The sequence below is a fragment of the Typha latifolia genome, chromosome 13, assembly GCF_019914945.1.
Source record: "Typha latifolia isolate L0001 chromosome 13, TyphaL0001v2, whole genome shotgun sequence".
Lineage (NCBI taxonomy): Eukaryota > Viridiplantae > Streptophyta > Magnoliopsida > Poales > Typhaceae > Typha > Typha latifolia.
In genome coordinates this window covers 6,355,211-6,427,299 of record NC_133098.1, presented here as the reverse complement: position 1 = coordinate 6,427,299, position 72,089 = coordinate 6,355,211, and the positions used below count along the sequence as shown (strand labels likewise).

The 72,089-nt window shown below is 39.0% G+C and overlaps 2 protein-coding genes across 5 annotated transcripts; one reads left to right on the top strand and one right to left on the bottom strand.

The window, feature by feature from the left end:
- The first annotated feature begins 12,406 nt into the window (after window positions 1-12,406).
- On the top strand, window positions 12,407-50,188 carry LOC140799677 (protein PECTIC ARABINOGALACTAN SYNTHESIS-RELATED). 2 transcript variants are annotated; one of them, XM_073154094.1, is made up of 11 exons: window positions 12,407-13,005; window positions 13,166-13,216; window positions 13,316-13,406; window positions 17,524-17,600; window positions 35,176-35,264; window positions 39,421-39,540; window positions 48,147-48,263; window positions 48,475-48,618; window positions 48,720-48,843; window positions 48,954-49,145; window positions 49,615-50,188. In XM_073154094.1, the coding sequence occupies exons 1-11, from the start codon at window positions 12,661-12,663 to the stop codon at window positions 49,972-49,974; spliced, it is 1,710 nt and encodes a 569-aa protein (XP_073010195.1). In that variant the 5' UTR covers window positions 12,407-12,660; the 3' UTR covers window positions 49,975-50,188. The 2 variants fall into 2 exon arrangements, with proteins under 2 accessions (XP_073010195.1, XP_073010196.1); XM_073154095.1 differs by lacking the exon at window positions 48,147-48,263 and having other exon boundaries at window positions 12,574-13,005.
- Window positions 50,189-62,813: 12,625 nt separating this feature from the next.
- Window positions 62,814-68,656, bottom strand: LOC140799567 (ras-related protein RHN1-like). Of its 3 annotated transcripts, XM_073153939.1 has the most exons (8): window positions 68,532-68,599; window positions 67,835-67,872; window positions 66,492-66,569; window positions 66,244-66,411; window positions 65,509-65,557; window positions 65,130-65,203; window positions 63,180-63,273; window positions 62,814-63,087 (listed from the first exon to the last, which is right to left on the bottom strand). In XM_073153939.1, exons 1-8 carry the CDS (start codon window positions 68,572-68,574, stop codon window positions 62,987-62,989), a joined length of 645 nt encoding a protein of 214 aa, XP_073010040.1. In that variant the 5' UTR covers window positions 68,575-68,599; the 3' UTR covers window positions 62,814-62,986. The 3 variants fall into 3 exon arrangements, with proteins under 3 accessions (XP_073010040.1, XP_073010041.1, XP_073010042.1); XM_073153940.1 differs by lacking the exon at window positions 67,835-67,872 and having other exon boundaries at window positions 68,536-68,656; XM_073153941.1 differs by lacking the exon at window positions 67,835-67,872 and having other exon boundaries at window positions 68,532-68,645.
- Between the last annotated feature and the right edge of the window lie 3,433 nt (window positions 68,657-72,089).

The window sequence follows — 72,089 nt, the reverse complement described above, 5'->3', positions numbered from 1 at the left end:
AACAGGAATTTTTCTTGTAATTTTTTATACTGAAACTATATAGGTGCAATGATGGCTTTCACACATGAGTAGGTAGCCCTTTTCTTGTAGTACATATCAAACAATGTGCAAGAAGATATTCACAAATAGCAAAAAAAAATTTATTTACTTTGCAAGCAATGTACTTAGTCAAACTGGACTCTAAACAAAATGGCTTTCACACTAACTCATTGTAGCCCTTTTCATTGATCTTTTATTAACACATTTTTTATGACTAAGCATGAGGTCAAACTGTGCAAATCAAAGTCAATAGTGAGCTATTTAAAAAATTATTTCATGATGTCATGCTCACTCAAGATTATATACACATGTTATGAGTACATTAAATTTAGTTTAATTATCATAAAAGTCGAGAGAGTGAATAAATCAGAAATGATACAATATACTACAAGATGATAAAATTGACTATAATAACTCATAATCAAGAGAAAAATCATATTTACATGTCAAGAGTATATTATTGAATCTATGCGTGCATCAAATTTTTTTTTATATAACAAAGACTCTCGACAAATCTGAAACTAAAAACAAAGAGAAAATTTCAGAGTAAAAAAACACCTAAAAAAATGAAATGAAATAAAAAAATTACGCAAACCAAAACAAAAAAAAAATCAGTCCAAAGCACAAATCTCTAAAGAAGTACGAAGATACTCAAATCTCTGTAAATCCAAAGGTTTTATAAACAAATCTCCCATCTGTTTCTCCATCTTAACATGTTCTAGTGCTATTATTTTGTCTTCAACTAACTCGCATATAAAATGATGTTGAATATCAATATGTTTTGTACGCGAGTGTTGAACATGATTTTTCGATATATTAATAGCACTCATGTTGTCACAATAAATCACCATAGTATCTTGTTCAATGTCGTAATCTTTGACCATCTGTTTCATCCATAATAGCTGAGAATAACAACTTCCCGCTGCAAGTTACTCGGCCTCCGCAGTAGATAAAGATATTGAGTTCTGTTTCTTAATATGGCAAGCAATCAGATTGTTTCTAATATAAAATCATCCACCTAAGGTACTTTTTCTATCATCACATGAACCTGCCCAATCAGAATCTATCTATCCAGATATGATAGCTCCCGAGTCATAAGTAAACCAGATATATAAATCAACTGTGCCACCGACATATTTTATGATACGTTTCACAGTAAACAAATGTGTCTCCTTAGGTTCAGACTGAAATCTAGCACAAACACCGATGCTAAATGCAATGTTAGGTCTACTAGCAGTTAAGTATAAAAGACTACCAATCATGCTCCTATACAGTGTTTGATCAACACTTTTTCCTGAAATGTCCTTACCTAGTTTGGTAGTTGTACTCATAGGAGTTCTACCATGTTTTGCATTTTCTAAACCGAATTTAGTCACAAGATTCTTAGCATATTTAGTTTGAGCGATAAATATCCCTCTTTCCAATTGAGTAATTTAAAATCCAAAAAGAACTTCAACTCACCCATCATGCTCATCTCAAAATGAATGTGCATGAGATCTGCAAACTCCTTAGCTAAATATTGACTCGTGCCCCGAAAACAATGTCATCCACATATATTTAACCCACAACTAAACTCCTGTTTACACGTCTAATGAACAATGTCTCTTGTCCACTCCCCCTCGAGTGAACCCCGCATCCACTAAAAAAGTGGTCAACTTCTCATGCCAAACTCTTGGAGCTTGTTTTAGCCCATAGAGGGCATTTTTCAATTTAAACACATGAGAAGGAAATTTTTGATCTTTGAACCCCTTACTTAGGTCGTTCCACATAAACATCTTCATTCAAAGTACCATTCAAGAAAGCACTTTTAACATCCATTTGAAATAATTTAAATTTTAAATGATAAGCAATAGCAAGCAGTATACGAATAGACTCTAATCTAGCAATAGGGGCAAATGTCTCATCAAAATCTATACCCTCAACCTGAGTATATCCCTGTGCTACTAGTCTAGCTTTATTTCGAACTATATTGCCAATTTCATCACTTTTATTCTTGTAAATCCATTTCGTTCCAATGACGTTCACATTCTTAGGTCTAGGAACTAAATACCAAACATCATTCCTAGAAAATTGCTCTAATTCCTCATGCATAGCATTAACCCAAGAATCGTCTAACAATGCTTCCTTCACATTTTTTAGGTTCAAAAGAAGATGTATAACAAGTAAATGATACCTCACTTTGGATTTGTCGTCTTGTCTTAATTGGTTCATTCATGTTTTCGATCACTTGTGACAGTGGATGATTTGATTTCAATTTATGTGAAGTTCCAACAATATAGCAATTATCAGATGTTCTAGATCCGTAACATATAACATTACCATCATGATCTAGAATAGTAAAATCAGTTTTAGAGAATTTTACCTCATAATCTTCATCACAAAATTGACTGATGCTCAGTAGATTTGCTTTCAAGCCCTTAACATAAAGAACATTTTCAAGAATAGGAATCCTCGAAGAACTTACCTTTCCTTTACCTATTACCTTGGATGAATTACCATCTCCAAATGTCACAACTCCCCCTTCATGTTTTTCGAGATTAGAAAATAAAGACTTGTCACTCGACATATGTCTTGAATAGCCACTATCTAAATATCACAAATCGAATTTAAAGCTTTCAAGGCTGTATGCACAACATAGCATTTTAAATCACTTTTCTTAACCTATATGGCCTTTCTTTTCATCCCATAAATGAAAGGACTTCTAGATTTTTGTAAAAATTTGTAATGAGGTCGAATATGCCCTAGAATGCCGCAATGATAGCATATCATCACAAACCCTTTTCTACTCACCTTTTGTCGAGGAGTGTGACTAAAGTTTACCTTTAGTGCCGTTAAAGATTCACCAGTTTGTAGATTCAACTTCAGTTTAGAGGCATTCATCCAAGATTGCTTTGAAAATACGGTCAATGACCTCAAGTTATCTTCATTTTGTATATCTGTAGAAACAAAAACAGTTTTATTATTATTTGAATTACTAGAGTATCCAATACCATACCTGTCTTTTCCAGAAATCTGAGCTTTTAAAATCTCGTCTAGTTTGTTCTTCCAATTAAGAAATATCACTTCTTTCTGCAATCACTCTAGTTCAATTTCATTAGCCTTTATTTTATTTTTCGCATTGTCAAGTTGTTCAGAAAGGTCTTTGACACGTTCAAGTTCCAATTTGTACTTCTCCTCAAATTGAATTCTTTCTGGTTCGATTACCTTGAGTCGTTGAAGTAGTCTAAGATTGCTTTTCTTAAGTTTAAATGGCTTTAGGTACAAGTTATTATATGCCTTTTGAATTTCAGATTCATCTTCCTCAGCTGGTAACATATCATGATCATCTGTACTATCAGTATTAACAACAGAATTAATATTAAATAGAGAAGAGGCAAAAGCTACAAAGTTTTCTTCGTCTTTTTCAAAATCATCATCAGATTCATCTGAGTCATCCCAAGTAACTTTCATAGCTTTACCCTTTCTCTTAAGACGATTAGGGCATTCTTGTGCTATGTGCCCAAAACCAGAACATTCAAAACATAGAAATTTATTCTCAGAATTCTTATTTTTTTGTTTGACATTGTTGTTTGCTTATCACTGTATTCGAACTCACAGTATTCTTCTTTTTCACAAAAATTTTGTTCTTCTCAAGTTTTTCAGCATTCAACTTATTTGGCTTCCGAAAGAATTTATTGAACTTTTTGACGAACATAGCCAACATCTCAACATCTAAATCACATTCATCATCAGACTCCTCTAAATTTTGTTCAACTGTGGATAAGGCCATCCCTTTGGACTTCCTCGGTTTTGAAAGACTGGACTCAAATGTTTGTAGATTTTCTATTAATTGCTCAACTTTCATAGAATCGATATCCTTACTTTCCTCAATAGATGTAAATTTCACCTGAAACCTTTCTGGAAGAGACCTAAGGATCTTACGGCCAATTCTGTTATCAAAAATTTTCTCTTCTAGGTTGAAACTGGAGTTGACTATATCACTCAGCTTTGCATAGAACTCATTAAATGTCTCATTCTCCTCCATACGTAGAGTTTCAAAACTAGTAGTCAACCTCTGAAGTTTAGAAAGTTTTACAGTCATAGTTCCTTCGTGAGTAGTTTCTAAGATTGTCCAAGCTTTTTTTGCTATCTCACATGTAGAATTGCATTTATTGCTTTGCTATTCCAGCCGACTTTTTCATAGTCTATCATATCCCATAACTCAATCGGTTTCTCAATAAGTTTTTCGTTCACCATATACATTGGTGGACTCCAATCGTTTACAATAACAAACCATACTCGTTAATCTATAGACTTAAATTAAGCTCTCATCTTAGCTTTCCAATATCCATAATTTGATCCATCTAGAATAGGAGGTCTAATAGATGATGTTCCATCTCTATGAAAATTCATGCCTATCTAATCTCTCTCAAAGGATGAGAGAACCTGCTCTGATACCAATTGAAAAAAATACCTAGACACAAGTATGTATCTAAACACTAGGCAATGATATCACTCGTTCTCTTAAGTAAAAGCTTAAAGAAATATTAAAAATAAAAGCAGAGATGAACACCAAGATTTTAACATGGAAAAACTCAAACGGGAAAAAACTACGGATCCAAACTCGGATCAAAACCAATCACTAGGATAGTAGTAGTTACAAGACTGACTCACAAAACAACCCGTCGATCCAAACGACTTTGTTCCTTTTAGTCTTGCTCGCTAGAACCCACGATTCACTACTTCTTTTGATTGATGTCCAACCTCAGTAACCCTTGAGATTGATCTTTCATCTAGATAGCCCTTAAGATTAAAGATTAAGCTGTTTAGAAAAGTAGGACCTTGTTAGTTGAAGAACCGATGTAGCCTCAAGAAGTCTCCTTCAATCTTGCTTCCTCAACTACCCTAGAGTTAGGGCATCACAATCCTTATATATGTACTCACGAAAGCCAAATCCAAGTCTTATCTGTACTCACGAAAGTCTAAGAATTTCAAACTTTGTTGGTGCATTCAAACGTGGCTCAGGTGCGTTCGAACGACCTGACTTGATCTTAGGAGCATTCGAATAGGCCCAAGTGCGTTCGAACGCGACAACTTGAATTCTTCAGGTTGCGTTCGAACACGTTTGTGAAGGCTGCTCTCGGTCTATGTGAACGCAAGAACCCGCGTTCGAACGCGTTTGTGAACGCAGCTCTCGGTCTGTGTGAAGCAGGTACCCGCGTTCGAACGCATTTGTGAACACACCGCGTTCGAATGCGTTTGTGAACACGGTGTGAACTAAACAGCTTTTCTCCAATAATCTTGCAATTCTTTTTCTAGACTTGTATAAAACTCATATACATCTATAAATACACTTAAAATATTTTGTACACAATTGCCAACAATTAAAAACCTAACAACCACGAATAATCGATCTATACCAATGCAATGTCGTTCCTTGGAGGTGAAAGTTTGCCATATTAACCTTTGCATATTTTGCTGTACCTTGACAATTAAAATATTATTCAACTTGAAACATTCAATCCGTTGGATTACCACCATGGAATTTTAGAAAGTCTAAGCGTGCAGTTCTCCCCCGAATAGCATTGTCGGGTTTGCGAAAGATCGTTGGTTCAGGTGTAAATCCTCGAGCACGTCCATCACCATCTCCAAAGGGATCAACCTCATCCTCAAAGTGTCAATCCTCTTTGTATTAAATTTCATAATCATACCCCAATAATTTTGTGACCCGTCTCTGCTGTGCTGGAGTTTGTATACGATATCCCATAAAATATAAAAGGCTCCTTTGATCGGTTCGAATAATGAATCGCCTACCGATCAAATAAGGCCTCCACTTTATTACCGCATGCAGAATTACCAACATCTTTCTCTCATAATTCAATAATTGCTGAGATTTTTGTGATAAAGCCTTACTAAGAAAGGCTATGGGATGTCCTTCTTGCATTAGTACAACTCTTATGCCAACACCCAACGCATCACATTCCATAATGAACTCTTTGGTGAAGTCCGGTAGCGCTAAAACGGGTTTCGTCGTCATTGTTGTTTTTAGTTTTTCAAAAACTGTAGTGGCTTCATTCGTCTATCTAAAATAATCCTCATTCAACAAAGAAGTGAGAGGAGCAGCAATCTTGCCATATCCAGCGATGAAGCATCGATTGAAAAAACGCTTAGACACACGTATGTATCTAAATACTAGGCAATGATCTCGCTCGTTCGCTTAAGTAAAAATTAGAAGAAATATTAAAAACGAAAGCAGAGATGAACGCCAAGATTTTAACGTGAAAAAACCCAAACGGGAAAAAACCACGGATCCAAACTCGGATCAAAATCAATCACTAGAATAGTAGCAGTTACAAGACTGACTCACAAAACAACCCGTCGATCCAAACGACTTTGTTCCTCTCGGTCTTGCTCGCTATAACCCACGATTCACCGCTTCTCGTGATTGAAGTCCAATCTCAGTAACCCTCGAGATTGATCTTTCGTCTAGATAGTCCTTAAGACGAAAGATTAACTTTTGTAGATGAGTGGAACCTTGTTAGTTGAAGAACTGATGTAGCTTCAAAAAGTCTCCTTCAATAATGCTTCTTCCACTACCCTCAAGATAGGGCATCACAATCCTTATATATGATCTCCAAGATAGAGTCAAATCCAAGTCTTATCCGTACTCATGAAAGTCCAATTTTATCAAACTTCGTTGGTGTGTTCGAACGCGGCCCGGGTGCGTTCGAACGGCATGACTTGAACTCAGGTGCGTTCGAACGGGCCCGAGTGCGTTCAAACGCGACAACTTGAATTCTTTAGGTTGCGTTCAAACGCGTTTGTGAACGCAGCTCTCGGTCTGTGTGAACGCAGTACCCGCGTTCGAACGCGTTTGTGAACGCGGATCTCTGTCTGTGTGAACGCAGTACCCGCGTTTGAACGCGTTTGTGAATGCGGCTCTCTATCTGTGTGAATGCAGTACTTGCGTTCGAACGCGTTTGTGAACGCGGTGTGAACTCGACGGCTTTTCTCCAATAATCTTGCAAATCTTCAAACCAGAGATATTCTAGACTTGTGTAAAGCTCATATACATGAAAAAAATACACTTAGAATATTTTGTACACAATTGCCAACAAATAAAAACCTAACAATCTCCCCCTTTGGCAATTTGTGATAAAACACCTAGGTTACAAGTTATTACAAAGACTGACTCACAAAACAACCCGTCGATCCAAACGATTTTATTCCTCTCAGTCTTGCTCGCTAGAACCCACGATTCATCGCTTCTCATGATTGAAGTCCAATCTCAGTAACCCTCGAGATTGATCTTTCGTCTAGATAGCCCTTAAGACGAAAGATTAACTTTTGTAGATGAGTGGAACCTTGTTAGTTGAAGAACCGATGTAGCCTCAAGAAGTCTCCTTCAATAATGCTTCTTCCACTACCCTCAAGATAGGGCATCACAATCCTTATATATGATCTCCAAGATAGAGCAAAATCCAAGTCTTATCCGTACTCACGAAAGTCCAATTTTATCAAACTTCGTTGGTGCGTTCGAACGCGGCCCGGGTGCGTTTGAACGGCATGACTTGAACCCAGGTGCGTTCGAACATGCCCGAGTGCGTTCGAACGCGACAACTTGAATTCTTTAGGTTGCGTTCGAACGCATTTGTGAACGCAGCTCTCGGTCTGTGTGAACGCAGTACCCGCGTTCGAACACGTTTGTGAATGCGGCTCTTTGTCTGTGTGAACGCAGTACCCGCGTTCGAACGCGTTTGTGAACGCGGATCTCTGTCTGTGTGAACGCAGTACCCGCGTTCGAACGCGTTTGTGAACGCGGCTCTCTATCTGTGTGAACGCAGTACCTGCGTTCGAACGCGTTTGTGAACGCGGTGTGAACTCGACGGTTTTTCTCCAATAATCTTGCAATTCTTCAAACTAGAGATATTCTAGACTTGTGTAAAGCTCATATACATAAAAAAATACACTTAGAATATTTTGTACACAATTGCCAACAAATAAAAACCTAACATCGATAATATCTGGTCAGGCCAAAAAATCCTCTCAATCTGATGGTAGTAGTAGGGATAGGCCAAGCGGTCATGCACGCAACCTTTTGAGGATCCGCCGCTATACCATCCGCTGAAATGACGTGGCATAAATACTCCACTTGTGGTACTCCTTATAGACACTTGGACTTCTTGATCTTCAATTGGTTTTGCTTCAACAAATTCAGCACATTCTCCAAATGCCACCAATGCTCCAAATTCAGTCCTGCTATACACTAAAATTTTGTCAAAAAATACCAAGACATACCTTCACAATAGAGGCCAAAATATATTATTCATGAGGCCTTGAAAGAAAGCTGGAGCATTGGTGAGACCAAAAGGCATCACTCGGAACTCGTAATGCCCATCCGGAATCTGAAATGCAGTTTCGTGCACATCTCCTAGGTGAATTCTAATTTGATGACACCCGGCCCTCAAGTCAAGCTTGCTAAATATGGTCGCCCCTACAAGCTCGTCCAGCAGCTCCTCTATAACTAGAATAGGATACCGGTCCTTGACGGTAACAACATTTAGTGCCCAATAGTCAACACAAAAATGCCACATCCAGTCCTTTTTTCACACCAATAGCACGGGAGATAAGCATGAGCTATGACTTGGTTGTATGAGGCCTTTCTCCAACATCTCGGCTACCATCTTGAAGATAACTTCTTTTTGCACATGTGTATATCGATATGGCCTCACGTTCACTAGTGTAGCCCCGGGTACAATCTCTATACGATGGTCCACCGCTTTGCTCGGTGGCAACTCTTGTGGCTCCTCAAATAATCCAAAAAAATTATGTAATAAATTAGACAATTTAATGGTAGTACCTGAACTCATTTGAGGCTCATCTCCTACTGGTCCTAACTAAAGAAGATAGGCCAAATCATACGCACAAGGCAGCCCCACCATAGGCTGCATCGTAGGAATCGGCGAAGATCGAACACCATCAAGCCGCACATTTTTGTTTTCTTGTTTAAATTTCATCCACATGCTCTAGACATCAAATATGACGGGTCCCAAACTCTGTAACCACTGATGTGAGAGTTCGAACGGGGGGTCTTGTGCATCCTCTAACATCGGAAGAAGATTTCAAAGGTGGTCATGGTCTAGTATTTTTGAACCTGTAGAATTTCCAGCCGGCGTTCTAGGTGCAAACCTCCCATCTCGGTTGCCCCAACCAGTTTTCCCTGCCATCTTAAGAGCCTTTTACTTTTGCTCCATCCTTACAGCCTTCTCAAAAGCCTCCTCAAGAGTAGTAGGACAAAGAGCACGAACATTCGCCTGTATATCCTCTCGTAGCCCTGAAATAAATGTGCTCATCAATGTCAGTTCGAGCCAAGATGGCTTACAACGACTACTAACTCTTCCAAATTCTGCTTGGTACTCAAATTCGGTCGTCCTCTGAACCATCTTGCTTAATGTGGAAGCAAAATCTTCATATGCCGCTGTCCCAAATCTGTGTATAATCCTCCTACAAAAATCAACCAATCTAGTAAATCCTCCACCACGAATAATCGATCTATACCAATGCAGTGCCGTTCCTTGGAGGTGAAAGTTTGCCATATTAACCTTTGCATCTTTCACTATACCTTGACAAATAAAATATTATTCAACTTGAAACACTCAATCCATTGGATCACCACCATGAAATTTTAGAAAGTCCAAGCGTGTAGTTCTCCCCTGAATAGCATTGTCGGGTTCGCGAAAGATCCCTGGTTTAGGTCTAAATCCTCGAGCACGTCCATCACCATCTCCAAAGGGATCAACCTCATCCTCAAAGTGCCAATCCTCCTCATATATATATGTATATCTTAATTTGAGAAAGACGTCTAGGGGATAAAACTACTCACTCTTGATCCAAAGATACAAACTACGTATCCCTCATATCCGCCAATCAACCGAGTGACAACTCATCGCTAGCAAGGTCTATGGAGTCTCAAATAAGGGGTTCGGGATCTGAAAATATTTAAGTAGTATGATGTTAGCTATTTATCCAATTAGAATTAATTTATATAAAATATGATGATTTATTAGGTTTAGAATTCCTATTTTTATATTTTATCAAATATCTAGATTTAATTATAGATATAATTCTGGTAATATAAATATGCTATTATTATAAAATGCTATTTATGGAATAAAAATAAAAGGTTTGTTCCTTTTATATAAAAGTAGAGTAATTATATAATTATAAAATAATAATAAGAGGCTTATATATATAACTATAAAAATATAAGTATAGATAAAACCTAATTATAGTTAATCTTTGCGATTCTTACTCTTTACTTTAATAATTGCTAAATATAGGTAAAATAATGATTATCCGATCATATAAAAATGATTATCAAAGTTTAGTATTTTATTTTTATACAAAATAGTACATATCAATAAGGTGCTAGAAATACATTATATATATATATATAATGAAGGGTATATTTATAAATCTCATGACTATAATTAATGAAGCTAAGTATTAATCTATTATATGCAAGTAATATTATATGTAAATAATACAATTAGGTGTAATATAATAAACTATTAATTCTACTAATTATAATTAGCTAATAATTATATTACTGAATATATATATATACCAATATAATTAATTTTCTATTTAAACTAATTGCATTAACTACATAAAATACTTAGTTAAAAAGGAAAAGAAATGAAGCTAAAATAAAACCCCTGACATAGTGCTGGGCTCGACCCAGCACTGTTGCAATCAGGAGACAGCAATCGAGGTGGGAGGAGAAGAAGGAAGGAAAAAAAGGAGAAAGGAAAAAGAAGAAAGGAGGAGGAAGAAGAAGAAGAAGAGAAGAAGAAAGGAAGGAAGGGGAGGAGGAGCCGGGCCAGCGGGAGGGGCTCGACCGTTGCTGGCTAGCCATTGGCCGACCTCTCCCCGGCGACTCGGTTTCGGTGAACCCGAGAGAGAAAGAGAAAGAAATGGAAGGAGAGAGGAGGAGGAGGAGGAAAGAGGCTCACCGACATTAGTGGAGATGGCGGCGGTGGCGGTGGTAGAGGAAGAGAGAAAGAGTGTTTGAGAGAGAGAGAGAGAGAGAGAGGAGAGAGAGAGGAGAGTGAGAGAGAGAGAGGCGGTGGGGGGGGGGGAGGAGGCCGCGACGGCGGCGGCGGGGCCCACGGTGCCAGTTAGCCAGGCCGGCGGCTGGGGCGTGTGGCGCCTTCCCCTCCTATCACTGCATGGCACAAGGCCGGCCACGCTGTGGTTGGCCACATCGTGCCATGCAATAATAATATATATTTTTTAAATAGGTTGTTACAGTCCATATGGTTCAACTGCCTGCTCCGACTCTAGTAGCGAGTTCAGGGTCATTGCTGGCGGTGACAATTGCACCACACCCACACTAGAACCAGGAGCAATAGCTTTACCGTTGCCATTAGGAGCGAGGACCTTATTCACAACATTAGTGGTTAGGAGTCAAACTGTGAGACGATACCCAATACGACCACACCTAAAACAAACCATAAGGAGATTCTCATAAGCAACAACTTGAGGTACTTGCTCCCTAGGAATACCAATTAGGGTACTTTGTTTCAAAGGTTTAGTTAGATCAATCTCCATGCAAACCCTTGAGAACCTACCCCAAGTATGAGCCAAAGTGCCATAAATTTTAATAAGCCTACCGAGATCCAGGCTATAGCAGTAAAGAGGTCTTCCCTCCAATATTCGCCGAGAAGGTCGATTAGGTGGACCCAAATGGGGGTAGACATGATAACAGAAAAGTCCAAGGTCCCCTAGTGAGGACTTTAATCATATCCCCTTCAAAGAAAAATTTAAAAGTAAAAAAGTCACCTACCATATCTATTATTTGAAGAGTGCCAACTAGTTTCCATCTCCTAGCCGCCTCCCTACTCAAGTAAGAGAGTGGCGGAGGGTGACCTAAAAACTTATCGATCAGGTTGTCGCGCCATTCTGCTCTACTTTCCTTAATCTTTTTCGGGTCCAGGGTTACCTTGGATGAAGATGAGTTATGTATCCTTTGAACGATACTCTCATATTCGGCATTAAAGGCCTAAGGCGCGGAGGAGTTATGATTGGCCTTAAATAGCCGGGCCCATGGGAGCGACGGTGGACTCTTGCTTTCAACCTGATCCGTGAGCGAGTCATTAGTTTCTTGAGCTATCCCCACATTAAAGGTAGTTCCTTTGTCTTTTTGCATCGAAGGCTCTGCCTAGCAGAATCTTTTACTTCAAAAGCAACAATAGTGGCGAAGTCCACCTTAGTAGGTGGGTCGGGGGATCCTACGGTTTGAGCGGTGGAGAAGGTGTGGGGAGGAGCAGAGCAAGAGAGTTCTCCAAGGAGGACATCAAATAGATTCACTTTCCCGTGGCCAGATAATTGAGTCGAATTTAGTCTCACCTGATTTCACCCTAGGTGAAGGAGAAGAGGTTCTGAACTGTTTAGAAAATTATGTATACTAAAAAATTTTTGGAGGTTTATTGTGAAAAATGAGCGATTGTTATGTGGAAGAAATATTTATCTATATACGTGTAAAGTTCAAAAAAAAAATCGCTTCTACTCTCCCTACAGTCTCCGGCATTCACACGAGACTACCAAAGTAGCTAAGGAGTAGGAGGAGACGCCCGAGAGATGGCGGAGCTGCGTCACTCCGCCTCGATTGGCAGCCGCGGCGCTTCGGCGGCGTCGTCTCCGGTGAAGCGAGACGACGCCGCCACACCTTTCATCTCCTCCACCGCCGGCGGTGGCCGAGATCGGGATCGAGACGCGGATCGGGACAAGGAGCCCCACCGCTCCTCCTCCCCCTTCTCCCCCTCCGCCGTCTTGCTCCATCTCCATCCTCCCTTTCGTTCTCTTCTTTCGTTGGAAGACCCGAGGTCTCCTTCCTCTTCCATTTCTTACCGGATCTTGCTCGTCTTCCTCGCCTTCCTCCTATTCGCCGGACTCCTCTCGCTTCCTTCTCTCTGGACCCGCCTGGTTAGTTTTCCTTGCTTAAATCAATCTTAATTCACTCGAATCCCGCCGTAAGATTAGTGAAATGAGTGATTGGAGTGATGCTAGGTCACCAATTTTGTACTTTTTTCGCAATCTTGTGGTATTTGGTTACGGATTCGCTATTTTGTCTCCCTTTTTGTAGAATGCGCCTTATTTGTGCCGCAAGGATGGGATTACTCTTCGCTGTCCGACTGTAAGATCCGTGGGCTATAGGAAATCCTAATAATTTTACTTTTCTTCTGACCCTGCTTTAATCTTGATTTGGTTGTTCTTCTTGGTTCTGTTGCTGAAGGTGAAAGAGACTCCATCGCTTTGGGAGAATCCTTACTCAGCCACGACCTCATGGAAGCCATGTGCAGAGCGCCGCCAGAACGGAATCTCAGGCACGTTTAGCTTTTTATCAACTCAATCTTTACAAATTGACATTTTCATATAGAGTAGATAGATTCCCGGAGTGCATATATTACATGCACAAGAGGCATGATTTGGATCCACATGTTTTATGAAATTTCGTGTGCTTGGGTTGTCCTTTGGTTCTTCCTCTACTTAATGAGTTGGTCTCAAAAGCATCCTGTTCGGGAATGATTCATGCTGGTCTTAATAGATTAGCTTCAGCCATAGGATCTATTACTCAAGCCATCTAGAACTAAATAGTATAGATATTTTTATAAAGCCTTCCTTCGTGATCCAGTCATCATCGTTCAAGCCATGAAACAACTTTTTCAATAGTAAGGGTAAGTCTGTGTACATCTTGCCTTAGGTTTGCATCACAGGAAGCCTTGTGCACTAGAAGACCCTAGTTCTAGGTTTTTGTGATCCCACCATGTGTTCTGATACTAAAAATTAGCTTGTTATTGCAAGTATTCTGCTTGTGTTTCTTCAGTCTTAAAGATGCTTGTATTTCTTCTTGACAAAAGTGGCCCTGCTAACTAATAGGTTAAATTACAATTTCCCTGAATTATGATCCAATATTGCATCGATCCTCTAAAAAAAACAATGGACAATTCAACCCTCACAATTTTCTTGATTCTAGTAATGTACCCCTTCCATCAGTTTGCCATGAAGATTTTGTTGAAGAAAAATAATCTTGTGAGGCAATGTGATTGTGCCTTTTGTTCCATGGACAAAATAACTCTTGTAAGCAAGGAAAACAAATTGTTTGGACTGATATTGCCATTACTTGCTTTTCCTCCCTAGTCATATCTTTGCAAGACCATTGTTTCCTTCTCTCAATTACCAAGTTAAAATCCAAATGAAGGATTGTGTCTATGCTCAGCTAACTCCCTCATCCTATTCATTGGTTCATTAATCAAGTGGCGATTGCTACATCTATTTTGCTGGTTCGAAGTATTGACTAATACCGATAGGTATCAACTGATACATATTGGTATCGGCTATTACCAATTCAAAATTAAGGCCAAAACTAGTTTTCTCTTGGTTTCGACTCTGGTATCAATTATAAAGACAAAACTTTGATTTTCCTTTTATGCGGACTATATGTGGATTGCATTATAAGTTGGATCTAATTTGAATCCATCTTGAAACATATCAGTCATTGATATACATATATACTATGTCTCGGATGCCACATTTTACTTTTCCTTTCCTTTTTCTCTCTTTTTTCCTTTTTTGTTTCTAATTTTTTTCTTCTCTACCTTTTTTTACCTTTTCTTAACACCCCCAACAATCATCTCTTTTGCAAAGGTGCTTTTTAGCCTGATGTTCAGGTGGCTTCCTACAATCCTTGTTTTGAGGTGATGACAACAATGAACGCATGTACTTATTGAATCCATTCAGATTTCAATATTATTCTTTGTATTTTCACTCTTCATAGTATGTTGTTACTATTTTATGTGTAATCTAATTTTTTTTATGTGTTATTTTTTTAAACTGTTAGGATTTTCCTACATTTTGTATCATCTTTTACAATTTAAGTAATTAAAAAATAGTTTGAAATAAACGGTCAATACAGTGAACGAAACGACTAATATATTGAACGAAACGACCAATACTACCGATATGTTTCATTTTTTCTGATGACGGATACTGATATTCCGAATTTTGTTGTTTTATTTCCTATTCATGTAGTATGATTTGCGGTCATAATTTTAGTTGGAAGTTCTGGAATTTACATTGTTGTTAGAGAAATTGGATCATAGCTTGTGGGGAAAATTAAAAATTTTAGGATATTTAGAGATATTTTTGGGTCTTCAACACGTTAATATTTAGTTTTTAGTTTGAATATATGCATTAAAACCTATATTATAGTTTTTAATCTTTAGATTATTTTTGTAAATCATCTATTTTATTAAATATATAACAATAGTCAAATATAAATATTATTTAACACATAATATAATTGAATACATTTATTAAAACTAATATTAATGATGGAACACTCTCTAATATCATTGAATACTCTATAATATAATTGAATACTTTATAATGTAATTGAATATATAATAACATTCAATATATAATATTAATTTATGATAGTTCAATAATTAAAACTAATATCTAGATGAACGTAGGATGAAGAGGAGGATCAAAGACTTTATTTGCCACACAAAATTAATACGAGAATGTTGCATTAAATACTGTAAATAATCTTCAAAACTTATCCATTAATAGTATTGCTCGTTGTAATGTCTCACATAATTTATAATCTTTATATAAATATGAAATTTACAATTCTCTTATGATATGATAAAAATTGAGCATACGCGGGAATGATTGGCACCGACATAGGCACATCATAAATATATATAGATTATGGATATGAAGTATAATGATGGTGTTGTGGTTTTGATGTGTGATTGATATGATAGTAATGATGATTATCCGTGAGCGCACCTCTTCTGATGTTTTGCTATCTAGGGATGACAAAGTGACCCGACTCGATAATTCGACATCATAACCTAACTTTTACATTTAGCTTGTTTATGATCTAACTCGTCTATCTATTTATGACACGATTACCTGTTTATAACATATAAAAACCTCTTTATAACCCCCAAAAATTTGTTAATAATCTGAAAAAATCTGTTTATAATCTAAATAACTTATATAAATTTTAATAACTTGTGCCATCTAATAGCCCGTTTATGACTGTATAATCCGTTTAATAAAAGTGTCGTATTTAAAAATTATGACCCGTTTATTAAACAGGTCGTGTTCATATTTGCAATATCATGACTCGACTTGAACTCGGCTAACCAACTCGATTGCCACCCGTACTTGCTACTTATAAATTCAAATTCTTTTCTCATTTGACTATAATCACATTGAGCTTGAGATGGTACTTTCCTTTCTTCTATCTTTGATAAATTTTGCTTCGTGGTTCTCTAGTTCAAGCTCCGTGGTCTTGATCTTGGGTAATGTGTGAAATTTTTCTCTCTGTAAAGTCGATCAATAAATAGAAATAAGAAAAAGTTAAAAATGGCTCCACATCAGCACGGGTTGGCACGCAGTGCTGTCAGACCGGCATGGCTTGGTGCCAGGTGCCGTGCCACTATTGGCATGGCAAATGCTGGTCTGCATAGGGAATGCTGACTGGCATAACTATCGTTGGGGAAAATGTTATTTAACATAACTAATAGTTTGGTCACATGTTTTCTGCTCTTGTTGGTATCTTCAAATAATTCCTTTTCATCCTTATTTTTCTACTGGCATCAATGCATTATTTTTTTGACTCTTTTGGTCACTTACGATATGGCTATCAGATATAACTTATAAGTGGACCTAATTGTTTCTATAGCATAGCTTTGTGCACAAAATCTGATAATGTTTGTCAATAATTCTACTGCCATAGAAAGCACACAGAATTGGTCATAAATCTGAAAATCAGGAATACCTAATATGTTTTCCTAAACATATCCGAACCTAAGGGAACACATAATTTGATCTTAAAGAGTGCCCTAAAGTCCTAGACCTTGAGAAAACATTGCCGACATTAATCCTGACAATTATAATTGGAGAGAGGCCATTTTCATATTACAAGCACAGATGTACAATCAGAGAATTATCTTAGGTTGTGTTTGGTTGTGAAAATACTTCCAAACATTTAACTATGCTCCTTTCTTAAGCTTGCACAAGAAAGTTTATACTAATTTATGCTGTTATGGTGTTTGGTTTTCGAGTATAATGGTATAATAATTACACTGTGACATGGAAATTAGGAGATATTATGAGAAATAACCAAAATACCTGTTATAGTGGATAGACGACGAGAGGAAAGGAGAGAGGAAGAAAATGATTGGAATGGTCTTTACAAGGAGAAAATATTATTTAGATTTTGTTGGTAAGAGAGAAGAGAGAAGTAGGTATTAGTAAACTAGTATTAAGATAAATTGTTTAGTTACTATACTATTATAGACCTCACTTAGAATAAGCTTATTCTACAACCACACGGGGTTTTAGAATAATTTTTGTATTTCTTCTAGTGGTTCTTCTTTGTGTTTTCATATGCTATAATAGCACCTGATGTCTTTTGACTAGCAGATCTGCCACCTGAGAATGAAACTTCTGGCTACATATTCATTCATGCAGAGGGTGGTCTAAATCAGCAGAGGATAGCTGTAAGTGTGTATTTCTAGACTCAAAAATTTATTTTTTAAGTTTTGCTGTCTTTACTGGTTAATATAGGTTCTCTTGTTTAACTTGTACACAGCCATCAACCTTTTTAGTGAAAGTCATGCAATGTGGTGTTCTGTAATCTATTTTATTTTGCTTTTGTTGAAAGAGAGCTCATTTTAGTAAACATCCTTTAAAAAGGTATATGATTCTTCCCATGTTCATTTGCTTCTGGAGATTATGAAATCACACTCACCATAGTTTCATCTATTGCAATTAAAATCTTAACTATTGTTTTGATCTTAAATTCTTGTGTTTGCATATCAAAATTTAGGAATGTAGTGTGCTTGGGGTCTTGAACCTACACATTTTGTAAATTAGTCCTTAATGTAGATAACCTAAATGATATAAATATGTAAAGCTTTTGTAAAGCTAAAAAAACCTTCAATTCCATGATTATTTCACTCTCAGGTTATGGTGTAGGATGATATAGTTATGATACTAAAGTAAATATATGTAGGATGGATATAAGAGAATGAAGGATTCAAAGAAGAAGATCAAAGATAAAGAAAGATATATAGATTCCAATAGTAAATAGACTAGCAAAAAAAAGAGAAAATAATATAAGGGAAAGATACTATTAGATCTCACATCTGTATTCTAAAAAGAAAAGACAATTTGTATGATATATTACAGTACGCAATGGTACAATTGCTACAATAATGATGGTACGGTTGCTACAGTACTGATTCCCAATGTACAAACCTTGATATCTCGACTCGATTCTAAAGTTAAATGAGTGGAGTCAAATTGAAGAGTCAGGCCATGTACTCACTGATTCTTGAGTATGAAAATTCGATAATATATATATTCAAGAAAATCTAAGAGAACTAAAGTCTAAAATAAATATAAAGCATAAAATAATTATTTACCTAGATAACAAAGGCACTATTTTGTAGTACATCTATTTATTTTACAAGCAATTTTGAAGATGCAAGTCTAATGTGGTAAGTAAATACATCAATGTTCGTGATTCGCTGAATTTCATAAAACTTGGCTGAGTTTCGAGTACTCGACAAATTTGACTGATTCTTAGCTTGATTTTGTGTAGCCCAAGTTTTTCACCAAGTCAACATCGAGTTGAGTAAACTCGATTGGGTTTTCACTTAACTTGATGACTCTTGGAATAGTGCTGAAAACCTATAATGTTCTTTTGATTTGGCAATGAAGAATCAAAGATAATGATACACTTAGTTAGGATATTTTTTTATTGCATTAGGAGTTTATTTTTATTAAAATAAAATTCCTATAAGTCGCGTTCGAACGCAGAAGAGATAGCGTTCGAACACCCTTGCGAACGCCTGCATTAGGTTCACAAATACAGAGAATGCATGTTGTGTGTTCGAACGCGGTCGGGCGAGTTCGATTCGAACGCCTGCATCGCGTTCGCACATACAGAGAACGTCTTTTCGTGCGTTCGAACGCGATCGGGCACGTTTGAACGCGATCGATGGGAATCCTCTAGAATTAGGGTTTCATATTGTTTTAAGACTTATTGGCTAGCCTTTATAAATATGTGAATGACAGCTAACTTAATTATGAAATTGGAATATTGATTTCTTGCCTCCTATCTTCTCTCTAGACTCTCTCCCTCCTCCTTCTTCACCATCCTTCCACCTTTATCGTTGGCAAGGTTTCTTCTAACTTCTAATTTCTCTCGATTGTCGAGCTACCCCTTTTCTTTGGGATCTTGACCACTTCGTTCTCTTCGTTTACTTCCCTTAATCACATCCACCCTCCACCTTCACCTACATATCCATCCATAATCCTAATATCCACTCCACCCGTCACCATCACCATCAGCATCACCTACGTTATTCTGTGTTTTCGTCCTTGTTATAGTTCGAATCTGTGAAGAGCATAAATATGAAAATTGTGGATCAGGAAGTTACAGATCTAACCCAATTGGTTTCGTAATTTTCTGACTATAGGAGAATATCTGACGAATATTTTTCCACGGTTGCGCTAATTGAATCCTGTAATACATTCAAATCTTGAAGGAATAGTTGCGTAGCTTATCTTTGGTTCTAGATCATATTAAAGTGGTATCGAGCTTAAACAGATAAATATGTTACGATCCAACCACATGGGTTAAGTCGAGTCAAGTTAGTTATTTTTATCTTATTATTTTGAATTTTAAATAAATCGGATAATTTGCATGTGGATATGATTCGTTAGGATTATTACTCCTATAAATAGGAGTGGTCATGTGTTGATTATGGGGGAGTCATTGGAATGAAGATTAAGTTAAGTTATTTCATTATCTCGTATTTATTTTTTACCGTACCCATTAGATCATCCTTATCTTTTAGGAGTAAATCATAATCATAGAAACATTCCGATCTTTCAAACCCTAACCATCTTCCTCGACCAACAACCCTCTATCTTACGACCGTCTACCACCACCCTTGGCCGTCCGTCACCTTCTGACGACCACCGCAATCTCGATTATTTACCGTTCTCCCCTATTTGACCTTGCTCCACTATTTTATTAATATCTTTTCATCCAGACATCAGATTCTCATGAAATCTGAACCATTGGAACCTTAACTCACGAGGCTACCACTACATAAAATATCATAATTTTCTTACGTACAGATCGGTCCAAATTTGGTTCATGACACCGAAATCAGAACCAACGTTCCTCGGACAATGATTAACACGCGATTCAAGATGAACAAGAAAGGAGTGACCATGGAAGATCAGGAACTCATCTTCGTCGCCCCCTTCACCACCAACAACCGTCAACGACGAGCTGCCAGCTTAGGCGAAGGCAGTTTTTAAAGAATTTTTGGCTGTATCAAAGGTTAGCTCTAAAGGGATCGAGAAGGCTCTCCAAACCATAGTTCCCAGTTTCGTCGGCCAAAACAGATCGGGATCAGCCATAGCCGATCCCGATCCGGGTCGAAACTTGTTGGTTTCGGCCCTGCTGCAGCAGCTGTAGCAGGCTATTGACAGCAGTTGCCAGCAGCTGCAGAGAGAGAGGGAGAGAGAGAGAGAGAGAGGGAAAGATAAAAAAAAGGATAGTGGGATAGCTCAGACTAACAGTTAGAGGAATAGGAAAGAAGAGAGGGAGGAAGAGAGATTTTTACTTTCTAGGCTTTATATTTGAGTAATTATTATTTCTTATTTTCTTATAATTTTTTCTAAATTTTTAGAAATTTCTCAACATTTTTAAATAATATTTAGAATTTTATTTAATTAAAATAATCCAATCCGATACAAGCAGTCGATACGGTCGATACGGCCGATACGTATCGTTTTTCCGGATGGCTGATGCTGATCCCGATACTGATTTTTGGAACCTTGCTCCAAACCTTGACGACAGTTATCCTAGCTCGTTACGGCCAGCCCGTGCCGCCCGCACCAACGGACATGATGGAATCCGGCCAGCCGCGGCTAGAAAACTCCAGTCACGAGGGAGGAGATGAATCGGCCCAAAGCGCGGCCTCAACCTTTCCTCTGGCTGAGATGGAGGTGTCTACACCACTGCAGATGCTCACTGCTGCCACTATTGTGCCGGAGAAGCCCCCAACGCAAGAGCGGAGGTCATCTTCCCCATGCGCGATGGAAGCTAGGGTTAAAACCCCTAGTTTCCCACCGGTGGCCATCCAGTCGCTCTTGGCCCTTGCCGCAAAGTCCGGTCCCTTCCACGGGACCCCCGCACCTAAGCTAGGCCGGGGGCAATCGTAGTAGAAAGCCGGAAGAGCTCTATCGACGACCCTCTTCGCTGCAGCAAAATCGTGGTAGGTGGCTGCTCTTCGGCGTTCCAACGACCACAGACGGTCATGGTCGGCCTCTTTGGGTTGATTGCCACCCAACGGTGGCCACTGTAGCAGGCAGAGACCACCGCATGGCCGAGGGACTTGATGGCGACGCACTATGGCCGCCGTTGCATCAACCCGATCCCAAGCTCGATAATGGGCTTCCATCGCCGCTCGCCGCCGCTTCGACGCTGCAAGGACCACCTGGAGGTCGACTGTCGGCGGCCCACGACCTTGCCCAGCCGTTGTCGGTGCCCATGCAGCTCACAGCGACGCCTTAGGCTGAAATCTAATTTCAGCCCTAGGGTTAGGTTTTTGGCTATTGAGTAGGAGAGATGAAGTGCATGTATCTCAATGTGTGTTGAATTTTCGTGATCCAACTCGATCACCTCGTGTGAGCCAGTTAAGGACTTATGTGCATAACCTCGAGTCTGAGTACAAGCTCGAGGACGACTGATAGAACGAACCGGTGGGCCGTGCCATCAAACTGAGTCATATCTGCATGCAGACCCGTGTGCCTACAAGCACGACATAAGTCGGAAGATCCAGTTCGTGTATTAGTCACCTTGAGGATAAGGTGTCGGAAGTGTTGTGAATTGTTACAATCTGATCACATGGGTTAAGTCGAGTCGAGTCAAGTTAGTTAATTAGTTTTATCTTATTGTTTTGAATTTTAAATAAATCGGATAATCAGCACGTGGATCCAATATGCTAGGATTGTTACTCCTATAAATATGAGTGGTCATGTGTTAATTACGGAGAGTTAGTGGAATGAAGATTAAGTTATTTTATTATCTCGTCTTTATTTTTCACCGTAGCCGTTAGATCGTCCTTATCTTTCTAGGAGTAGATTATAGCCATAATAACATTTCGATCTTTCAAACCCTAGCTATCTTCCGTTCACCACTACCTTTGGCCATCCGCCACCCTCTGACGACTGTCACAATGTCAGTTATTTATCGTTATACCCTATTTGACCTTGCTTCACTATTTTATTAATATCTTTTCATCTAGACGTTGGATTCTCGTGAAACCATAACCATTGGAACCCTAACTTATGAGGCTACCATCACATAAAATATTACAATTTTCTTACGTCCAGATCGGTCTAGATCTGGTTCGTAACAAATAGCGAAGAAAAGAATATATTGAGAATGAAGAGAATAACTAGGGAAGAAATGAAGAAAGAAGAAGAAAGCGATAGATTAGATGAAAAAGTTAACTACTAGATTCACACAGACTTGTCAGAATCACAATGAAAGCTTTTGCATTACACCAATCTACACTTTGTGTAAGGAGGAAGAAAAAGAATCTTTTTTTTTTAATTTACTTGGAACAAAACCACAACCATCGTTACAAAAGATCTCCATTTTTTTTTAATAAGCAGGATAGGAAACCCTAAACATATTTAAAATTCTAGTTGCATTAGGTCAAAATAAACTTTATCCACATAGGTCTCAATAAAGCGTAAGCTAATACTAATTTATTGATCTAAGACTTTTCAAATTGAGCTCAAGACTATGGATTCCAATTTCGGCCGATCTCGATCTTGGTCGGTTGGGGTATCGGCCATGTCGGTCGGGTATACGACCGATCCCGCTCGAAACGGGCTGTGATTGTCCTCACTCTCCCAGCCATTTCTCTTCTCTCTTATTCTCTCTTTCACTCTCCCTCACTCTCTCTTTTCTCTTTCTCTCTTTTCTCTCTCTTTCTTTTTTCTTTTTTCTCACCTCTTCCAAGGTTTCACCTCCGGCGACCGAATAGCTCTTCGGCGAGTTGACCTCCGGCAACGTTCTCCAACTAAGATCCAACAATCTTGGATTAGTTTATTTATTTATTTTTTGTTTTCTTTCTTCTCTCTCCCTCTCTCTTCCTCCCTTTCTCTCTCTTCCTGCTGTTGCAGCAGTAGATTTCTGCTGCAGCAATTGCAGAGAGAAGGAAAGAGGAATAGAGGGAGAGAGAGAGGGAAAGAGGAATATAGGAAGGAAGAGATATAGAGGGATGCGGAAGTAAGAGGGAGAGGGAAGAAGATGGGAGGAAGTGAAAGGAGTGAGAAGAAATGGAGAAAGAAATTTAAAAAATTTAGAATGAAACGGCATGCACTGGGGTTCCTTCCGGTAGATCCGACTTGTACACTACTAGACTGATCCTCTCCGGCATCTGAAACATATAAAAAAATCTCTGATAATTTCTGGTTTTGCACCGGACACAACGTCACTTGACGATATGGTTGCGCCCATACGAAAACCATGTCACTAACTTCCAATTCATGCTCTCGATGCCCTCGATCATAAATTTGCTTCATCCTGCTCTTGGCTGTCCTCGTGTGCATCTTTAAGTTCTTTAATATGTCATCATGGTTTATAAGAGTTAAATTAGCTTTGGTTCGATCGGAAGAGGCTAGCGGGTCAAAAGTACGCAAAACGGATGCCGTGCACTCGTATACCGCCTCAAATGGAGTCATCTTTATGCTACTATGATATGAAGTGTTATAAGACCACTCCGCCCATGATATGTACTCCAATTAGTGCCTAGGACAGTCTCCATCAAAGCACCTAAGGTATTGCTCAATCCTTCGGTTCAAGATCTCTGTTTGCCCGTTAGTTTGTGGATGATATCCAGAGCTTAAATTTAAACGAGTCTCTTTCAATATGAAATATTTAGTCCAATAGTCACTTATGAAAATTTGGTCACAATCTAAAATAATCGAACGTGACATACCATGGAGTTTGGCCACATTTTGTACAAAATTGTCAGCCACCGTCTTAGCCGAGGAAGGATGCGCCAAGGTTGAAAAATGAGCATATTTGCTTAGACGTTCTACCACAACGAATATCACCGAGTACCCTCGAACTAGTGGTAAATCCTCAATAAAGTCCACGGATATGTCCTCCCTTGTAGAAGTCCATTTGTCTTCATCATCTTTGTCTTCGCCCGTTGGCACGTTTTGCATGCTTTCACATGTGCTCCAACGTCTTTCTTCAATTCGAGCCAAGTACAACTTTGGGAGATTCTCTTGTAGGTCGTCAAGACACTTTCGTGCCCCACCTTTGAAAGTGCTTCAACAATCTGGTCCTCAATGACATATCCTCAGGCACATGAATGCACCTGTGGTCGCATAAAAGCTCATCTCTGTCTTCCAATTCGGGGTGGTTCTCCGGATCAACTCTAATTTTCTGCAACAAACCTCTCACATATGGGTCAATCATACCTGCTCTCTTATGTCGTTGAGGAAGGGAAAAGATGGAGTGGAATAGGCCGCAAGTACAGCTGCGTTCGGTTGACGCAAAAAAGTATTTGCTGCTTGATTCTTCGTTCCTTTCTTTTATTATAGCTCATAATCGTATCCCAACAATTTCGTGACACATCATTGTTGCGTCAGCGTGTGGATACGTTGTCCAATGAAGTATGCAAAGCTCTTTTGGTCGGTACGGATGATAGAAGCGGCGCCTGATTAGATACGATCTCCGCTTTGTCACCGCGTGTAGAGTTGTTAACATCTCTCGTTCGTATGTCGAGAGTTGCTGCAATTTTTCGGATAATGTTTTGCTCAAATAGGCTATTGATCTACCCTCTTGCATGAGAATAACACTTATTCTCACTCCTGAAGCATCGCATTCAATGATGAAGCTTTTGGTGAAGTTGAGTAGAGCCAAAATCAGACCCGTCGTCATCGCTGATTATAATTTTTCAAAGGCTGCCGTGGCTTTGTTGCTCCACTCGAATGCATCCTTCCTTAGGATAGCTGTAAGGGGTGCTGCGATCTTTCCATGATGCGAACCGGGTTAGCTCAGATCATATCAAGAGGACATTGGGCTCAATGGATTGAGTCTATTTATCTTATTTGCTTTTATAATTTAGTTAGAGTCTTAGTATGTTAGAACTTTATTTAACTAGCTAAATCTAGCTCTGCGCATTTTCGGAAAAATATTCAGAAGATATTCATTAGGTCTCCGAATATTATGAAACTACTTGGATAAGATCGATGACGTCCTGATCTATAACTTTCGTATTCAAGGTTTCTCAAGATTCAGATTCTATCTGTGGTGAAACGAAGGACTAATCCGAAAAATATGAGGAAGATTAGTTTAGTTAAGTTTGTTTAGAACTCTTAATGTTTTATTCTCTATAAATAGGGCTTTATGGCTTGTACCTTATGCATGAAAGAAAGATAAATTGGCTTTTGCCCTCGCATCACTCTCAACTGGGCTGCTGGCCTCTACATCTCCCTCTTCCCTCCTCACCAACCAACGCCACCACTTTAGTTGGCAAGGTCTCGTCAAGCTTCTAATTTCCCTCTTCCGCCAATCCCTATAGTCTCGTAGGACACGCCTACTTCTCCCCCTTCGTCTCTTTATCTTGATCGTCTTTACCTCCCATACGATTTTCATCTTTACCGCTACCACAGTTGTAGGCCAATCATAGCCTTCAACCATCTATCACATCCATATCGGCAAGCCACCACCACCATCATCATCTATTACCGAGCCACCTCCATCAATTATTCGGCCTCCACTCCATCATCACCTTTATCCTGTACCTAGGAGTCCGTGCCTCCACTCACGGATCCCAAATCCCGTGCATATCTGAATCTCGTAGGTCTGACCCTCCGACCTTTGTCTACCTTTTTGAAGTTATCTTTCGATCTACACATCCAATTTAGGTGAAACTAGATTTGTCTCTCCTAGGGCTACCTTGTATAAAAATTTCATGTTGATCTAACGGCTAGATCCTTCGGAATATCTCTAGAAAGTTCCATATAAATTTTGTCCAGAATCGTTACAAATTGGATCAAGCCGGTTCGTATCATTCCATATCCAGCCACGAATCTCCTATAATAGCCCCTCAAATCGAGGAATCCCCGAAGCTTGTGCACGATCTTCGGTTGTGACCAATCAATCATACATGCAAATTTGTTCGGATCGGCCGCTACTCATTCCGCTGAGATTATATGACCAAGGTACAACATTTTTTGTTCCACCCACAAACATTTGGACATCTTTACCTTTAATGAATTGGCCTTCAAAATCTACGACACCTCTCTTAGATGTCGCAAGTGCTCTTGGAAATTTTTGCTGTACACTAAAATATCGTCAAAGAAAACCGTCTTAGGAGAGGTCTAAAAACTTCATTTAATAACCCTTGAAAGGTCATTAGAGCATTGGTCAATCCGAAGAGCATGATTAAGAACTCATAGTAGTCATCATGGGTTCAAAGGGCTGTTTTGAGTACGTAGGCTGGATCAATCCGGATTTGGTAATAACCGGCTCGTAGATCTAATTTGCTGAAGTAAGATGCTCCTTTTAACTCGTCCAGCATCTCCTCTATTATCGGTATTGGATACCGGTCCTTAATGGTAATGGACGCAAAACCGCTAAGCTTCGTCTTTCTTTCTCACTAGTAAGACTGGCGACGAGTAGGCACTCTGGCTTAGTTAGATGATGTCTTGGTCCAATATCTCGGCTACCAACTTTGTAATTTCTTCCTTTTTGACATATGGGTACCTATAGAAGTCTCATGTTGGCTGGCTCAGCTTTTGGCACAATCTCGATGCGGTGATTTGAACTTCTTCTCGGTGGCAGCCCTTTAGGTTCATCAAACAAACCGAAAATTCAGTCAGTAACTTGATCAATTCTGTTATTTTACCTTCGCTAGGAGTCTGGGGCTAGTTGTAGCAAGTAGGTCCATCCCTTAGCTCTTGGCAGGCCCGTCATTGGGTGCAAAGTCGGGCTCAGCTAGTGTTTGATACCATCAAGGTGCACCACTATTTCGTTTCGTCGAAACGTCATCCACATATGGCTGAAATTAAAAGTCACTAGTCATAGGCTTTGAAGCCATTGAGTATCTAGGACAACATTAGCAACTCGAAGGGTGAGTGGCTACAAGTCGACGATCAAATCGTGGCCTTGGACTTGTATCTCTACCTGATAGCACAAATTGTTTGCTCGGAGCTTGTTGCCGTTGCCGATCGCTACCTCATACCCAATGGTTTGCTCCTCCAATTCTATTTTCTTCACTAATCACTCGTCCAAGAAGTTATGCGTACTCCTTGAATCGAGGAGGATGTGTATACAATGTTTCTGGACTAAGCCATCTATTCAAAGCATCTTTGGTGCAATGGCTCCCGAGTATGCGTGCATTGAGATTTCAGTTTGCACTTCTTCCGCATACTCCAATGCCTCCTCTAGATTCTCTTCTTCGCCCTCTTCAACTTGAACGATCTCCTTAGCTTCCTTTTGACCATTTATTAACATCACACTCCCTGTTATCTTCGCACACCGATGATTGGGTGTATATTGCTCATCACAACAAAAATGTTAACAGCGGGTCTAGCACCTCCCCTTACATCTGTTGAGATCCGAAGGGTGGTCGTTGTTTAGAATTTGCAGCAGCAGCCCTTGGTCAGGCGAAAAAAGCTCCCGATTGGGTCCAGCAGTCCGTATCTGGTTTCGGAGTCCTCTATGCTTCTTTTCCATGTGTATAGCATCTTCATAGGTCTCCTCTAAGGTCTGTGGTCGAAGCGCTTGAACATCCGCTTGGATTTCACTCCACAATCCTGAAATAAAGTGCTTTTTAACAATGAATCCGAGCATGGTGGAATGCAATGAGCATTAATCCTATCGAATTCTTCTTGATATGCAAGCACGGTGGTTCGCTGAACTGTCTTAGTGAGTAGATGATCGAAATCTTCATAGCTTGCTGTCTAAACCGTTTAGTGAGACCAAAACTAAAGATTTCTCCGATACAAGTTTTCGTGCGCGGCGACGGCTTGGTACCAATGTAGGGCTGAGCTTTAAAGATGAAATCTTGCAAGTAAGACTTTTTGATCCTTCGGTGTTCTTTGAAAGTTAAAAGAATTGCTCCGCACGATATAGTCAATCTATTGAATCTCCGTCTCTAAATTTTGAAAAATCTAGCCACACCATTCGCCCTTGGATCCTATGGTTGCCATATGGATCCTCGACCAAGTTTGATCTGGGATGGTTATGGCCCCATTCTATGGTGGTTTCTCCTCTTTTCTACCTCAACTTAAGCTAGTTCTCGTGCCTGCCGTCGATTGTTTCTCGGAAACCAATATTTGCCGCTCTAGCTATACTTGGACGGGGTAGCAAAGGTTCTATATTCTAGTTTGGAGCTATTAGGGGCTGCACCCGTCGAAATTGGTATTGAAGGCTTTGGTTGCGGGGTAGCCGAATTGGATAGTCGGGCTGTGATTAATTCCAGCACATCCACATTTCTTTGTCCATTTCTGCTTTCTTTTGTGTTATGAGCAGCAACTATTGGATCATGGTTTCTATTACTGAAGAGGGTGTTTTAGTGTGGCTTGGGGTTATCAGAGTCCAATCTTCTATCGATTGGATTTTGATTTGCGACAACCGTATTGTCACGACCCAAAATAAGAACCATGACCGGGCATGCATCTCAATATATTTGAGATACACGAAGCCTTAACAATACTTTCTACGTGTACGATGGCAAAATAAATAAATAAATAAAATAAAAATCTGCTTTATTAAATTTAAAACTAATTGCAATAAACAAAAAACAATGTTACTGTTTTTGAAACACCCAAACCTCCAAATACATGTGTAAACCGCGTGGGTAAATCCTCCCACGCGGTGCATCACATGACCTGTCAGTACAAGGATTTCATAAGACACACAACAGCACAATTTCACCATAGATAACTCAACTAAAGGAGTCTGGATACAAGTTCCACAGGCCACAAGTCTTCCAAATATACATCTAAAATACTATGCTAAAGTCCAAAAGTACAACGTCATCATCACACCGTGGGGGCTTAATACAACTAATATACGTATCGAAAAAAAAGCGGCTACTCCTCGCTACCCGCACTGCGTCCCCTAGCTCGAAATAATACCGCCACGAGGGGTGAGCTTACAAACCCGGCGAGTAGGATCCATACAATATAAAATAATGACATCGCATGTATATATCCAATGTATGCCCATATTTGCTAACGATAACGATATGCTTATTGAAATGACTTACCATAATTTACTAAGTCAACGCAATTGATAAAGATTACCAATCACTATCCTAGAACATGCTAGTTCCTAAATGGAGGGGAAGGTGAGAGCTTACCGGAGGGGGGATGGTTGGCGAGCTCGGCGGCTGTTGGCAACCACGAGAGAGAGAGAGAGAGGTAGCAAATGGAAGGGAAGGTGAGAGGTTGGAGGTGGGAGGGCTGCGGTGAGGGAAAGAAAAGATGAGGGAGATGGGGAAGGTGGCGTGCACGGCAAAGGAAGGGAAGAAGAGGAGGAAAAGGGAGGGGGCAGGGTGGCAGGCTGACGCACGTCAGTCAAAGAGAGAGATTTTTTTATTTTTTATTTTGGGGTGTTACAGTTTTATTGTCTCTAAACAAAATAAATAAAACTTCTATTCTATGCCATAATATCTAACAGAGCGGAAAAGTAAATAGGTGAATCCTAAGTGGAGGTGGAGTCCGGATAAATCTCGCTCAGTCGCCCCGCTGATTATTACTTGAAATAGATAAACAAATACAAAAAAATAAAATCTATGAGCCAACAACTATAGTTGAGTGAGTGGAATCCACTCGAAAACCAAATAAATTTTAATTCATATTAATGCTAAATAAATTACACTAAGAGCAACAATATCCATAACAGTATGCAATAGGCATGCTCTCTAAATAATAACAAAGATAACAATAGAGAGAGTCACAACTTGTAACCTTGCACGTTTTCAACATATTAATATCTTTTCAATATTTATACTGTCATATGTCTCAATGGGTCTAAACCCTGTGGATCCACATCAACTAGAAGTCACCTCGAGATGACGCTCGGGACTTTTCTTCATAGCTGATCCGGTTATGGTCATCAAATGGTATCACTCTGTGATCAACACACTCTGTCTTTTCCTCTAACTGTTGAGAGAAGTTAGAGTCACCTAGGAAATTTTCTTATTCATCCTAGGACTGTTTCCTAACCACGCTAGAGTCACATAAGAAAGTCACCGCAGTGATCTAATTTAGGACTTTCTCCTGGGCTTCCAGATAGACTTGAGTCACCACGGAAAATCGCAAGCGATTTATATCGGGACTGTTCTCTACTTCGTACCAATACTAATCTCATTTTTTTTTTCACAAATTTCAATATTTGCACGAAGTATGGTGATGCACTGAGTATAATAATTAAATACATAGAAAATATAACAATTAAATTTTCGCACGTACGGATGAAATAAATAGATTTGCACACAGAAATTACAACAATTAAATTTTTATACGTAAGGGTGAAATAAATAATTTGCACAGAAAATTTACATGGTCTGAGAAAGATACGAAATATAATAAAATAAATATGTGAGTGAATTCACTCATCTGAGTCTAGGCAAAGCAATCGAAATCTCAAATCTTTAGCTCACGTACTAAAATCACCACCTTTAATAATAAATAAAAATAAAAATTTTAATTTGAATAATATCAATATTTTTAAAAATTTAAAAACTAAAAAAGAACTAAAATGAGTTTAATTACCCATTGGGTTGGGCTGGGCTAATGCTGGCCTAGCCCAAATAAAAAAAGAACTAATCAGGCTGGGCCAAGGCCCAGCCAGATAGGAAATGGATTGGTTCGGGTCGGGTTTGTGGATCCGAAATCCAAACTCGAACCCGAACCCACATTCAAAAGAAAAATGGGTGGCTCGAGTTAAACCTGAGCTAACCAACCCCCTTTTTCTTCCTTTCTCCCTTCTCGCGTCCGACGCGAGGGAGGGAAGGATCGAGAGAGAGAGAGAGAGTGGCCGCCGGTGACTTTGCCGGCGGCGGGTCACGACGGCTCCCTCCCCCCTCTCTTTCTCTCTCTCTCTCTCTCGTTGTCCTCACGAGGTGGAGGAGGACACACCACCGACGGCCGACGTCGACTGGAGCCACGAGGGCTCTTCCAAAAGGCATCCATGGCGCAAGGCTAACGACTTGGAGCTCTCGAGCACGAGCAGCAGCAGCCCGAAGCCGCCGGCCGGCGAAGCCGAAATCCCCAATTTAGGTATTTTCGATTTATCTTTTTAAATTTAAGTTAAACTAGAGGGATGAGAGAGGGCTCATCGAGGAGGAGTGTGGTGGTCCCAAATTCCTCCAGCGATCCGATTCCATAGCGACGACTCCGACGGTGAGAAAAGAAAGAAAACGAAAGAGGAGAAGAAGGCTGGGGGAGTTTTTGAGGAGAGAGAGGATTAGGGTTTAATTTATAGATTAGAAGAGGATCAAATCTAATCCGATTCGGATTAGATGAAATTCCCCTTTTTCTGCGCCTCGTCGCGTGCCGGAGAGGGAGAGGGGAGGGGCTGCACGTGTACCCTTCTCTCTTAAGCCCCAATTAATTTTTTTTTCTCTTGTTCTAACACGTATCGCTTTCCATACGCATCATTTCTTCTGTATTCTTTCTCGATCTTGTGTTCACCATTGATGGAGCTTTGAGGTTGTCCAAGGTTTGCCTGGCGATGCCACTTGGAATTTATGTGTAGTTAGGCTAAGGCAAAGCGTAGAATAAGATTTTGATAGCAGAATTAGGCGTGCAAGTAGTCTAAATCGATGAACGTGCTAATGGTGATGATTTTGGCCAATGATGTAATTTAACAGATGATAACCCTAGGTAAAGGTTGTGTAGTAAATTAGGACAGATTGTGTGGGTGTTGATAACTTGGTAGAACGGAAGATGAGATGATAGATAAGTAGGACCGAAACTTGGAGTTAATCGAATGAGAGACAAAGAGAGCGAGAGAGATGAAGATAAAGACCAATATTCTTCAAATAATAAAAGAAAAATAAAAAGGGGTTGCCTGGACGCCCTAAAGCAATTAAAGAGTCATATACAAAAAAACACCTAAAGAAACTTGGGCATTCGAATGGTGCCAGGGCCGTTTGAATGCCAAAAAAAGCTTTTTGCTCTCGGGCATTGGCATTTGAACGCCTGTGAAGTAGCTCATAATCGAAGGGTGGTGGGTCTAGCTAATCATGGACTGTATCAGCTTGATTCTCCAAATCCTTCTTGTGTTGTGTTGCAGCTCATAATCGTATTCTTGTAATTTTGTGACCTATCGTTGTTGCGCTGGCATGTGTATATCTCTTCCCGTGAAGTAGGGAAGATTCTTCTTGTCAGTCCAGATGATGAAGCGGTACCTGATTAGACACAGTCTCTATTTTGTCACTGCGTGTAGAATTGCTAACATCTTTTGCTCGTATATCAAGAGTTGTTGCGATTTTCTGGATAATGCTTTGCTCCAATAGGCTACAAATCTGCCCTCATGCATGAGAAGAGAACCTATTCCCACTCCTGAAGTATCGCATTCAATGATGAAGCTTTTGGTGGAGTCCGGTAGCACCAAAATTAGTGCCAACATATATGCTGATTTTAGTGCCTCGAAAGTCGTCGTAGCTTTGTGGCTCCACTTGAATGCATCCTTCTTTAGGAAAGCTGTTAGGATGCTAGGCTCTTCCCTTAACCAGCTATGAACCTCCTATAATAGCCCGTCAAACCGAGGAATCCTTGAAGCTCGTGCACAATCTTCGGTTGTGGCCATTCGATCATACATGCAACTTTGTTCGGATTGGTCGCTACTCTTTCCATTGGGATTATACAACCAAGGTATTCTACTTTTTGCTCCGCCCACAAGCATTTGGACATCTTCACCTTCAACGAATTGACCTCCAAAATCTTCAACACCTCTTAAAGAGTGCTCTTCAACATTCTTGCTGTATGCTAAAATATGGTCAAAGAAACCAATATGTACAGTCGTAAGAGAGGTCTGAAAACTTCATTCATTAACCCTTGAAAGGTCGATGGAGTATAGTATTGATTTCGGAGTTTGTATTTTTTGTGGTAACTGTGTCGAGTATTGTCCAACAAATTGTTTATCAATGACTGAAGAATATGAACTTTCCACTTATGATCGTCACGAATTGAATTATAATCAAATTGCTTTGGGTCGGTTACCAATTTCAATAATTAGAGATTACACAATTCAAACAGTTATGAATTCGACTCAAAGCAAAATAGACAAAGATAAACCTTTTGATTCAAGAACGATTACCAATTACTAAGATTTTGTTTTGATATAAAATCAAAGATCCAAGTTTTTTATTTTGGTTAGTCAGTAATTACAAAGTGCATGACCAAGAACTCATTCAAGAATTGATATTTTGGTCAATCCGAAGTGCATGACCAAGAACTCATAGTGGCTATCATGGGTTCGAAGGGCTATTTTGTGCACATCGGTTGGATCAATCAGGATTGGGTGATAGCTGGCCTATAGATCTAATTTGCTATAGTAAGATGCTCCTTTTAACTCATCCAATAGCTCCTTTATTATTGATATTGGATACCGGTCCTTGATTGTAATGGTATTTAAGGCACGATAGTCGACGCAAAACTGTCAAGCTCCCCTTCCCTCTCCCTCTTACTGTCGGTGTGACACTTTTTTTCCATTTCTTCTCTCTCCCTTCTCTTTCCCTCTTTCTTCCTCCCTCCTACTCACTCTCCACTCTCCACTCTTCACTCTCTTGCGTCTCTCTATCTCACATTGTCACTGTTACTGTAGCAGATTTCTGCGACTTCCATCTTTTATGGATATAAAAGTTGTATACTTCTAGGACTAATATATACTAATACATGATTTTATGAGCTTTGAGCATAGAACCTAGTTTCAGCCGATTCCAAGTCGGATCGACTGAAATGGATCAGGATCGGCTATGGCCGATCCCGATCCAGGGCCGAAACCAGTCCAGCTGATACTCAATAGTATCGGCCCAGGATTAACCGATCCTGCTCGATACGGCTGTAATTGTCCAGATATGGTTCGGATCTAACCCGTATCCGACCCGGGGATATCAATAATGATGCCCCCTGGGTGCCCCTCTCTCTTTCTCAGTTTTCTCTTTCTTTCTCTCTCTTTCTCTCTTTCTCTCTTTCGTTCTATGCTCCCACCCAACCAATCAACACCCAAGGAAATACCCGGTGACCTTGATGTCTGGCGATGTCCTCCGACCAAGAATAGGCGACCTCGACCTCCGACGATCTCAAGTGAGTAATGTTGCTTTATTCTTTCTTCTCTTTCTCTCTCCTTTCTTCCATTTTCTTCCGGCGAGCCCCCTCCCTACTCTCTGTCTCTCTCCCTGTTACTGTTACTGCAACAAGAATCAGACTCAACGGCGCAGATCTCCTTGGAATATAAGCTCGTAAGGTTCTCGAGTCTTATATAAATCTGAGCCTGAGGGAAACTTTATTTTTGGCTCTATTAGTTTGTGAACCTTTTCTCATAGGTCATGGACGCACAATATAGCCTTATATTTATATGGCCTAATAGTCCTGTATGAGTTCATGACCTCAAAGATCATATGACTCCAAGACTATCAGTGAAAACTTCGTAAAATTCCATGGACTCAAATGCTGTATGTTGAACATATAACTGCTATTGTACTCTTATGTAATATGTACATAAAACTAAAGTTGTCATAAGGCCATAATATTCTAACTTAAGGCTTGCAAAAGCCATAGAGAACCTTAAAACTCTCATTCATGGTCCTTAAATTCTGTTGACTAATAAACATTTGCCTGAATAATGGCTTGTCTATTGGTTCTTATGATCATGTACCTAATACTTGTGCACTAAAAGGATAGTATACAAAGTATTGTTATCAATACTCTTTTCTTTGTCATATTTTCTGATTCTAAGTGTAGTCTAGATGACAAATATCTAATGTCGTCTGTATTCAGATATGTAATGCAGTTGCAGTGGCCAAAATTATGAATGCAGTTCTGATTTTGCCAGTTTTAAAGCAAGATCAAATATGGAAAGATCAAACGTAAGATTTGTCATATTTTTCTGTTACCATTCAGTATTCTGATTCTTTGCAGTTTGATATATCTGTGCAATCTAGAAATACAGGTTTACCTGTTTACCTTTTCTTCCAGTTATCACCATTTAAATCACCTATTGATACCACTAAAGTGATTTTAGCAAGAGTTTATTAATGAAGATTTTTTTTTTTGCTGAAGGCTTGAACACGAAGATAAGGTCAAAAAAACTTTATCAAGGATTTCTCTGTTATTTTAGTTTGGAAACTAATGTGAAGTGAACATGTTCTTCTCAGAATTGCCGATGACATCAGGAGAGTTAATTCCATCAGAATGCTCAGTGCATTAACTTTTTACAAGTCCTATTATTTTGGATAATGTCGATGCAAAAATGTGTTGTGATTGGTTCTTTGAGGATGCTTGCTTCATGAGCCCCATTTTTGGTCAGGAACTCATGATCTGTTGTTTTTAATGGTGGACCAATTGTCAATCCCTGATTTTAGGTTTTGCTATCACACACTACACAATTTGACTTGCAAGTACTTTAGTTGTCCTTAGGAATTTTTGATACTTCTACATACCCCAACAGGTTGCTTAGGGAAATTGAGTAGGGTACTGTCTTTCTGAGTACCATCTTTCACTTGATTTGTGTAATCGAGGCATTGGAACACATCCTCTATCATGAATTTCTGACATTATTATTTTAAATAGTTTTTGTTTAGGCTGTCTTCAAGTTGAAGCTAAACCTCTATAGTTGCTTCCAGTTTACGATCTTATTCCTTTCTTTATAACCTTACTGACCCACTCAAGTTTTTTCTGACACTGTGAGGGAATATGGTTTAAGTTGTTGACTCCTTTCCCTTCAACTATTAGCTCCTCTTTCTTGGGCCATCAAACTCCATTAGCTCCTTTCCTTCAGTTTCTTACAAGTTATTGCCCCTTAATCAATCAAATTGTTGTCTCTACCACATCCTTAGAGACGAATGGTAGAAGTCGTCACCTCAACTATTTATCCATGTTTTTGTTGGCATGCTTTACTGTGAGTGTGGGATGGGCCAGCTGGCCAGGTCCTATGGGACTTTGGCAATGTCATGCTTTGGGAGCATGCCACTCTTTAAAACCGGTTCACATGGTGCCCACTTATATCAATTTTAGAAGAGAAGGTCCATAGTAATATATGTATTGTTTGTCAACCAACTTGCGTGAAGGCTTCTATAATAGCAACCATGAATGCACTTGTGTGAGTCCATTCATGCATTACTCACCCTTCTACTAGACCACAAGTTAATTCAGATTTAAAAAGCAATTGAAAAGGAAACCAGCATCAACCAATTACCTCTACTAGTATCTTTTATTCCCTCGTAATATCTGAACAATCTTGCCTATCCAAGTTACCTCTTCCTCACTACGATGCTTCATCTCTAAATGCCGGACGATACCATGCTCACTTGTAAAGCTGCTTGCTTCAATGCGCTCTAGGCCATCTCATTCTGTCATAACTCGATCCCATGGTAGTGGCTTCGACGAGTTGAGGTTTGAACCTTAGTGGTGGTGGCTCTTTGGATTGACAATGGTCATTGCTTAAGCAATTAAAGATTGATTTCCATCAACAGCATCGGCAATTAAGCTTGAAATTATGGACAAGATTATGGCCTGTATCTCCAAACTTCAGAATATGCCATGATTAAGTTCTCTTGTCACACCTAGTGCTTGAATGGGGTCTCTGGCATGAACTGCCATTCCATACTCATTGCTTCGGCAGCTTCACAAGCAGATAATTCATGACAAGGCTTGAATTATCTGCTTGTTCAAGAACAATTGTTGCAGGTAAACTCGTGGAACAATTGATGGAATCAAAGGGATGAGTTCTTAGTAAACTCGTGGGCAAAAGTTTTCAAGGATCCTTGGCTGCTTGTTCAAGAACAATTTTTGCAGGTAAAAGCCTTTCATATGATCATGATGATCTCAGCATCTCCTCTTTATATGGTGTTATGGACCAGATCTGGAACGATCCGTCTATAGGATGATTATGAAAATTTCGGTGGTAGTAGCCTCACGAGATAGGGTTCTAATGGCTTTAGTTTCACGTCAATCGGATATCTAGATGGAAAGATATAATTAAAATAGTGGAACAAGGTCAGAATGAGACAGAGTAGTAAATATCCGACATTGCGACTCTCATCAGAGGGTGGCGGACGGCCAAGGGTGGTGGTTGACGGTTGTAGGATAGGGTGGCTGCTGGAGGTGATGGTGGCTATGGGTTGGAGATAGAACTAGAGTTTATAACTTAGATTTACTCCTAGAAAGATAACGACGATCTAACGGCTACGGTAAAAGATAAGGACGATAAGTAATGTAAGGTAAATAAACTTAACTTAACTCAATATTCCTTCCAATCAATTTCATGCCTAAACAAAGAAGCCCAACCTCTTTATATATAAAGGTCGGGTACAATAAGTCCTACTCGGACTAGCCCTAAAGGCTTATTCGATTCGAACTAGGACTTGCCTTAGAATAACTCTAAAGACTTATACGACTCGAACTAGGACTTGCCTTAGAGGCTTACATGACTTAATTGAACTTGCCTTAGTGGTTTACATGATTTAACTAGACTTGCTTTAAGTGCTTATATAAGAGATAAACATGACTTAGTTGAATCAGCCTTCCTTATCATTTTTGGAATGATTCTTTGTTCTGCCACCAATAGAGTTCGAATTTGGAGAAACTTTGAATACGGAAGTTATAGATCAGGACGTCTTTGATCTTCTCCAAGTGGTTTCATAACATTTGATCATCTGTGGAATATGCTTCGAATATTTTCTCGAAACTGCGCATAGCTGAATTAGTTAACTAACAAATTCTAACCTAATAAGACTCTAATTAAAGCAATTAAGCAGATAAGATAACTATACTCAATCCATTGAGCCCAATCTCTCCTTGATGTGATCCGATCTAACCCAGTTCGCATCACATGGAGAGGAGTTTAAATGATTTTTGCTCCTTGATTTGATGTTCTCTGGCAATGCCAAAGATGATAGGAAGTGTAAGGATTGAGGCGTTACAAGTCAGACCCTATCATTATGGTTGTTGAATTTGCAGCATCTGGCATCCGGACGCTTCTTAACAGCGCTCACAGTTGGCCTCCAGCTTCCACTACCCCAAGCTTTGTCATGGAAGTTCATTGTTCAATTGATTTCCAATAGTATCCGGTGTTACAAGGAAAGTTCAAAGATATTCATCAATAGAGGCTGATCATTAAGCACTGAGGTCAATGAGCATTCTCATGGGCTAGTTCTTGCGCCGTTTATCCAATCACCACTCAAATCTAGCATTCTATTCATTAGGGGGCTGCAACTTTACGAGGCACTCAAAGTCTTCTGATGTTTGGAGATGAAGCGTCGTGCGATGCCACAATTGCTTCCTTTCTATGTTAATTGATTGGACCAAAATTGGAACCCATCAGACAAAGAACATCAATTTGGTCATATCAATGATGGTTTCTACATCACTTTCTGTATTCATGAGGGGTGATGTGGATCGGTAAGGTTGTTTGTATACATAAGAGGAGAATGATAATAGGGTAGGCAAGCAATCGATATTGCTCAATGATCAGTCTAATAAGAGGGCGAATAATGCAATAAATCCACTCGCGCAAATGCATTTGGCATTTACTTGGTGAAAAGAGTAAGATGAGAAAATAAATATTAAATGTAAACATGTAAGATTGAAAGCAAACAGAGCGAAAAAGGATTCACTAGATTGTTGGTTTACTTCAATGTACTTCAAGTATACAAGTCTAGGCTAGTAAATCTCGGTTAGATAGTGTCAACTTTACTAATATTTTTCTACTTTGCTTCACTTTATCTGGTTTTGCACCTACTTAATGTTTTTATAACATAATATGCCACAAAAGCTAAGATAAAATATTACTGTCGAAAAAGACTGATACTGCCATGAGTAATTAGGAATGGAGCACATGAGTAGGTTAAGTAATTTATATTTAGGTTTATGCAGAAATGATATAACTCTAGGACAGTCAACTGCCATTAGTCTTTTCCTATTCAGTTCCGATTTTCCATTATGATTTCCTTTGTCTTATCATTCATTTGTTTAATGCCTATATATCTGCTAACAGGGTTATTACTTCATCTTTGTCATGTGCAGGAAGCTTGAAGATATATTTGATGTAGATCACTTTATTGACTATTTGAAGGATGATGTGCATATTGTTCGCGACATTCCTAGCTGGTTTACAGAAAAAACAGAACTTTTCACCAGTATAAAGTTAGTGGTCCTATATCATTTTTTAATCTCTACTTTCTTCTGCATTTACATTTTCTAGGCAAGCTGCTTTTAAGTATTGTTGATCAAATGGCTTCTGTTGATTTCTAGAAATAATGGCTACTCGATAACATCCTAAAGAAATTTAGATATTAAGTCCTTGGCTTTGGTTGAAATTATTTAAATTTGTCACTTCTTGAATTTTGTATTTTATGGACAACTATAAATAGAAAATACATTAGTAGCTGAGTTAGTTTTAACCGGACTCCTATGTATAGAGTTAGGTGGATCATCTATTAGTGAACAAATTCGTAATCAAGTTTTGAAGGGAAATTGATATGTTCCTTGACAAACTTCAGATTCATGAAAATCAAAATATTTTGTTTACGAAGTCTTCGTTATATCGTCTTTCTAGTTCTATGTTGATTGTTTATGTCACGACCCGAAATAAGAATCATGACCGGCCATGCATCTCAATATGCTTGAGATATACGAAGCCTTAATAATAACTTTCTACGAGTACGATGGTAATTAAATAAATAAAATGAATATCTACTTTATTAAAATTTAAAACTAATTGCAATAAAGATAAAACAATGTTATTATTTTTGAGTCTCTAACGAAATAAATAAATCTTCTAATCTAAAGCATAAAATCTAAAATAGTAGAAAAGTAAATAGGTGAATTCTAAGTGGAGGTGGAGTCCGGGTACATCTCGCTCAGTCGCCCCGCTGACTATTACCTGAGATAGATAAATAAATACAAAAAAAAAATCCATGAGCTAACAACTATAGCCGAAAAAATGATATGTATCGGCTGTATCAGCCGTATCGGCTGTCAGCCGCCTGTATCGGATCGGACTATTTTAATTAAATAAAATTCTAAATATTATTAAAAATGTTGAGAAATTTTTAAAAATTTAGAAAAAATTATAAGAAAATAAGAAATAATAATTACTCACATATAAAGCCTAAAAAGTAAAAATCTCTTTTTTTCCTTCTCTTCTTTTCTATCCCTCTAACTGTTAGTCTAAAGTATTCATTCTCTCCCATATTCTTTTTTTCTATCTTTTTCTTTCTCTCTTTTTCTCACCATTTTTTTTAATCTTTCCCTCTCCCTCACTCTCTCTTCCTTTTTTCCTCTCTCATACCCTTTTTTTTTTATCTTTCCCTCTCCCTCACTCTCTCTTCCTTTTTCCATCTCTCTCTCATACCCTCTTTTTTTTTTTAATCTTTCCCTCTCTCTCTCTCTCTCTCTCTCTCTCTCCCTCTCTCCCTCTCCCTTTCTCTCCCTCACTCTCCCTTCCTCTTTTTCTCTCTCTCTCTCTCTCCCTCTCTCTCTCTAGCCGCCGACGACGCAGTAGTTGTTAGGCTGCTTCGCCGTCAACAAAGGCGAGCTCTGTCACTGCGGTGGCTTCTTGCGGCCACTGCGGCAAAGTAAAGCCGGGTGGTTTCGGCTTGGATCGGTCGATCCCACTCGGGATCGGCCGAAACTCGAATCCTTGAAAATAAAACTAAAAGCAGCAATATCCATAACAATATGCAATAGGCATGCTCTTTAAATAATAACAATGATAACAATAGAGAGAATCACAACTTATAACCTTGCACGGTTTCAACATATAAACATTTTTTCAATATTTATACTGTCAAATGACTCAATGGGTCTAAACCCTGTGGATCCACATTAACTAGAAGTCACCTCGAGATGACGCTCGGGACTTTTCTTCATAGCTGATCCAGTTAGGGTCATCAGATGGTATCACTATGTGATCAATACATTCTGTCTTTTCCACTAACCGTTGAGAGAAGTTAGAGTCACCTAAGAATTTCTCATTCATCATAGGACTGTTCTCTAATCCCGCCAGACTCACCTAAGAAAGTCACCGCAGTGATCTGACTTAGGACTTTCTTCTGGACTTTCAGATAGACTTGAGTCACCACGAAAAATCACAAGCGATTTATACCGGGACTATTATCAAAGTCGTACCAAATGCTAGTCTCGTTTTTCTTTTCACAATTTTCAATATTTGCACAAAGTATAGTGATGCACTGGGTATGATGATTAAATGCACACAGAAAAATGTAACAATTAAATTTGCACGTACGGATGAAAATAATAATTTCGCACAGAAAATTTACATGGTCCGACAATGGTACGAAATATAACAAAATAAATATATAAGTGAACCCACTCACCTTGAGTCTAAGCAAGATAGCTGAATCTCAAATCCCTAGCTCACGTGCTAAAAATCACCACCTTTAATAATAACAATGATATTTTTAATTAAAAAAAATATAAAAATATTCCTACAATTTAACTAAAAAAAATTAATAATTTAGGCCAAAATAAGCCCAAATCAGTTGGGCTGGACTGCAATTGGCTCGTAACCCAACCAACCCACACTTAAATGGATTGGGCCCAAGGCCCAATTCAATTAACTAATGGAACCGGGTCGGGTTCCTTGGATTCAGATCCAACCCGACCCGAATCCAACAACTTAAATGGATTGGGCCCAAAGCCCAATCCAATTAACTAATGGAACCGGGTCGGGTTCCTTGGATTCGGATCCAACTCGACCCGAATCCAATCACTTGATGGGAGAAGGCCAGACTTGCGTTGCCCGAGTCTGTCTTCTCTAAGCCGGAGAGAGAGAGAGAGAGAGAGAGAGAGAGAGAGAGGAAAAGAGAGAGGAAAAGAGAAAGAAGAATACGCTGGCGGCCACCGCGGCGACGATTCGCCGGCCGCACCCTCAGCTCCCCAACACCCACACGGTGCCGCCGTCCTCGCGAGGTGGAGGAGAACCCGCGAATGGCGATCGATCCCAAGGTTGACGGCGACCGGAGCCACGAGGGCTCCAACGGTGAACGCCCACGGCACGAGGCCAACGGCAAGATACTTTCAGATGGAGCGGCAGCGACCCAAAGCCGCCGGCCGACCTAATTTGTCGGCGAAGCCGAAGAAGCCCCAAATTTAGGTATTTTCGTTTTACCTTAATAAACTGAAATTAATTTTGAGCGGGTGGGAGAGGGCTTACCAAGGAGTCACATGGTGGTCTCCGGCGGCGCTTCGGCAGGCCGATTCTGCGGCGTGACTCAGTCGGTGAGGAAGAAGGCAAAAGAGGGGAGGAAGAAGAGAGAGAAGAGACTGAGGTGGTTAAGCAGAGAGAGAGAGAGAGAGAGATAGATTAGGATTTTTAATTTATAGATTAAAGATCCCGAATCTGAATTGGATTCGGCGAGATCTTCCGCTGGCTTTGTCGCGCGCCGGAGAGGGAAAGGGGAGGGGCTGCACGTGTAGAGCATGTGCACCCTCCTCTCTCAACCCCTGATCATCATTTTTATTTTTTCTTATTCTTACAATTTATTTCTATCTTCCCTTAATTTACATGTGAAGAAGATGTAGATTGTATAGTTCTCCTCTTCGCTAGGATAATAATATTTAAGTAAAATTGATAAACATTCTTGGTGTAGATCTGCCAAATACAGATGATTGCATCAGGTTATTGAGTATTGACTATGTACTACGGCAGCATACTGATGTTGTAATCACTTATCATTTGGAACATTTTCAGTGCACAATAATTCTTTTTCTTGGTTGTCCTCCAGAATTTATGTATTCAGTTACAAAAATTTCTATAATCAATTTTTTGTTGATAGTATTGGGGTTCTGGTACTATTGATAGAATATCAGTTCAATTGTGTCGAACAGAGAAACTACCCTGTTAAGATTGTTTATCTTCTCACCAGTAATTCTGTTAGGGATATCTTTATGTGCTGATGTTATTTTTTTTGTTTTCTCAAAATTCAACTGTGATTACATCTATTCTTCTGTCCCATGCTATCTGCAATGTCCTCAACATGTGATATTGGCAATACAGACTATTGTCCCTTTTCATTCACTTGTTTGGTTAAAGTTATGTAGGATAGGCCAAAAAAGCTTTATTTGGCATCAATACTAGGTCCAATCAGGTTGTCACTGTTTAACTAAATTTCCTAAATGGAGTATTCATGCATTTTTAATATTTGTAAATCAGACCATACATTTTATAAAATACTTGCTGAACACTTCCTTGTTATTAGATCTTTTAAAAGACGGTCAAGGTGGTAGCTTCAAGTGTCACGACTCGAAATCGGAATCATGACCGGCCGTGTACCTCAATACACTTGAAATATATAAAGCCTAAATTAATTATCTAAGTCCACAACTCAATAATTAATATGAACATCTAACTTCAATAAATATAATCCGACAATAATTAAAATTTAAAAATGATCAATGTTACCACTAATGTCTAATCAAACTGAATTAACATTTAGTTTAAAACATAAAGACCAATATAACTGAAAGATAAAAAGGGTAGATCCTAAGTGGAGGTAGAGTTCTGATGCATCTTGCTCAGTCTCTATGTTGGTCAGTACTTAAAATATTAGAAAAGGGAAATTTATGAGACAACTACTATACCTTAGTGAGTGGAATCCACTCAAAAGCCAAACAAATCCAAATCCATAAGCATAATTTTGATTAAATCCAAGTCCAACGATATAAAATACAATTTCACTAAGCGTGCTTGTATCAACAATAATAATACGACATAAATAATAACAATGAAAATTATCTCATACATCTTTGGTACTAATAACCAAGGTTCTAAAAATCGGTATCGGGATTAGGATCGACCGTCCGAAAAAACGATACGTATCGGCCGTCCGGAAAAATGATACGTATCGGCCATATCGGTCGCCTGTATCGGATCGGACTATTTTAATTAAATAAAATTCTAAACATTATTAAAAATTTAGAAAAAATTATAAGAAAATAAGAAATAATAATTACTTACATATAAAGCCTAAAAAGTAAAAATCTCTCTTCCTCTCTCTCTTCTTTCCTATCACTCTAACTATTAGTCTGAAGTATCTATTCTTTCCTACACTTTCTTTTTTTTCTATCTTTCTCTCTTTTTTTTTTTTATCTTTCCCTCTCCCTTACTCTCTCTTCCTTTTTCTCTCTCTCTCACCCTCTTTTTTTTTTATCTTTCCCTCTCCCTCACTCTCTTCCTTTTTCCCTCTCTCTCTCTCCCTTTCTCTCTCTTTCTCTTTTCCTCTCTCTCCCTCTCTCTCTCTAGCTGCTGCTATCAGCAGTTGCAGCTATAGCCGATCCCGATCTGTTTCGGCCGATCCCACTCGGGATCGGCTGAAACTGGAAACTATGCTAATAACAAAATTTCTCTCAATATTAATAATGTCATTTGTCTCACTTGGGTCAATACCCTGTGGATCCGCATTAACTATAAATTATCTTGAGATGACACTTGGGTCTTTTTGTCATAGCTGATCTGGTTATGGTCACCAAGAGGTGTCACTATGTGATAAAACATCCTATCTATTTCACTAACCGTTGAGAGAGATTAGAGTTGCCTCAGAAAATTTTTCGATCTAACTTGGGACTATTTCCTAACTTTGCCATAGTCACCTGAGAAAGTCAACGTAATGATCTAAAATAGTACTTTCACTGAACTTTTAGGTAGACCTGACTCACCACAGAAAGTCATAGACGATCTATGTCGGGACTGTTCTCTAAGCCATACAAAATATTAGTTATTTCCACTAATATTCTTGGTTATTAAAATTGTTACTTTACATGAAATATAGCAATGCACTGAATCATATATTTTGCATACAGGAATATAATAATAAAATTGCACAAAGAAATATGTGATCTGATTAAGATAACATGAAATACAAGACGAATAAATATGTGAGTGGATTTACTCACTTGAGTATTGGTGAAAAGACTAAAATCTCTAGTTCACGCGTTATAGTAAATCACCACCTTTAATAATAACATATTTTAATTTTATCAGTATCATTGATTTCTAAAATTTAAACTAACTAATTATTAAACTGGGTTACTTCAAACCTAAGGCTTGGTTTGGGCTGCAATTGTCTTGTAGTCCATTCAAGCCAATATATGGAATAGGTCCAAGGCCTAAGACCCAAAATTCGCGAGTTGGGCTGTGATTAGCCCGCAGCCCACCCAAACCCTAAATAGTGGTTTGGGCTTAGGACCCCCAACCCACAATTTTTTATGGACTGGGCTGCGGGCTAACCCACGGCCCCTAAACTAATAATTCGGGTTGGGTTGGACTTGAAATCCAAACCCAAACCCACAATAAAAAAAAGGGGAAAGCTTGGTTGAACTTGAGCTTACCATCCACGATGAGTCCTTTGATGATGGTAGAAGATCGCCGGCAATCTCTGTTGTCGGTAGTTCGTCGACCGACCGACGTCTCTCTGATGACCTTAAGGACTCGAACAAGGAGAGGATGGATCCCCATGGTGACCAATGGTGGGAAGGACCCCAAACATGGTCGACAATGATCTGAGCCACGAGGGCTCCAAAAGAAGGCACCTACAGCTCAAGGCCAATACTGTGAAGCTTCCGGTGACGGAGTTACAATGACCCAAAGCTTTTGGTCAACGTATTTCGCCAATGAAGTTGGGAACACCAACTTAGGTATTTATAATATAACCTATTAAATTTTAATTAAATTTGAGAGGTGGAGAAAACTAACCAGTGAGAAGAGTGGTGGACTCTAATTACTTCGGTGGTGCTTCGATGGTGCTCCGCTGGTCCGCTCCCACAAGTGGTTCTGACAGTAAATAAAAGAAGAAGAAGAAGAAGAAGATGAGAGGAGGGGGGAGGAGAGAGAGAGGACAGGGAAGAAGGTGAAATTAGGGTTTTTTTATTTATAGAGAGAGATTGAATTTTGATTTCGATTTGGATAAATGGGTGCCTAGGCATACTCCCGTCTATGTGTAAGGCGGGTTGAGTCTAGGTGCTCACATAGGCAGTTAAATGGGTGCCTAGGCATCAAGTCAGGCATTAGATTATTAGGCAGTTTTTGAACTTGTTAACAATTCTAGTACAAGTGTTGAAATATAAAGTAGTATTCCTACTTGGTCTTGAAACTTTCCTATCTCAAGTTGTAAAGGTTTCCTAATTCCTACTAAATGATTGTTTTTGCCATAGTTTTATTATTCCTCATCTTCTTTCTTCTATTCTTGTAAGGATTAGTAACGGCAACCATTACTACTCTTGCAATGGCAATGATGACCATTTCTGCTATGCATGGAACAACAAGTTTTCTTGTGGATACATATGAATATCTTAATATTTCATAGCTTTTGTGTCATATGACTGCCTTATTTTAGGCGCCTGCCTAGGCACCTGTTTAACACCTAGGTGCTAGGTAACCCCTTGGAGTAAACCTGAAATATGTGAAAGGGTAGGGTATTAAATACAAATATTCTTGGATAAAAGTTCTTATGAAAGAAGCTATTGCCTTATCTTTATTTATTTTTGTTATTAACTTATTATCTTGACCTTAATCATGTAACTAGGTAGTCTTGTGATAATCAGACAACTATGCCCTTGTGGTTCTGTAAATCCTTTTACTGCTGCCTGTCTTGTCCTTTATGCAGGTCGTTTGATATAACTTCTGCCTTTGATAACTTCTGTTTCTCTACCTAGAGAGATGGTACTGTTGTCTTTAGTCATATGATACTGCTTGCGTATTGATATTATACTATTTATAACTTGTAGAATGTTTTCAGCACGCAAGTATTGAAGTGCCGTCTCACTACACAAGACTTCCATTATCCTAAGGCTAAGCTTAGGCTGGATAAGAGGCCAAGTCTTTTCGATGTATAAGGCACTTGGCCTATACAGGAATTGAACAAATGGAGATAACCATTCCTGTAGCAATGACCATAAATCGGCCAATTCCTTTGCTTGCAAGTGCTATATTCTTGGCTCACCCATTCTTAATTCCTCCACAACATTTGTGTTGTATTGAATTCAACACCTCCTGATTGAGGCTAGTCCCTCCAACCGTGTGGAGTGGTTGGGGTATATCTTAATATGAAGAGATGATGCCATCAAGTTCACCAGTTATCATTCCTATATGCTTTTACAAATTCAAGGTAAAACATTATGTGCTGTTGCTTGGTGCATGGCTGCCAAGAATGTTGTATCTGCCTAATGGAAGGATTTTAAATTGAGATTGCATCTTCTACCCCCTGCATTCCACCAAGTACTTTAGATTCATGCATCAGTATCTGAGATGTCAAGAATGCCTAGAGTTAGCTCATGGCTTATAGCATATTACATTATTTTGTACCGCTATATTTTAAATTATTGTAAATGAGATAAGCAGGCTCCAAAGAGTTTAATGAGGAACCTATAGTCATCTGGTGAGACTGGAGTTACTCTATTGGCTAGTCTCTATCAGCAAAATGATAGGTTGGGTTCTCTCATATATGTGTATATTTACTCTCAATTTTTATGTTTCGACTATTTCTCCCTTTTTATTGAATTGTTATTCCTTGCTCTTCAAAAGACAAACATCATATTTGGGCTAGGATTTGATAAGTGATTACTAGTTGTGGATGATCTGAAACCATCTTTCAGCTCGGTTTATTATTTTTTCCTTTTTTCTCCTGTTATTACTTTAACTTTCTATGCTCGCTAAAGTTGACTGTTCCAAATTGGCGGACAAACTGCATTGTTTATGATTTTGTATTGAATCTGTGATGTTTCTGTGACAGGCGAACTGTGAAAAACATACCAAAATATGCATCTGCACAATTCTATATTGACAATGTACTTCCAAGGATCAAAGAGAAGAAGATAATGTCTCTAAAGCCCTTCGTCGATAGACTAGGGTAATTCCAATAAAACTGGAAGTAAAATTTGTACCATCTTTTCTGCCTTTTTATCACCTATTGATTTATGTGTTCTAACTTAAATTACAATGCAAATAATATACATTTTGCATTGTGGGTCTTTAATCTCATAATAGTATCATTGTAAGCTACCTGTATTCCTGTTGTTCCAGTGACCTGATACCTGATCTTAATGGTAACTGTTTTTCAGGTATGATAATGTTCCAACTGAAATAAACAGGCTTAGGTGCAGGGTCAATTATCATGCTTTAAAATTTCTACCTGAGATTGAAGAGATGTCAGATAAATTAGCAGCAAGGATGCGGAACCGCACTGGCAGTTTGAACCCATACATGTAAACTTTAATAGGCTATCTTCCATTTAACTTGTGTTGACATATCACTGATCGAGAAACTTGCATACCACTTCCCTATGTCATGCTCCTCTTTCTAACAGGGCACTTCATTTGAGATTTGAGAAGGGGATGGTTGGCCTTTCTTTCTGTGATTTTGTTGGAACAAGAGAGGAGAAAGCAATGATGGCTGCCTACAGACAGAAGGAATGGCCAAGACGGTACAAGGTGCTAAGAACTGAATTATACAGAGATGACATGATAATCTTGCATCCTAAAGAAACAAGGACAATTAGCATGGGTCTAACTTGCTGTTATTCTGATGCACTTGCATGCAGAATGGATCTCACCTTTGGCAGCTAGCCCTACAGAAGAGAAAGGAAGGACGCTGCCCTCTTGAGCCTGGAGAGGTGGCTGTTATTCTGCGGGCAATGGGATACCCTAAAGAAACACAGATATATGTTGCTTCTGGGCAGGTGTATGGTGGAAAGAATAGAATGGCACCTCTTAGGAATATGTTTCCCAATCTGGTAAATATTTTCCTTTACCATCTAGCACATCATGTCACATTATGTTAATTGTGATCAAATAAACCATGTCAAATTAAATTTTCAACTATGCTTTGTACTTCCTTTCACAGTGAAGTCCAGCCAATTCTTGGTCTTCTTGTTTGGAGAGGCCTTCTCTATTTCTCGAGTTCTGATTGTTTGTCTGGTGTAGCACTTCTAACTGAACCGTTTCTGTAGCTCAAACTAAACATCCTATTCAGGCCCTTATCTTGTAGTATTCTGCTTTGTTCCAAATTCAAGCCTTCAGATATATAAAAATAGTAAACGATTGGGATTAGGCTGCTTGGAAAATCATATATTGTGTAAGTATTCAGAAGGATCTGATGGATGCCATAATGGACTTCCATAAACAATTATTTATTCTTTTTCCTTTTCTTTCACTTTTCTTATCACAAGGATGATTTCTCCTCTTGTTTTCTGGTGATTGCAGGTAACTAAGGAAGAATTAGCAAGCAAAGAGGAAATTGACCATTTTAGGAAGCATGTAACCAGCTTAGCTGCATTGGATTTCTTAGTCTGCTTGAAGTCGGATGTGTTTGTCATGACTCATGGTGGCAATTTTGCAAAGCTGATTATAGGAGCTCGTCGCTACATGGGGCATCGGCTGAAGTCCATCAAGCCTGATAAGGGGCTTATGTCCAAATCTTTTGGGGACCCCTACATGGGATGGGCAGCCTTCGTGGAGGATGTGATAATTAGCCATCAGACAAGGACTGGTCTTCCAGAAGAGACATTCCCAAACTATGATCTTTGGGAGAACCCTCTCACTCCATGCATGTGTAGAGCTTGAGTAGTACTAGTTCGTCCTTTTCTTTACCTTTTGTCCATATATTCTAATGGTGTATCGTTAGGGGGTTTCCCATATTTTCTTCCACTTCGATTTATTGCCTTTTTGCTGATCGTGTTCACCAAACTTTGAATTTAGTTTCATATTAGGTAGGCAATAGTTTTATTGCTATGGTAATGGAATTAGCTTTTGATGAATGATCTATAATAGTTCCTCATATGGTGATCGAATATTTCTTTTATGAGTTACTTAAGGAATCTACATTGGAGGGGTTGACATTCCTACATATCAGTTGTGAAACAGTAGGAAGATTCAGCCATTCAGGAAGTGAACTATAGATCTAAATTGTACATCGTGTTTAGCTGCATTTGGTCTGGTAGGGTTGATGTGCTATATCTTGTTCTCCACTCATTGGAGGTTGTGGTCCAAAATATTTGTTCCAAATTTACCTTGCCTCCTTTTATTTTTTATTTGTTGCTCAGCTGCCCAATGTTTTAAACCGAAATTATTGCTTCCAAATTGTACCCTGAAAGCATACTTAATGTACTGAGAGGAAGCAAGATACAGATGAGCACGAGGGATGGAAAATAGAGAAGCAGAGCTAAAGCAGATACTCTTACACCTTCATACGTGTATGCTTTGAGTGGTGAGCTTCCCTATTCTAGACTCCTTAAAATGCTTGGAAATAGCTAAAACAGTATACTTGATGCCAGCAGGAATAGATTTTGAGTGACATATCCATGTCGAAGACAGCAATAGGTGAAGGCGGCATATAGGAACAAGCCCTGACGCAGGGTAGGTGAGCAGAGAAACCACCCACCATCTCCCTTCCGCGAAGGGAATGACTTTGATCTTTCTCCTCTTTGTTCTCTTCACGCAAGGAAGAGTTGATCACCATTGTACACATCAGATGCCTTTTCTTACCACTCGTAGTAGTGTTCCTCTTTTATGTTATGCAATCTACTACGAAATGAGTACCCTCACCATTCTTTTATAATATGTAGTTCTCTTCACCCTCTTTTCACTCTACTTCGTCTCGCATGGAATGGTTCACTTCACTTCAGAAGCCCGAAGTCACCTACCACCCATTAGTTGTCATATCTTTCTCTTTATGCCCTCAGAAAAGTATTCCAAGATTGGGAATAAAATCTTTGGCATTGGTGGCAACATTACTTAGGATTCTTTAATAGAACAAAGCATTATGTAGGACTCCTTTCAGGCCCATTTCAGGCCCATTACATATCCACAACTTTTTTAAACTTCAAACTAGGATTATAGCGATCAACATCTATATAAGTTCTCAGGACTCGGTTTGTAAGTCAGAAGGTCAAGGCGGTGTTGGAGTTCTTAATCTGAGGCAGCAAAACTCGAGCTTTTAGAAAAATGGTTGTGGAAGTTACTTGGGGACAAATGATTTTTCCCTTTTGGAGGGTCCTTGTCTTATCTTATTCTCCTCATCAAAGATGTGTGCCTTTAAGGAGAAGGCTTACTTCCTCTGAAACCTCTCTTCAGACCTTCCCTGCAGCCTTCAAGCAGAATTGGCTTTGCTCGAGCTCAAGATGAGCCTAACAATATGAGCTTGGCTCTGCTCACTAAGATTATCGAGCTAGCTAAGTTTGCTTGGTTTTTCAAAAAAAATTATTGCATATTTACTTTATAACTACAATAATACAATCTTTTGAGGGGGTATATATAAAGATGATTCCTAGATTTTTATTTCCCGATGTGGGACTAATATATTGTCTTACATTAAAATTATACATCGAGCTAATTTGGGGCAAGCTCGAGCGAGCTGTTTAGCTCAGCTTGGCTTGATTAGTTTTTCGAGCTAGAAAATCTAGCTCGGCTTAGCTCATATAGAGCTCGAGTGAGCTGTTTAGCTCAGCTTGGCTTGATTAGTTTTTTGAGCTAGAAAATCTAGCTCGGCTTAGCTCATATAGAGCTCGAGCATAGTTCGAGCTTATCTCACGAGCCTCCTGAGCTAGACCATTTTTAACGACCCTATCTTCAAGACAAAAGAAGGACAAACCTTGTGGTCATGGAGGGACTTGCTAGATTGGGTACTAGACATCCTTCCCTTGCCTCAAAGTTCAAACCATATTTCTTCACAGGAGATCACCGAGTTGGCCCATCTTTTGGTGGGGCAATGAATCTCCTCCGCCTATGATCAACTCGTTTGGCAGTTTACATGGAATGATATCTTTCACAATCAAATTTGTCTATAACTTAATTAATTTTTTAGCTCAAAGATCTTTTATTGCTAGGGGTGAAGATTGATTGTGTACGGATTGTATAGTAGTTGATTCATATTTGTATTCATATTTTTGGTCCCGATATGAATTTTGTTAGGCTCTGATACTAATTTGATAAGATCTGGAACCAAAGATAGGCTATGCTAAGATTCCTACAATATCTGAATTTATTATAGAAATCAGTCCGCGCAATCGAGGAATAATATTCATCAGATATTCTCCGGTAGACAGAAAATTACGAAACTAATTGAGTTGGATCTGTAACTTCCTAATCTACAATTTTCGTATTTACGCCCTTCACAGATTCGAACTGTAGCAGGGACGAAAACACGGAATAACATAGGTGATGGTGGTGGTGACGGGTGGAGTGGATGTTAGGGTTATGGATGGGTATGGAGATGAGGGTGGATTGTGGAAGTGATTAAGTAAAGTAGACGAAGGGAACGAAGTGGTCGAGATCCCAAAAAATAGGGGTGATTCAATAGACGAGGGAGATTAGAAGCGAGGAGAAACATTGCCAACGATAGAGGTGGAAGTATAGTGAAGAGGGAGGAGAGATGAGTCTAGAGAGAAGATAGGAGGCAAGAAATCAAGAATCCAATTCCATTATGAAGTTGGTTGCCATCCACATATTTATAGAGGCTAGCCAACAAATCCTAAAATAGTATGAAACCCTAATTCTAGAGGATTCCCGTCGATCGCATTCGAACGCGCCTGATCGCGTTCGAATGCACTCAAAAAGCCCCTTCTCTGGATTCGTGAACGCGACACTGGCGTTCACAAATCATTCGAACGCGGGCGTTCACAAACGCGTTCACAAGGCGTTCACAAACGCGGGCATTCATAAGGCGTTCACAAGCGTAAACAAGGTGTTCACAAGGGTTCACAAGCGTTCGAACGCGACTCCACCTGCATTCGAACGCGACCTACAGAAATTTTATTTTAATGAAAATAAACACATAATGCAATAAGAAAAGATCTTAACTAAGTGTATCAGCCCTCAAGGTGAAAAGTCAAGGAAACGCTCCAAGATATCAGTCTCCAACTCCCATGTCGCCTCATCAGATGGCTTGCCAAGCCACTCAACTAGAATCTCCATCTCTAATTTGGTACCATGTCATCGTCGGCGCCTAGCAAGTACTTGAACTGACTCCACGATCTCTATCTCCTCCAATGGCTCCGGTAGAACCAATCCAACAATCTCATGATCTTCAATGCGCTCTCTCAATAATGAAACATGAAAGACAGGGTGCACTCTCGACCCCTCCAGCAGCTCCAAACGATATGCAACCGGACCAATACGCTCCAACACCTGAATGCATCCGTAGTCCAGCATCAAACCGCTTCGATTCTCTAACTCGGGATGGCGCTCCGGATCATCCATCACCTCCTGCAATAATCTCAAAATATCTGGGTCAGATGTACATGCATACCTTAGCTCATCAAGGAAGGGAAAGGTAGGAGATTAATAGGCTGCAAGCTCGGCGGTATAGGGTTGGCGCGATAGTGCATTCGCCGCTCTATTTTCCATTCCCTTCTTGTATTGAATTTCATAATCATACCCCAGCAATTTTGTGACCCATCGCTGCTGTGCCAGAGTGTGTATGCGCTGTTCCATAAAGTATAGAAGGCTCCTTTGATAAGTTCAGATAATGAATCGTCTACCGATCAAATAAGGCCTCCACTTTGACACTACATGCAGAATTGCCACCATTTCTCTCTCATAAGTCGATAATTGCTGATATTTTTGTGATAAAGCCTTGCTAAGATAGGCAATAGGACGTCCTTCTTGCATTAGTACTTCTCTTATGCCAACACCTGATGCATCACACTCAACAATGAATTCTTTGGTGAAGTCCGGTAGCGCTAGAACGGGTGCTGGCGTCATTATTGTTTTTAATTTTTCAAAGGCTAAATTGGCTTCATCCATCCATCTAAAAGAGTCCTTATTCAACAAAGAAGTGAGAGGAGCAATGATCTTGCCATATCCAGCGACGAATTGACGATAATAACCAGTCAACCCCAAAAATCCTCTCAATCCGGTGGTAGTAGTAGGAATAGGCTAAGCAGTCATACATACAACCTTTTGAGGATCCGCCGCTACACCATCCACTGAAATGATGTGGCCTAAATACTCCACCTTCGGTACTCCCCATAGGCACTTGGACTTTTTGATCTTCAATTGGTTTTGTTCTAACAAATTCAGCACATTCTCCAAATGCCGCCAATTCTCCAATTCAATCCTACTATATACCAAAATATCGTCAAAAAATACCAAGACATACCTTCGTAAGAGAGGCCAAAATATATCATTCATGAGGCCTTAAAAGGTAGCTGGAGCATTGGTGAGACTAAAAAGCATCACTCGGAACTCATAATGCTCGTCCGGAGTTCGAAATGCAGTTTTGTGCACATCCACCGGGTGAACTCTAATTTGATAATACCCGGCCCTCAAGTTAAGCTTACTAAATATAGTCGCGCCTGCAAGCTCGTCCAGCAACTCCTTGATAATCGGAATAGGATACCGGTCCTTGACGGCAATAGCGTTTAGTATGAGCTATGACTTAGTTGTATAAGGTCTTGCTCTAACATCTCGGCTACCATCTTTGAGATAACTTCTTTTTGCACATGTGGATACTGATATGGCCTCACGTTCGCTGGTGAAGCCCTAGGTACAATCTCTATGCGATGGTCCGCCGCTCTCCTCGTGGCAACTCCTGCGGCTCCTCAAACAGTCCATAAAAGTTATCTAATATATTAGACAATTCAATGATAGTACCTGAACTCGTTTGAGGCTCATCTCCTGCTGGTCCTAACTGAAAAAAGATAGGCCAAATCATACGCACCAAGTAGCCCCACCATAGGCTGCATCGTAGGAATCGGCGAAGTCCGAACACCATCAAGCCGCACATCTTTGTTTCCTTGTTTATATTTCATCCACATGCTTCGAAAATCAAATGTGACGGGTCCCAAACTTTGTAACCACTGAGCACCAAGGACAATATCCGCTCCTCGTAGCGCCAACGGATATAAGTCCACAATGATGTCGTGTCCTTGCACCCGTATACCGACTCGACAACATAAGCTCTCCGCCCTAAGCTTCATGCCGTCTCCAATAGCAACGTCAAACCCCGTAGTTGGTTCAGCATCCAAACCTAATCTCCTCACTAGCCTCTCGTCTAGAAAGTTGTGTGTACTCCCCGAATCGATGAGGATGTGCACGCAATGCTTTCTAATGAGTCAGTCTACTCGTAACGTCCTCGACGCGAAAGTACCTGAATATGCATGCATCGATATTTCAGCTTGGATATCCTCCTCCATGCCCTCCTCCACAGTCTCCCCATGGGTCTCCTCTGGACACTCTCCATCATCAATTACCTCATCCTCCTCCTTAGGACCATCGATAAGCATCACGCTCCCGATCGGTTTAGAACACCGATGACCGGGGGTGAAACGCTCATCACATCGAAAGCAAAGGCCCCTCGCTCTTCGCTCCTCCACCTGGGCAGGTGTGAGAGTTCGAACGGGGGGTCTTGTGCTTCCTCTAACGTCGGAAGAAGGTCTCAAATGTGGTCGTGGTCTAGTAGTTGTAGCCGCTGTTTTTGAAACCGTAGAATTTCCAATCGACGTTCTAGGTGCAAACCGCCCATCTCGATTGCCCCAATTGGTTTTCACTACCATCTTTAGAGTCCTATGCTTTTGTTCCATCCTCACGACCTTCTCAAAAGCCTCATCAAGAGTTAGTAAAACACAAAGCACGAACATCCGCTTGTATCTCCTCTCGCAACCCTGAAATAAATATACTTATCAATGTACGTTCGTGCCACGGTGGCTCACAACGACTACTTACTCTTTCAAACTCAGCTTGGTACTCCAATATGATAGTCCTTTGAACCATCTTGCTTAATGTGGCAGCAAAATCTTCATATGCCGCTGTCCCAAATCTGCGTGTAATCCTTCTATAAAAATCAACCCATCCAGTAAATCCACCACCATGAATAATCGACCTATACTAATGCAATGCCGTTCCTTGGAGGTGGAAGCTTGCCATATGGACTTTTGCATCTTCCGCTGTACCTTGACAATCAAAATATTGTTCAACTTGAAACACCCAATCCGTTGGATTACCGCCTTGGAATTTTAGAAAGTCCAAGCATGCGGTTCTCCCCCGAATAGCATTGTCGAGTTCGTGAAAGATTCTTGGTTCAGGTCTAAACATTTGTGCATGTTAATCATCTTCTCTAAATCCTCGAGCACGTACATCACTATCTCTATAGGGATCAATCTCATCCTCATAGTGCCAGTCCTCCTCATCGATGAAGCGCACCGGTGCTGCAGGCCTCTCGGGTTCCACCACCGCCGGTCTTGGGTTTTGTAACGGATGTGGGGGATGATGTGAAGGCATAGGTAGGAGGGGATCATTGACACTCATATGACGCACCTAGACCTGTGGGGTATCGATTCTATGGAGTCTCACCGTTGGTCCTTCTTGAAACTCCGTTCGTCGTCGAGGAGATGATGAACCTAATCGATTCATGACATATTCCTTGAATTCATTATGATCCTTTTCTATGTTGTCAACTCTATGCAACAATGTTTGGAACATGCCCCTTAGTTCATCCATATTCGAACCCATGGACGTTGGTTGACTCGGTCCTACCGTGGTCGCTCCAAATGAATCGGCCTCACAGTTAGGATCATCGTGCATTGAGTCCTCTCTTGTCGGTGTGCTCTCCATAGGTCTCCTTGTTGATGTCATCTTCTTTATTTCAACCATTAATGGAGATCTGTGGTTCGCCTGCTCTGATACCAATTGTTAAGCTCTGGTACAAATTGTTAGGCTCTGATACCAATTGTTAGGCTCTGATACCAATTTGATAAGATCTGGAACCAAAGATAGGCTATGTTAAGATTCCTTCAAGATCTGAATTTATTACAGAAATTAGTCTACACAATCGAGAAAAAATATTCATCAGATATTCTTTGGTAGTCAAAACATTACGAAACCAATTGAGTTAGATCTGTAACTTCCTAATCTACAACTTTCGTATTATGCCTTTCACAGATTTGAACTATAGTAGGGACAAAAACACGAAATAACGTGGGTGATGGTGGTGGTGACGGGTGGAGTGGATGTTAGGGTTATGGATGGGTATGGAGATGAGGGTAGATTGTGGAAGTGATTAAGTAAAGTAGACGAAGAGAATGAAGTGGTCGAGATCCCAAAAAATAGGGGTGATTCAACAGACGAGGGAGATTAGAAGCAAAGAGAAACCTTGCCAATGGTAGAGGTGGAAGGATAGTGAAGAGGGAGGAGGGAGGAGTCTAGAGAGAAGATAGGAGGTAAGAAATCAAGAATTCAATTCCATTATGAAGTTGGTTGCCATCCACATATTTATAGAGGCTAGCCAACGAGTCCTAAAATAGTATGAAACCCTAATTCTAGAGAATTCCCGTCAATCACGTTCGAACATGCCCGATCACATTCGAACGCACTCAAAAAGCCCCTTCTCTGGATTCGTGAATGCGACATAGGCGTTCATCATTCGAACGCGGGCGTTCACAAATGCGTTCACAAACATGTTCACAAGGCGTTCATTTCAATTCGAGTCAATTTTAAGTAATTTCGAGCTTGAGCCGAGTTTGAGCCTAAACGAGTCAATCAATAAATAATTTCAAGCCTTAATCAATTCAAGCCAAATTTTGAGCCTGATCAAGCTTAAATTAAATTAAGCTTAATTTAAGCTTGAATCAAGTTAGAATAAGGCTTAATAAAAAAAATATAAACTAGTATAATCAAAATTTAAAACTAAACTCTATAAGATCAGAGAACGTAACAATCCAAATAAGTAAATCTTAGAATATAATAAAATTATAGTATAGTATAAAAAATATTACTCATAATGTGTGTATGTGTGTATATATATATATATAAATTATTTCGAGCCTTATTGAGCTGGCTCATGATCAAGCTTCGCTTGAAAATTATTTTCGACCCTATTTTGAATATCAAGCTTGGTTCAACTCATTTTTGAGCCAAGCTTAATCAAGCCAAGCTTGAGCCAACTTGATTGTTTTGACAGCCCTAAGCCTATGTTGAAAGGATGTCATTCTAATCAAGTATGACTTTGCCTAGGTAGTGTGTTATTCTTTTTATTTCTTGTCTCCCCTTTGTTGTAACCAAAGAGGTAGAGGAAGCCAAAACAATCCTAAACCCACAAACAAACTAACTGGAATAGCGCTAAATTATGGTAAACCAAATATTAGCAAAGTTAATATTAATACAAAATAGAAAATCCACAATCAAAATGCTAAAAATAGAGAATTACAAGTAAGAATATTAAATATTTGCAAATCAAAAAGAAGAAAGAACGACAGATGAGATTTACGTGGTTCGATAATATGCCTACATTCACGGGCGATGCAAAAGCAAAACTTCAATCTACTAATAGAAATGCAAATACAAGTATTTCAAGTCTCTAATCTCTCCCCACTATAGTAGATGTGTGCTTTCTCAAAAGGCCTCTCATTTTGCTCTAGAATCTTCTCTCTTCTATACCCTAAAAACCATCATAATGGTATAGATGTATCTAGAGAGAAGAAAACCCTTGGGGCATTTGAATGGCTTAGGGCCCTTTTGAACACTACGATGAAACAAAGATATGAATCATTGGGCTCGGGCATTTGAATGCCCTAGGATTCATCGGAACGCTTACGATGAGTAGGCAACTTCAACTCTTCTCGAGCCTAGGCATTTGAACGGCCTTAAGCCTGTTTAAATGCCCTTTTCAAATTTGCGCCAAAAAATAATAATTCTACATCTTGGTGAAAATTCCAAGATTTCAACTAGATTTATCTCCACCAGTTCAATGTGACTACAAATTCTCAAATGCACCATTTACAAATTTGCATCCAAAGACGCCAAATCAAAATAATAAAAAATTACAAGACTTTCAAAGAACTTCAAATGATCTTCACTACTAAAAAGTGAGTGCACCACCCCAAACCTGAATGCAATCAACTATGATGAGACTTCAAAGATGTCAAACAAACTGTTACCACCAATGCAAGGTGAGTGAGTGCACCACACTAATTCCAAATAATCATATGCAAATTAAATTGAGTAAGTCCAAACAATGTTGATCCTTGACCCTAGTCACAACTTAGTTGTCGTTGTGAATAACTGAAAGTGCATATGTTATCCTATTAGCACATTATGTAAGCTTTTGAGTCTTTTTCTTGATCTAGTAACTGTAATTGATGTTTTTTGTTCAGCAAAATTTTCTAAGTTGAGATCTCCTTTTTTGCAAACTTGAGTCTTCTATTTTCTTCTTCAAATTAAGGATATACTAAACACCTATCAACTCTCTCACTGATCCATCGTGCAACTACAAAAGAACTGTACCAATTTCTTTACAAGCATTTTAATTTTTCATAAAAAGCATGCCTTTGTTTAGTTATTCAAAAGTGCAAACCAATCAAAGTGAGGACACATGATAATGTTGTGGCTGATCGTGGAGTTGGTCAGATTAGGCATGTAAGGATGCTTGCAGCTAAAGTGGGTGGAGCTGGGTTGTATTGCAGCTAGTGGTTGGTAGCGATGGTGGACTAAGGCTTGAGGAAGTGGAGCTTGGAGAGTGGAAGAGTTGGATTCAAGGATGAGCTCAATGGAAGGATGCTATAATTATAGTAATGGCAACTATGGGCTCGGGTCGATGATGTTGCAGCTGCAGCGATGGCAGCTGTGGCTGTGGAGAGCTGGAGATGCTATGGGTGGAATTGTAGGCCTGCAGGAGTCAGAGGAAGTTGTGGGCTATGGTGGAAAGCTACGAAGGAGCGAGGTGATGGCTACAGCTCCAATGGAGGTGGCAGCAGCCTAGGCTAGAGAAGGAACTGGGTTAAGAGCTGAGTTGAGGTGCTAGGGGCCGAGGTGAGAAAGCTAGAGAGTAGGGAGGAAGATGTAGTAGAGGAGGGGAGAGTTTAGCCGAGGAGGAGGAAAGGGCAGCTAGTGGCGCTTGGATTCCTTGGGTGCCGCTAGCGGCTTGAGGGAGAGATGAGGTTAAGAGAGTGTGAGGGAGATGAGAAGAAATTAGGGCAAACTTTTTTCATAACTTGACTTGGTGCACACTACACTTTATATATTGATTACTTATGATTATCTAGCTAGGTGGGCCCTTAACTTAAGTGACTCAAACACAAGCAAAATTGAATACATGACTCAACTAACCAAGGGCAGAAATAGGAATATAGAAATAGAAATAGACTCAACTCCAAACCCACTAAACTAATTAGACCCCTCCCAAGCTAGGTTATAACAAATAAGTGCAACTTGAATCCAAAATCCATTCATCTGTATGGTATAATACAAACAAACTAGTAAGTGCAATATCCAAATCCATATCCTCATCTTAGGATTTGCTACATTTCTTTTTTATTTTTGCTAATCCTTACTAGTTAATGTTGGATAATTCCTTTTCCACTGTATTTTATTGCGACATTCATCTTTTGTAGGAATGTTTTTGCTAAACGATGCACCCGCTTGCTAAATTTTCTACTATTTGATCTATCACTCATGATTAAAGCTTCAGATGGAGAGACCATATGAACCTGCTTATCCATAATGCGATATTCATTATTTATTAATGTATTTGTAATACTGTCATAACAAATTGATTCTTTTTTTGTATAGTAAAGTAGTAGTCAAATGATCATAAATATTAGGAAATGAATTCAATATTACCAAAGCTTTGCGTTCATCTAATTTTATGTCCAAATTTTGCAAATCCGCAAGTAATTTGTTAAAGGCATTAAAGTGCTCAGCTAACGAAAGAACTTCAAATAGAGTTAATTTTCAATGCTCTTGGTTATAGATTGGTCCTTCAATTTCTTCCACAAGCTCTTCATCGAGATCTCTTTCGTCATAAAATACTTTTGGTCATTCTCAAGACAAAACTGAATTGTACGACATGCTTTCTAGTTTATTTCTCTCAATCCTTGTATATGATTTCTTCAAACTTTCCTTCCAATGTAATGTCCAATTTTTGTTGAATAAGATATTTTATGATTTTACATTGCCACATCCCAAAATTATTAGTGTCGTTAGACTTTTGTACTTCAAATTTTGCATTTAAAATAATTTTCCTTGATTTGGATGAACCCGACATTTTGTAAATCAATACACCAAATCCAATGCGATACCCAAATCCAAAAGCATAGGTTTGAACCTAGGAAGCAGAAGCAATCCCAAACCCAGAAAAAAAAAATCAAATGGAATAGCAATAGATTATAATAAATTAAATATTAGTAAAGCTAACATCAATACTAAATAAGAAATCTACCATCAAGATGTTAGAAGTAGGGAATTATTAATCACCTAAGACAACTAGTCACAAGAAAAAATACCACAAACAAGAAAGAACGAGAGACGAGATTGACATGATTTGATGATATGGATAGTGCAAAACTTCAATCCATTAGTAGAGATGCATAAACAAGTTTTTTCAAGGCTCTAATCCTCCCTAATACAATATAGGTGAGCTTTCTGAACTTGCTACAAAATCCTCTCTTCTATGCTCTATAAACCATTATAATGGTATTTATAGGTGTAACTTACGGAGAAGAAAACCATCAGGTTGTTCTAATGGCTCAGAGCTCATTCTAACGCTTGCAGTGAGCAAGTAAATTCAACTCTTCTCAGGCTTGGGCATTCAAACAGCCTCAAGCCTGTTCAAATACACTTCTCAAATTTGAGCCAAAAAAACAACTCCATTTCCTCTTGGCCTCATCATGGCTAGACTACTAGGATTGCTAGAGATCTTCAGCTGCAGCTGTGCCTTCGCCATTCAGAAAGAGGCTAGAGATGTTGCTTGACATGATTTGATTTGGTGGAAATTTGGAGAGAAAGAAACAACAAAATTTCGAGCAATTCTCAAGCATATGTAACCTATAGCTTTTCCTCTCTCTTCCCTCCTGTACACTCTCTTATCTAATAAAATTAAACTTCACCCTTTCCTCTTAAAAAAATAAAAAATCTTCTTGGAATGTATATCTATTTTCAACTTTTCATGGCTAAATATGCGGATTTTTAATTTAGCATCCTATATTGTGCGTCTATTGTGATTTACACCCTGTTTTCCTTATCATTTTTAATTCAAACCTTGTAATTTCTATTAAAGCATCGAAAAACAACCTAGCAATTCAGAAAAAGAAAACCATTTAAAAAAGTATTGGAAGAACGCAGATGATCATTTCAGAGTTCAATTGATTATTCTAAGTAAAAAAAGAATATTTTGGTCTTTTTATATTCAAACTAACTGTTGTTAGAAATTAAAAATGTCATAACCATGAGGGGACTGTGTGAATGAAAGTTTAGCGAGCACTTTGACTTTTGCAAACTTAAGGGAGGTAACGTATATTTTTCCCTAGATTTTATTTCTAAGCAACACTATCTTGTATAGCCTTTATATGGTATTTATATGGTATTTTCCCCTAGATTTTTCAATGGCCATTTCAAAACTAAACTTTTATTTTCCAAATATCACAATATACATTTTTTAGTGTTAGCTAAGCCTAAAGTTACACAACTGATAGTTGACAGAAAATTCACTCTATTAGCGATTGCAGTAAATTCCATGGTAAAAGAAGTGGAGTTGAATAGTTTTCTATAGAATTTACAAATGATAGCAGACTTTAGATAATCAAAACATGACAACATAATTCAAGCCATCTTGCAGCAAGACATGATAATATTCTTCAACAGATGATCATACTGAGCAACAAAAGCGTCTTACGCCACTGATTCGTGCATTGTTGTGCAGATTCACCCCAGTTTGCCGTGAAGGTCGCGCTTTGATAACTCTCTTAGCTAGGAAGCATGGCAATGGAATTTCAATTAGATTTAAGGTGCTTCAGAAGTTTGAGAATATTCAGACTTCAGAGACATGTTAATATGCTTACCAATTTCGTAAAATAGCTCATTGATGTTTTCTGCAGTCTTTGCCGAAGTTTCTATAAAGAACAGCCCATTTTCTTCAGCATATTGCATGCCTTTCTGGAAAAACATCCAAAAGTAGAGATTATCCTATGGTGCACTAACTGAAAGTAAATGCATGTAACAAAATATTTACCAAACTAGCTTGTACAAGATTTCAGAAACACAAGGGAATGATAGTAAAAATCTACAAGCAGGACTGAAATGGGTGTGAAGATTATCCAATTTCAGATGATCAGCTCTTTAAAGTCTCCTCAAGACTTGACAAATATTGTTGCACAAACTCAAAACACTTCCTTTTTAATGTATAACATTCTTTCTTTTAATGTGTAACATTCTTTCCTCTCATTGCGCCAGTCCTTCCACTCAATACCTCATGTATATTCAGAAAACTATGAGGTTCAGATCTTAATTCCCAAATATGCAAAAGAAACTTTATATAAATAGAACAAGCTCTAAAAAGGAAGATAAAAAACTGCCCTTCTCATTCATTTTAGAGGCATTCTATGTAGGCCAATGAAAATGTTGCAAGTACATATATTCAAGAGAGAAGCTTGTAGTTGATAAACATAATTACTTTCAGAAACGATACGTTTATAAGGGGTAGATAATTTGTTTGACTGACTCAAGTTTATTTTATTTAGTTCTGTTGCTTTGTGGTCCTTCATCCTTTATTTGTCCTTCCCACATTGGCCAAAATTTTGTTCTATCTTTCACATACTAGAAGATTACCTTTGAGAATATATTTTATGCAGAGAATTAATTAAAGTTCTTATAGTATTACTAGCATATTTTCACTGACAATGATTCCCAACACCTACTGTAGTTATGTATTATCTCATAAGTAGTACAAACACAGATAGTGGATACCGATATGACACTACCGACACAATGAGATGGCAAGTCTACCAAATCTAGGACATTATATTTTGGACATGGCTATATATATATATATATGTATGTATATATACTGCTTATTGATACATCTAAAGCAATACTTTTCTGAAATATGTCATTTGCACATTGCAATTCAATTGAATGTAATAATATTTTGTAGCAAAATGAGACTAAACGACTAACATGTATTCTTAAATGTTTCTATCTTGATAGATTGCAAAATATATTCATACCATGGTCATTGCAATGCATGAGGAAAGTTAATAATGCTTGTAACTACACAAGTGCTCTTAGTGCTCCAAACGTGTGCATTTTTTTTGTCACACATTTCAAATTTATTCTAATATTTCTACCTTGAGCATTCTCAAAAATTATTCTAATATTTCAAAATACTAGATACTTAGATACTTCCATCGAGTACTAAATCTGTCATAGTTGCATCCAACGGGTGTCAGGTCCACGACATGGTAAAGCAATAAGGTGAAGGATAGGATTAATAACAAAGATAGACAATAGGAGACGATGATAGGAACGGACTAAGTAGAGCCCTGCTATGGACAAATTAAAGGAGTAGGAACTAGAGTACAAAATAGACAGTTTGGCCACCAGTTGTTGAGCTCATCTGAGAGGAAGCAAAATTTTGAAGTTGAGAATAATGTTACTTTTCATATAATGAGACAATACTTCTACCTCCTTTGTTAAGAGAAGATGAATCAATATGCAGATTATGGAACATTTTGAGTTACCATATAATCCGCTACCTTATTTTTAGTATAATTTGTAACTAGATTATTCAAATCCTCTACTTAATCAACAAAAGGAATCTCTTCATATCTCAAGATAAATTCAAATTCCAAGAAGTAGCTCATCTGTTTATGAGCACTTATGTGGTATTTCTTTGTAATCTTCCATGTCTATTTCTTCCTATAGAACTAGTGCAGCAAAAGAAGGATCTAACCAAGGTGACAAAAAGTCAGAATGATGGCACAAACATAAAAGTATTTAATAATTATTAGTACCTCGGCTTCCACCTTCCTCTTTGTTTCCAAGTCAACCTTGTTACCCACCAATGCCATGACCAAGTATGGATTTCCTATTGTAAAGTTAAGTAATATCATAAATGTATCAACATAGAAACATAACGGTAATGTGGGGAAAGTATTTATACAACCATTAAATAGGATAAACCATAAGATTATGAAAATTCAGGATAAGGTAATAATAATGATAGAACTACAAAAGACGTAACAGTAAACACCAACTAGTAAGTCTTCCTTTTGATCCGGCAGTAATATGCCAGGTGGTTCACTATTGGTCTCTAGTCTAATCCTACAAGAGATATTCTTAATTTAATAGATATTGTATAATAAAGTATTGCATCAGTACAGAATATGTCACCTTGTCTTTGGAGTTCTTGAACCCACTTTTGTGCTCGAGTAAAAGAATCCTGTAAGCTCAGTTATAGTTTTGATGAGAAACATTCAGGCAAAAGCTAAATGTCAAAGACTATAACAAAAATGAAAAATGTTCAAGCATACAATGTTAATATATATTGGTATGCCTATTTCTGTTAAAAAAGGGAAATGAGTTCCAAATCTGAAGAAAGTAGATAATAAAGAACGAATTATCAGTTACGTACAGAAGATCCTGAGAAAATAGTGGAGAAATATCTAATTTATAGCAGATAATAGAATTCTAATTAGGACAGATGGTAGCCAATAATTAATACAAGACATGAGATTATAGAATTCAAACCACCAAAAGTTACATCTAGGAGAAAGTGGTCAACTGGTCTCTAAAGCAATTTTTATTCTTCAATGATGTGTAAAACTACCAAATAGGAGGCAATTTCTAAATATATCAGTAAAATTGCAATATTCTGGCTACCTAATGAACTCAAGGCTAATTAGCTGCTTTCTTATAACTTCAGAGAGTAACTTTTTCTTTCACATATCACTAGAGTTTTACAAATCTAGGAGAATCACAATTAACACAATTACAATTTCCATGACACTTCTACTTAATCACAAGTAATAACCATGGATTAGAAATTGATGATAATATTTTTATTTTCACTTCAAAGATAGATGGATCCAAATGGACATTAATTAGGATGTTGTGTAGACAACTTACACTACTCGAGATATCATACACGACAATAGCTGCAGCTGCACCGCGATAATACATTGGAGCCAAACTATGATATCGTTCTTGTCCTGCTGTGTCCCATATATCAAATTTTATGGTAGCTTCATTTAGTGACAGAATTTGAGAGAAAAATGCAGCACCAATTGTTGATTCCTGGAGAAAGGATGAATGCTGAATACTCTGATTATCTCTTAAAGAGAAACAAATATGTCTGAAAGTGGATCAATACAAACCTGGCAATCAAAATATTGTCCTTTCACAAATCTTAGCACTATACTGGTCTTCCCAGTTCCCATATCTCCAAGAAGTACCTTGAAAAGAAAAATATCTCATTTGGTGAGTACAGTTTGATTCCAAATATCAGAAAGGATATACTTCAATATTAGAAGCAGCTAATTTTACTCCAGATAAAGGAATGATGTAAAAGAAACAATGAATTACTGCAGTGAAATGTCTATTTTTCTGTTGTTGTGATACAGTTGAATGCAATCTAGTTTTATTGAAACTTTGGATAAAAAAGAAAAACTGAAATGATCAAAGTTGCTTAGGAAAAAGGCTTTTCCTACATTTCCATACATATACCTTTACCCTGCTAAGAAATGTTTTTTTCATGGTTATTCTTTTATTATTGTTTTCCAATTGTTGAGCATCTTTTCCAACAACCAGTATATGCTACTGAAGCTCCAAAGAAACATAATAACTGAATGATTGAACAATGAACTTGTGTAAAAAGGACAGTAGGACTGCAATCAAATTCTACTAAGAAAAAAGTTGCTGAAGCATTGAAATATTCTACAAGTAAAATCATCTTTGAAATCCTTTATATTATATATCCAGAAGTTGCTAATACAATGTTACGCTAGACCACTCTTAGTTGAGTTAGTTGCCACTATGAGATCTGCTTGGCAACCTTCTGCTTGCACTAAGATGGTTTGTCAATTTATCATCTTTTAACAATGCCACCAATTTAGGATCGAATTAGCTGTAAAATATTCTAAACCCATAAAATGCTGTGCTGACATTTACTATCAGGACTTATGAATTCAAGAATAAGAAATCACGAACTATGCAGCTACCTTGGAGTGCCACCTCCATAAACCAATTACAGAACATTAGTTAACACTCCTATTTGTATTTGGGTGGTTCTTCCTCTCTCTTTTAGACAAATTTTCCTATTTCTCTCGTAGAACTTCCCTCTTGCATCACCAAACTGTAATCCATTAAAAATTAACGTGAATATTTGTTTGGTTCTAGATTGTGAGCTCATGAGTGTCAACTTAACTCCGATCAAACTGATTTTTACTATCGAATGCAACAAATCTGTTAGAAGTCATAATACAAGGCAACTGGTTACCATATTTAATGATTACAAAGTCCAATATCCCCAAAGAATAAATAATTTTTTATAGAATGGAGTTAACCAATATCACATCAAGGTTATAACTGCCGATGATAGACAATGTGATGTCTTGCAGGCAACCTATCAATTAAATAATCTCACGTCTTTCACCATTTCCCGAGATTAACATGGCATTGCATCCTCTAGCATCAAAGAATATCTAATATAGGAGCTTACCGAGGGGAGGATTGGCGCAATATTAGAAACCCTGTTCCCTTGCATCATAATTAAAAACCATCAGTCATGAAAGTATTAAGTTGAAACCAATATTTGATTATTTTCTACGATTAAAATTTAGTTATCTACCAATACAACAGAAACAGATCATTTCCCTCAGAAGTGTTAGGAGTTTCAAAGTACCAGAAGAAAGAATATTTCTCTGAGATATGGTAGGACAAAACAGCAAAATGTTTGAGCCCAGACGTAGGCAAAAGTGGTAGAAGATTAATGATTATACAACCATTCTATGTCAGCTTAAGCTTTTAGAGAAGATGATGAGTTTAAAAAAAAAATCAGCAAAGTGACCCTTGGCAATCTCATTAGATGTGCCATCTCAATAGATCGAATATTGATGATTCCTAGACTTCTTTTAAATCATATTTTTTATATCTCGTGTTCACTTTTAACATCCTTATTTGCCTTATCAAGCAAAGAAGTCATTTTAAGCATCTAAAAATAGAAGATTTTCTCCTGAAGCATATCCCATAGAAAAAAATCAACTGGATCATAGTACTCGAATGACTCCTATTCCTAAATCACTTAGCGACCCACATTTGTAATTGCAAAAATATCCACAATATTACTTGAGATTCCCAACCACTGGATGCGAATGTAAGGGAAGACATCAAAAAGAAAGGAAAAAGGGAAGACATACCCACCAGCTTCGCCTGCAAATTGCTGCTTCCCATCGTCGACATAAAAGCAAACCGAGCGTTGAACAGAAGTCTCAGATCGTTCTCGGAGAAATAAAACGAGGTGAAATTGAGGCAAAGAGGAGGAGGAATGGTAGGTTTCTTTTTCTCTATACCGACTGGCGCTCTGACTGACCGTTAGGTTTCTTTCGTGTTCTTCTTTGGTCATATGTTTCGCGGGCTATAGTCACCGGTGGCATTTACTTTAAGAGAAAATTATAAAAAATACCCTACATTTTGACTGTACTAAATGAAAGCCTTTCTCTTCTCATTATTTACAAATAGATCTCTTTATTTCCTAAAAAAACAATATACTGTTTTTGAGATAAATAGGTTGAAAAAAGAAACGCCAACTCAACTCATTTGCTAATTTGGTTACTGGTTAAGTGGGTTAGTATGTTTATGATCTAAACCTAATTATGCTAATTTTAAATCCATTTAAAGCATACGGGTTTGTTTGGTTATCATGTCAAATCAAAATTGTAGACCTTTGTTCCTTGTTGTATGCTGTAGATTTAGAAGTTGAGACAGATTTAGAGTTGATTATTCATCTGGTCATGAATTATTATATCAGAGAATTACAAACTTAATTGAAGATTGCAAGATTATCTAAATCTTTTTTGTGTTTCCCACTAACCATGTTTACAAAAAGAGGCTAACCATGCAGTTATCTAATTACAAAATTTTATTAGGTTTAGTCAGTCCTCTTTATTTTCAGGAAAGAGCTGCTCAATCAACTTGATAGTGTAATAAGAAAAAGGTGTTAATTCAAACGGGATGGGCTCTCGCAATCAAGAAGGGGTGCTTTTTGGTGGAGGTTCGGCCCATTATTCGGCCCAGCGATCGATCCAGGAGGTTCATCTTGAAAAGACCAAGGTCTCTAGGGGTATACCCTAGTATCAAGAGAGCAAGAGGGGGTAGGCTGTTGTATAGAGATATCTTGTTAGGGTTCAACAACGAATCAAAGACAATTTCCCGATCTAGGGTTTCTTCATCTATGCTAAAAGAGCGGTGAGTGAAACACCCAAACCTCCAAATACACGTGTAAACCGCGTGGGTAAATCCTCCCACGCGGTGCATCACATGACCTTTCAGTACAAGGATTTCACAAGGCACACAACATCACAATTTCACCATAGATAACTCAACTAAAGGAGTCTGGATACAAATTCCACAGGCCACAACAAGTCTTCCAAATATACATCCAAAATACTATGCTAAAGTCCAAAAATACAACGTCATCATCACACCCTCGCAGGGGCTTAATACAACTAATATACGTACTGAAAAGAAAAGCGGCTACTCCTCGCTACCCGCACCTGCGTCCCCTAGCTCTGAAATAATACCGCCACGAGGGGTGAGCTTACAGCCCAGCGAGTAGGATCCATACAATCTAAAATAATGACATCGCATGTATATATCCAATGTATGCCCATATTTGCTAACGATAACGATATGCTTATTGAAATGACTTACCACAATTTACTAAGTCAATGCAATTGATAAAGATTACCAATCACTGTCCTAGAACATGCTAGTTCCTAAACGTATTATGATAAGTTCACACAGATATAAAGCTTGAGACAATCTCTTATTCGTACACATCTCAATCATAGGTTTTACATGTTATGCATAGCAATAAAATAGCAGTTTAGTCATCTCATGTCTACCAAAGCAATAATCATACTCATCATCGCTCACCGAGCTATTCACCACACAGGGTAAATACTCTTAAGAAATAATTATCCATCATCTCATACATCGAGGGGGGGATATATACACATCTAGCGGTAATGTCACATACACGTGTATGGCGACACTACATGTGACCGGTTGTCTGTGGCCATCAGACTCAGGACCCCGGTTGTAAGCCCATATCTCACTCTCTAAATCATCACCGCCCTCGGCGGGAGAATCGGGAGCCCTCGGCTCATCAATAGACGCCCTAACCCTGCGTTGTCGGGTACCGCTAGAGTTATATCCCTGCCTCACAATCATGTTCTTCTATCATCATAATCTAGTCCTAACTATGCAGTATAACTACCTGAATGCCACACAGGCTTCCCGACCTCAGGTGTAGGCCGCTAATAGTATAGTCATATAAGATACACTCTACCCTTAACCCTGGGCTGAGTGAGTAGGGGTACTGCCTAGTCAGAATTCGACTACTAATGATAGGTGGAAGTGGTGCAGTGTTTATGAGTGCATAAAGCATGTTATAGTCATCATGATCATTACATTCTACGTTCACAGCAATCATACATCTATGCAATGATATACCATACCGGACACATATAAAGCATTATCATACTAATGTTGATGTCACATTAACATTCTCATAATACTATGATGAACAGGTTATAAATAACTACGTATGCAAAAGATATAATAGGGAGTACCAACTGCATGCATTAATATCGACATTTCCTACAATATCATGACAGGTATAATGACTGTAATTATGTTATTCTAGATTTGTATAACTCTACTCGCCTGGGGGGTCTCCACGGTATGGTAAAACTCGTCAGCTAGTCGGCTCCTCCGGAAGCCCAAAATCCTCCTCACGTGGTGTAAATCCTATTAATTCACGTAAGTTAGCCTTTAGCGAACTAATAGAATTAATTATCTTATTAGCACATTTATGTTTGGTACGAGTCAAGGGTATCCTAGGAATCTTATGTTATCCCAAAATTAAGGATCAAGCTAATCAAATCAGGTGAAAATGATAAACAGGGTTATAGGGTCCAAATGGCCCCAAATGGGCTAGGCTAGAGGCAATGGATAGGCCCAAACCCAACCCACAAAGCAATAGGGCCTTGGTGGGCTGGGGGCCCAGCCACAGCCCACCAAGGTTGGAATAGTGGGCTGCAGACTACAGCCCACTCCACAATGGGCTAATGGGCTGCAGCCTGCAGCCCACCCAGACCGGGCTGGTGGGCTGCGGTCTACAGCCCACCCCAACAGATTAGTGGGCTGCACACCACTTCAGCCCACTAAGGGGGGAAATGGGTGGGGGTTAAACCCCCACCCCTCCACCCCATCTCCTTCCACTCCCGATGGAAGGAGGGTGAGGCGGAGAGAAGTGCCCACGAGGCTGCGGGGCTGCGGCGGCGCAGCACGAGGCCGGCGGCGCAGCGCGGGGACGGCGACGGCATGGGTCCGGCATAGCACGAGGCCGAGGAGGGGAAGGAAAAGGGGAGAAAGGAAGGAGGGGAGGAGAGCTTACCGGAGGGGGATGGTCGGCGAGCTCGGCGGCTCTGGCGGCTGTCGGCAACCACGAGAGAGAGAGAGAGAGAGAGGTAGCAAATGGAGGGGAAGGTGAGAGGCTGGAGGTGGGAGGGCTGCGGTGAGGGAAAGAAAAGATGAGGGAGATGGGGAAGGTGGCGTGCACGGCAAAGGAAGGGAAGAAGAAGAGGAAAAGGGAGGGGGCAGGGTGGCAGGCTGACGCACGTGCTCGGCACGTGCGTCAGTTAGAGAGAGAGATTTTATTTTTATTTTTATTTTTTATTTTTTATTTTGGG

Bases quoted from the DNA above. Each gene is read 5' to 3' on its own strand.
- LOC140799677 (XM_073154094.1), top strand. From the start codon at position 12,661: ATGGCGGAGCTGCGTCACTCCGCCTCGATTGGCAGCCGCGGCGCTTCG. The intron at 13,006-13,165 runs GTTAGTTTTCCT...CCCTTTTTGTAG, and splicing joins CTTCTCTCTGGACCCGCCTG to AATGCGCCTTATTTGTGCCG. The intron at 48,619-48,719 runs GTAAACTTTAAT...TCTTTCTAACAG, and splicing joins GGCAGTTTGAACCCATACAT to GGCACTTCATTTGAGATTTG.
- LOC140799567 (XM_073153939.1), bottom strand. From the start codon at position 68,574: ATGTCGACGATGGGAAGCAGCAATTTGCAGGCGAAGCTGGTGG. The intron at 65,204-65,508 runs GTGACATATTCT...ACTTTACAATAG, and splicing joins TCAAGAACTCCAAAGACAAG to GAAATCCATACTTGGTCATG. The intron at 63,274-65,129 runs GTACTAATAATT...ATGTTTTTCCAG, and splicing joins AGAGGAAGGTGGAAGCCGAG to AAAGGCATGCAATATGCTGA.